The sequence below is a fragment of the Rhineura floridana genome, chromosome 15 (assembly GCF_030035675.1).
Source record: "Rhineura floridana isolate rRhiFlo1 chromosome 15, rRhiFlo1.hap2, whole genome shotgun sequence".
NCBI classification, from domain to species: Eukaryota; Metazoa; Chordata; class Lepidosauria; order Squamata; family Rhineuridae; genus Rhineura; species Rhineura floridana.
In genome coordinates this window covers 9,221,027-9,293,115 of record NC_084494.1, presented here as the reverse complement: position 1 = coordinate 9,293,115, position 72,089 = coordinate 9,221,027, and the positions used below count along the sequence as shown (strand labels likewise).

The following is a 72,089-nucleotide window of genomic DNA, read 5'->3' as shown; positions in this document are numbered from 1 at the left end:
CTTCACTGACTGGCAGTGCCTCTCCAGGTTTCGGATGGGGGTTAATTCCCAACCCTACCTGGAGATGCCGGAGAGTGAGCCAGGGACCTGCTGCATTCATGGCAGATGCTCTGCCCTGAGCTACGGCCCTTCCCTAAGTGTGCCTAGGATGGCAAGTCTTATTTATGTATTTATTTATTCATTCATTCATTCATTCATTCATTCAATTTGTATCCCGCCCTTCCTCCCAGCAGGAGCCCAGGGTGGCAAACAAAGCACTAAAACACTTTAAAACATCATAAAAACAGATCTTAAAATACATTAAAACAAAACAGCATTAAAAACATTTTAAAAAAACAATCTTAAAAAGGGTTAAAAACATTATTAAAAAACATATTAAACAATTCTGACACAGACACAGACTGGGATAGGTCTCAACTTAAAAGGCTTGTTGACAGAGGAAAGTCTACAAAAGGCACCGAAAAGATAGCAGAGGTGGTCCCTGCCTAATATTCAAAGGGAGGGAATTCCACAGGGTACGTGCTGCCACACTAAGGTCCGTTTCCTATATTGTGCAGAACAAACCTCCTGATAAGATGGTATCTGCAGGAGGACCTCACCTGCAGAGCGCAGTCTTAGAAACTAAAGTGAGAGTATTTATTTTGGGATGGCACTTCAACTAGATCTGAAACCTTGCAATACCAACCTGAGCCAAACTTTAAAAATGCCGGTTTGACTTCCTGCTCTGAATGCAATGTGTTAAAAGTTGCAGCAGACATGCCATTTGCTCACCTCTGCTGGATGCCTCCACCTCCCAGGAGGCACAATCTGAATGGTGAGGTGAGGGTTGAGCACCAATTCAAGGAGACACTTAATTTCTGATCAGCCTCTTGGCATAAGCAGCCCAGGAAGATTAACTTGCAGGCATGTTCATTAAAAAGAAAAGTGACTATGTAGAAGGAATGAGATTTTCATATCAAGGCGTCGGATGCTATTCCTGAGCATCTTTACACTCTTCTCACTGTGGCCATTCCCTAAAGACAGCTTTTCTCTTATGCTTCAATCACAAAGATGGATTTAGCCATTCAGTTCCATTGACAGCCCCTTTTCTCCCCCTCCCCTCCCCAAGAAGAGTAATTACACATGGAGATTGATAAATACCTCCTCAGGATATACAAGGTTCTGGTCCCTGAGGCCTGTTAACAGTACAATACTCTTATTACCTGTGTCTATCATGGCATGATTGAGTGTTAAGAGGTTAATCTTCAAAGTACCGCTAAGAGTCAGAAAGAATTAAAGACATGAAATCTGGCTTCTGATTTATCAACACACAAACAAATGAGCTTCTCCTAACTTCTGAGACTGACTAGCAAGATGCTCAAAGAATATGGAAAATCTGGGCATATAAATTGTAGATGCATTTAAGTTGGAGAGATTTGACATAGTTTGCTTTTAAAGGTGAAGCAGCTAAATTTGCACTTTCTGATTTGCAAAGTATGCGAGCCAAAACACAGCCATCCTTTCAAATCCTCACTTATCTGAATTTTGCGATGCAGTTCTCCAGCCGAGTAATGTGTACAAAAATGCATATATTAGGGGAAAGTGTGACTAAAAATGAATGAATATTAGTGAAAAGTGCATTATATTAGAAAAATTGTTTTTCAAAAATTGGTATATTAGGGAAAATTGCATACAAAAATGTGTTTATTAGGAAAAATTTGCACTACAACACCAACAAATTTTAATGATTTCTTTTTAAATGCAGATTGCTGCAGAAATGTGGAGAACTGAATTTACTGTTAGGAAAATGAGAAAGTGAGAGAAAGTAAAATTGACATATGCTGCCCGTCAAGAGCTGTAGGTGAGTTGCTGATCAGGTCGGCTACTGCTGGGCCCAGTTTCCTTTCACCTCCAGCTTGGTATCATTTTTTAATCCCTCTTTTCTGCTCTCATTTCTTCCTGCTTTATCTTCCCAGCCCTGTGAGTCTCTTGTCTTGATCTCCAGTTTGTTTTGGCCACACTTCCTCCTTCACTACACCTTCACTTGACCCAACTGCCACCACTGGATTCTGACCCCATTGTGCCACTCGTCCTGGGACTCCCATGTTTTGTTTCTGATCCAGGCTCACCTTTCCTCAGTGGAAGGGACTAGGGATGGAAAGATCTGTCATTTTCAGTTCCCTCAGTTTCTCAGTTTTCTAATGTTAAATTCAGTCTCTACATTTCTGCATCAATCTACGATTTTTTTTAAAAAAAATATCCTCATGAAAATTCTCCACCATTTTAGTGCAAATTTCTCCAAATAAACACATTTTTGTAGGCAGTTTTGACAAAGGTACACATTTTTGCAAGCCATTTCTCGTTATATGACTTTTTGCATGTTATTTTAACTCAGATATTCATTTTTATACACACTTTTTCCTAATATATGCATTTTTATAGATATTGTTTAGTTGGCGAACTGCATCCCAAAATTCTAATAAATGTGAATTTCAAAGGGTGGCTGTGTTTCGGTTCTCATATTGTTTTGGAAAGCACGAATTTGATAAATTCTGCTTGAAATGTGAACTGAATTGAAATTCTCACCCATTCCTAGTAGGGACTCACTATTGTTGCATGTGATAAGAGCAGTTCACCAAACGCAAAGATGGCTGCCTACACCAACTCATGTACATCTCCCCTTTGTCATTCCCACCAAGTGTAGTCTCTGGAGAAATGTAGGGCTGTTCTGAAGCTTATCTGGCATGCCTCAGGGAAAAGATCAATAACGACAGGCAAGTTTCCTTCAATAACAGTTTGTGTCCACCATGCCTGATCTCCTTGGTGTGATGTATGACTGTGCTGAATGCATTTTTGGGAGCGCGCTTTGTTCATGTAAGGCAGGCAGAGCCAACATGGTGACCTATAGATGCTGCTGGACTTCACCTCCCATCATCCCTGACCTTTGACCATGCTGGCTGGGGCTGATGGGGGTCAGAGTCCAACAGCAGTTGGAGCGCATCACATTGTCTACCCGATGTAGGGTGAAGTGATGGTTGAGAAAAGCCACAGTGCACAATGGAAGGGCATCTGCTTTGCACGCAGAAGGTCCTAGGTTCAGTCCCTGACATCTGAAATCTGGAGAGCTGCCACCAGTCAGTGTCCACAACACTGACCAAGATGAACCAGTGGCCTGGCTTGATATGAAGCAGCCTCCTTTGTGCCTGCCAGTGCGGTCTGAGCCTGGGGGAACTGAGAGCACACCACAGACATGTTGGAGGCTCAGTGGTTTCCCAGCAAATAAGTAGGCGTACAGAGGCGATGGAAAGCTTGAAAGCTGCTACTCTAAAGAAATGCTCTCCTTGTCCCACTCTTGCTGCCTCTTGAGATAGGAGCTCCTGAATCTTGACTGTTTAAACAAGCTCTCTGCAGTGGTTAAAGAGATTCAAAAATAATAGGAAGGCAGCTGGAAGATGGAACTCCCAGCTATCAGAAGGGTTGTCTCTAAAAGTAAACCATTTTCACTTTTCCTCTAAAATATCATTTTATGCAAATTCTATCTATCTAACTATCTATCTATCTATCTATCTATCTATCTATCTATCTATCTATCTATCTATCTATCTATCTATCTATCTATCTATCTATCTATCTATCTATCTATCTATCTATCTATCTATCTCCTCCCCACTTTATGCAAAGAAACAAACTAGATAAGCAGAAATGGCTTATCAAAGATATTTTTTCTTGGTGTCTCAGTAACTTAATGAACAGTTTGGGTTCCAGTGGAAGCATCTCATGACGATCACGCAAATTGTCAATTGCTTGATTAGTAGTGGTTCATTCAACACCACATCCCTGTCTGCTCTTTCTTTCTCATCTATATATTAACGTTAGAATGCATCTTATGGGAACATGGCTAGATAATTGCTAGCACACTTGTTTTTTCCCTGGAGAATTAAATGCTGCAGTCGTAATTTCTATAAGCACAGGAGACAGATTTATCCAGCCTTCACCAACCTCATGCCCTCCAGAAGTTTTGGACTAGAACTCCCTTCAGCCCCAGCCAGCACCCCAGAACATTGTATTATGTGCAGATTTTGGTAAACTGCCCAGGGAACTTTAGCTGATGGGCAGGTGAGAAATTGCACAGATGATAAATATAAACCCAATAATTGTGCATAGGTTTCCTAGGTTGTTGTAGCTCACAGCTAGGGATGTTGGAGAATTCTGACAAAACAGAAATGAGCCTGGAAATAACTAATGCCCGTGTATTTGTCCCATACCTGCATTGGAAATTGATTCAGCAAATACGATCGGTATTTGCTGTTGCTTTCAATCTGCAAACGATATGTAATTGGTTAGGTTTCCCTCCCCCCCAATTTGCACTGTGTTTTCTTTGCACTGAAATGAATGGGGTGGAATAACTTAATGATAATATAACTTAACATAATTTATGTAATTTGGGTAATTAATTATGAAAAGGACATAAGTTTCACCACAGCAGACAGTGAGATGAATAGCATAGTTTTTGGCTGAAGGTGAATTGCAGTGGAATGGGAACAGTGCTGCATGCAACAAATGCAGGTCAGAACAGAAAATGATGCCTTCTTACATCCCTGCTCACCACTAATTTAGCCTTCAAACCATCAGCAAAGAAACAACTCTGGTCTTTCTTATTTGTAATTAAGAGGTTCTGAATAAATTCCCATGAGGTCACAGTCATCCATCCTTTTCTTCTGGTAAGAAGGAAAGTAGTCAGGTTTCAAGGACCTATGATAAAGAAAGGATCTCAAACAGGACTGGAGCTCTCTGGAATGGTACTGAAAGTGGTATCAATAGGGATCAGCATCATCAGATAGCTGCCCAAGTCCCATGGCCAAGGGAGGACCCATCGGTATAAGAGACAATGGCAAAGTTCTCAAAGCTTGGACCACATTTGCACCATATATATATTCACTATTTTTCCACTTTAAACAGTCATGACTTCCCCCAAAGAATCCTGGGAAGTGTAGTTTGTAAAGGGTGCTGAGAGTTGTGAGGAGACCTCTATTCCCCTCACAGAGCTACAATGGCCAGGGTTCCCTGGGAAGAGGGACTGACGGTTAAACCCACATGGTTGTATGCTGAGCTTGGAAAAGTTACTTTTTTGAACTACAACTCCCATCAGCCCCAGCCAGCATGGCCACTGGATTGGGCTGATGGGAGTTGTAGTTCAAAAAAGTAACTTTTCCGAGCTCTGGTTGTAAGTGCTTTATCATTTATCATGGTTTTATCTGTTTTTATAAATGCGTATTTTATTGTTGTAAACTGCCCTGGAACTTTATGGTTAAGGGCAGGTCAGAAATCCAATCAATCAATCAATCAATCAGTAAATTAGTGAGTAGAGGAGGTGTTTGTGTGTGTGGGGATAATATTCCCAAGTCCTTGGATTGGCTCAGGAAAAAAAAAATCTATTTAAGTGATTTATTCAAGCTGCCATCTCCTAAGAATGTGGGCAATTTCCAGGAGGAAGAGATGAGGTGAGTCCAGGTCAGCATGGTGCAAATGTACTGGCGGAGACAACCTGAGGCTCCCGCTGGTGCATTTGCACCACATCAACTCTGTTGTCACTTCCCCCTTCCCCCTCTAACTCCAGGTAAGCAGGACCAATCCAGCCGACTGGAGTTCAGGCAAGTGCTGCTGCCCAGCCATGCCGTCTGCTATGGAAAGAGCATGCCGTGTGCTACGGGAAGGAACCATGCTCCTGGGGACAATGCTATGTCATGACATAGCATCCTTCCCTGGGATTTGCTGTCTGCCAGGAATGTTACAGGCAGCCAAGACACTACCTGAAGCTGTGGCAAAGAAAGACAGAAAAAGAAAGAAAGGCCTGGCCACCTCGTATATAAAGATATTTTTAAAAAATCAAGCCTTATTAAAAACAACAACAAAAGTTTTGCCACTGCTTCAAACAGCGGCTGGGCTGCCTGGAACAAACCCGAATCATTCCTGGGAGACAGAATATCCCAAGGAAGGATGCTATGTCTGTGAAAGGCCCCAGATAGCTTCCTCACCTTTTTCACAGGGGACAAACGGCCCCACAAAGAGAGGGACATTTGGCACACCTTTAGATAAACTCAATACTGCTCCATAAAATATACACAGAGAGAATTCCTTTAATAATGTTTGTTTGGCCCATCTACTAAATGCCATAAAGGTACTGCATATTGATTCCTAGTCATTCCCTGAAGCAGTCAGGCAAAATTCTGTACAAACCAGAGCCATGTTCAGATACGCTCTGTCAAACCATCTTAAAACTGCTTTCCTTAAAGATGGCTTTATGTCGCTAGCTTGAAGCATTAATTGCCTCAAAGTTATTGATTCCTTCATAGTTCACAGATTAAAATATGGATGTTTGCTGTAAAGTCTGCTCATCTTACTTTAGAAAGATAATGCTGTACTGTTGGAAGGGGGAAGGACCTTACCTCAAAGGTAGCACACATGTTTTGCATGCAACAGGTATCCCTGGGACCTCTAGATAGGGCCGGGAAATTCTTTGAAGCCCAGGAGAACCATTGGCATTTAGTGCAGGAAGGCTTGAGGAATGTGATCTTTGCAAATTCCTATGCAAAATATCCTGATCTGCACTTCATGGACTAATGCACAGATTGGAATTTAACAGCCCACCAGATTTTGCTTTTCTCTACATGCTGCAACGCAGGGTTGCATCCACTGTTTATCACACTCAGAGTTAAGTCACTGAAATTAATGGGCATGGCTAATTTAGCTCTATTAATTTGAATGGGTCTGCTATGAGGAGAACTTAGCTGGATACAACCCATAGTTCTCAGGAGTCTAAATGTAACAATGTATTTATTTATTTATTTAAAAAAGCATTTAAATACATTTTGAGAAATAATATAAATTTAAATAAATATTTAGGACAAAACAGCACTTTCAAGTGTGTGTGTGTGTGTGTGTGTGTGTGTTTTATTATGTGTTTTATTTTAAAAAAATCACAGACTTATGTGGAAACAGAATGGAATGGGGTGGAATTATAGGGAAAACCATCCAAAAGTGCTGCAGACTAAAATTAGACATATTTGTCCATCCATAAATCAGTACAGAAGTGTCATTCTAATCCCATTCCATGCTGGTTTCATATGTGTTCAGTCACAAGTTTGTTCTGTCTCATTTTCAATGGATTTTTTTTAAAAAAAATGCATGAAAAATTGCATTTAAATTGTACACTTTGTATGCATGTTCTAAAACACACTTTTGTTAATTTTCCTGTGAAATAACCATTTTTTGAAGTGAAAGTGTATTGCAAAATGCATGGGGTTGTGTCCAATGCTAGTCCTACTTTGAGTAGGCTCATTGAAATGAATGGACCTATGTTAGTCAGCTCCATCAATTTCAGCAGGTCAGAGTAGGCTAGCATTGGATACAACCCTGAGAAGTGCCCGATCCCATGGTTAGCCACATTCTGATTCATGTATAAGTTTGGGAACTGCAAATTAGGTCTGTTTGCTTTACAGTTCTCATTACTGACCTAGATGAACCAAAGACTCTAACTCAGTAGATTGCAACTTCTTCTGCTCCACACCCTCTGCCCTAAGTTCTCATGACTGTGGGCCAGGAAACAAATCACAGGATGGCACAAGGGAACGTGGAAATGAACAGCCTTCTGCTAAGTGGGTTTCAGTCTGTCCTGCAGGTTGATAGATGAGAGTTTTTATTGGATCCTCCAACTTAATGAACTCCTTTGTGGTAAAAGTAATTCAATAACAAATCGGGTTCCTAGTTTGTCATCAGCCTTTTGCTAAAGAAGATGAAGGGGGAGGGGGGAAGAAATGTAATTTGACTTGAAGATTGCTTTATCTCATTACTTTAATTGCGTTAAGAACCTTGGAGAATGACGGTTAGCTGTGCAGAGTTTCCCCACAATATTGAGAAACAAAAGCCAACGATCATCTCCCTCACAACTTCCACACCAGTGCCCATTTCAGAACGGGCTGAGGAACTTCCGGCTCGCAAGCCAATGTTGGCCCACCAAGGGGTCCAAGTTAGCTTGCAGTTATTTTCCCCAAATCACACTGACCTACTCATCAGATGACATCACCGGTGATGTCATGACAGTGGGAAGGCAGGATTCAATCCAGCATCCCCACAGGGAATGGGAGGTGTAGCCTAACTGAGCAAAATTCAACCACCTCATTGAGTGGGGGTTAAAGCTCACTCAGTTTGTCAGGAATTCTATGCAAACCCATTCTGGAAGGGGTTTGTATCAGAATCCCCTGCAAAAACCAAAGGAAAAAAACCTTCAGTTTAGCAGTGCCTTGCAAGGTGCTTTGGAGCCCTGGCTTCAAGACTTCAAAGCGCCTTACACCGGGCATCATTGTGATAAGGATCTGGCCTGTCGAGCCAAAAGGTTTCCCCACCCCTGTTGTTGAAACACCATTGAGTTCAGCCAGTGGGTTTCAAACTATGTTCCAGGGAACCCTTGGAATCGCTCAGGCATTTGTCTGTAATGATCTTGATAGGTGTTTGTCAAAGTGATCTTGATAGGCTGGAACAGTGGGCTGAAAACAGCAGAATGAAATTTAACAGGGATAAGTGCAAAGTTCTACACCTAGGAAAAAGAAACCAAAGTTATATGCACAGTTATATGATGGGAGACTCATGGCTCAGCAATGCTACATGTGAGAAGGATCTTGGAATGTCTGTTGATCACAAGCTGAATATGAGCCAACACTATGATGTGGCTGCAAAAAAGGCAAATGCTATTTTGGGCTGCATTAATAGAAGTATAATTTCTAAATCACCTGAAGTATTGGTTCCCCTCTATTCAGCACTGGTTAGGCCTCATCTTGAGTACTGCATCCAGTTCTGGACACCGCACTTGAAGAAGGATGCAAACAAACTGGAATGGGTTCATAGGAGGGCAATGAGGACAATCGGAACTGAAAACAACGCCCTATGAGGAGAGACTGAAAGAACTGGGCATGTTTAGCCTGGAGAAGAGAAGACTGAGGAGATATATGATAGCATTCTTCAAGTACTTGAAAGGTTGTCACATAGAGGAGGGCCAGGATCTCGATCATCCCAAAATACAGAACATGGAATAATGGGCTCAACTTATAGGAAGCCGGACTTTGGCTGAACCTCAGGGAGAACTTCCTAGGTGTTAGAGTGGTATGACAATGGAACCAAAGACCTAGGGAGGTGACAGGCTCTCCCAACACTGGAGGTCTTCAAGAGGCAGCTTGGCAGCCATCTGTCAGGGATGCTTTAAGTTGGATTCCTGAATTGAGCAGGTGGTTGGACTCAATGGCCTTATAGGCCCCTTCTAACTCTATGATTCTGTGATGTCCATAGCCAGTAGGGCTGTGAACAGCCCTCCCCATCCACCTAATTGTCCTGATCTGGGGGGCCCAGGGAGGGCCAATCCTCCCTGTCTAGAAGAGGGGCCCACCCACTGAACCCCAGATCTATCCCCGAAGCTATTTAGGGGTGAAGCTAAGTGTATTTTTTTTAAAAAACCAATTAAAAATACAGTTGGAGGAAGAAAGAGACCCTACATCTCCTTTTCCCCTCACCAGACTGAGAGCAGGCAGGTACAGCCAGCACCGCGCAGGATGGAACCATTGTGCTTACTAGCTGGTAAGCAGGATGAATCCATCCTGTGTTTTGCTGGTTGCTGTTCCTTTGCGAACAGTTTCTCTGTATTCAAGGGAGCCACTTATGAATGAGCCGCAACCAGCACCACACAGGATGAATCCTCCTGCTTATCAGCTGATAAGCAAGAGGACTCCATGCTGCGGGGTGCTGCTCCTGCGTGCAGGAAAGCCGCTCATGAAGGGGATTTGGCATGCAGGTAGGGTTACCATCATTTTGTCATTTCAAAAAGAGTACATTTGGCTTCGATAAGTGAAAAGTAAGAGTATGCTGTTGCACCATCTCAAAAAGAGTACATGTACTCTTAAAAGAGTACAGTTGGTAACCCTATGTGCAGGCCTTAGGGAGGCCTGGAGGGGAGGAGGAGTGGTCAGGCAGGAAAGGCACCTGCCTTCTCCCACAGACAGGTGCATCCTTTCTGTCCCTTCTGCGCACACCCACCTCTTCTTTGTGCCCTATGCCCCATCCCCTGATAGCCCCAGATTCCTCTGGGACGCTGTACCCAACCTGTAGAGATCTAGAGCTATCTCATCCCCACTCGGCTAAGGCCCGAATGCCTCCGAGAAGGCCTGATTTGGCTTGGGCCACAGCCAAATCCAGAGCACAGCCCTAATAGCCAGCAAGACCAGGTGTCCTGAGTAAGGCCAGGAGACCCTAAGCCTCGAAATAACAGTTGCTAAGGAACAACAGTGGGAGAGGGGTTTTTTCCCCTTCAGGTCCTGCCTGTGAGCTTCCCACCGTCCTTTTCCACAGTTCGGGAAGTCTGAAGTTTGGAAAAGAGATGCTGTTTCAGCAATAAAACAGCTCAGATTATATAGGGAGCTAGAGGCTCCATCCCTTCCTGGTTCTCTGCCAGGTTCTGATCAGGGTACGTCCTTCCCCCTCTGCCTGCATAGGCTTATGTACAGCTAGCTGGGCATTTCAGGGGCAGCTCTGAAGCACCCGGCTTCCTTGCCATCTCCTCTGATCCTACAGCCTTGGAGGAGATGAGGAAGGGTCTCAGCGTGGGCAAGGAAATCTGGCGCCTGGTGTGGGAACCTCTGGTCCAGGAGCAGGGACGTCCAGATCCAACGGCTCTTCAGAGTCATTAGCAGTGTGGAGATCTGCTAGACCTCCTGCTCCTCTGAGACTGAAGGGTCAAGGTCTGGGCAGGGCTGGATCCAGAGGCATCTGGTTGGCTACTCTGGGAAACAGGATCCTGCATCCAATGGGGCTTTGATCTGATTCAGAAGGGTGAGACTTACCTTATAAGCTTATAATAGAGCTCAGGGGAGTCTCACCTGATGTGCTCAGGCCTATTAGTTCTTGGAGGCTTCCTTGGTTGGTGCCTCCAAAGTACGGATGAAGATAAAATTCAGCTCAATGGACCAAACATAGCTACCCTTCAAAATTTGTAATTCACTGAATTTTGCAATGTAATCATCCAACCAGAAAAAATGTGTAAAATTGCATACATTAGAAGAACGTGTGCATTAAAATGCAGATATTAGTGAAAATGATATAAAAATCTGTTACTGGGGAAAAAGCTTGTAAAATGTGTACATTAGGAAAAAGGTGTACTAAATTGCACTCCCAGCTATTTGTTGAAGCACCTTCTCCTGTATCAACTATCCCAGGCCCTGTGGTTGGGGGCGGGTCTTCTCCTTGTCCATCCACTAGGTTTAGCCTGCTGAGGCTGTATCAGATAGGGCCTTCTCTGCTGTGGCCCTCTAGCTTTAGAATTCCATTCCCTTGGAGTAGGGATGGAAAAAAGGTAAAGGTGTCCCCGCACTTATAGTGCGAGTCGTTTCCAACTCTTAGGGTAATGTCTTGTGATGTTTACTAGGCAGACTGTATATATGGGGTGGGATTGCCAGTTCCTTCCCCGGCCTTGCTTTACCCCCAAGCATATGCCGGGTACTCATCTTACCGACCACGGGTGGATGGAAGGCTGAGTGGACCTCGACCCCTTTTACCAGAGATTCAACTTCCTCCTTCCGTTGGAATTGAACTCCAGTCGTGAGCAGAGCTTCGGCTGCATTACCGTTCCATTTCAGTATGATGATCACTATTTATTCACGAGTCTCCTGGCATCGATCTTTTTTCTGAACTCTGTAATTATGGCCTGTTTACATTCCTTTTCTAGTGCACTGCGAGCAGATTAAGGCAGATAATCAACTCCCTGCTGCTTTCTGCCTGTCAGTTACAAACAACACTTCACTGCCATCAGTGAAAGGGAACATACATTTGAAGAGCTCCCACTGAAAGTATATTGATAAAAGTATCATTCACACTACTGATGATTTCAAAGCAAATTGTTTTTTAAAAATGAATCACAAAAAAGAAGAATGAATCGGAAACCAGGTACAGAGAGTTGCTACTTCAAAATTCTCTCCACAAAGAGAATATCAGAAATAATAATTAATTCAATGGCAAATCTCATTACTGCAGAAACAAAGCCCATCACTACCTTGGGGGTACCAACAGTGGAGACCTTAATGGGTTTCTATAAGTAAAATCATCTCTGTTCTCCCAGATACTAGGGGTTCATCATTGAGAGCTGCCATTGTTATTGACCACTGGACTGTTGCAGTAGTGTTTTGATTTTTATTGTTTGTTGAGTTTACAAGTAATTTTAATTTGGACAAGTTCATTTTTTAAAGGATGGCTGTGCTTCGATTCTCATGTTGTTTTGGAATGTGAGAATTTGATTGATTTAGCTATAAATGCAAACTGAATGGAATTTCTCCGCACTCCTTATAGGTCACCAGTTAAAGATCTGCATATGTTTGAGTCTTGAGAGAAACTCAAAATGCCATGCCACAGGGAAAACAATGAAATACAGAATCATTCTCTCTCCCCCCCCTCACCCTGAGTATGCAGTTTTCTGCTCAGCTCTCTTTTTTTTCTTTTTCGAAATGAAGGATTGATGGATTTGCCCTAAATTTCAAATGGCAACCCATGGCCCTCCATAGGTTTTGCAAATCTCATCTGCCCCAGCCAGCATGGCCAATGCTCAGAGATGATGGGAATTGTAGTCCAACACTATCTGGAGGACCATAGATTACCCACCCCTGCCCTAAATGATAAGCCACAAAATCAGGTTACCAGGTTAATCTCCCTTTGAATACTTGATGTGAGAGATCACCTCTTAAAAAGGGATCCTTCTTCATCAGCCATCTTCACGACAGCATAATTCAAATTCTAAACAGCACATGTATGCATCATAAATTAAACTTTATTGTTACGTCTCTCATCTTTTTTAAAAAAATAAAGTTTTTGTAACATGCCTGAGAGTTTTATCCATTCCTGCTAAACAAAATCTTGCTCTTTCAGATAAACTCACAGGTCCATTTGCTCTGAAATTACCCTATGTGAGGTTTGGACCTGAATTCCTTAACTTTGTAGCAAAATGTTCAAACAGAAGTGTAAAACCCCAAGAATTTCACACTGTTCTCAAATAGTTCCTATCTCAAAAACAAAAACAGTGCTTGGAGATCTAAAAACTGTTGCCCCCTCCATTGGAAGAGAAATAAGGGTTGGTCCTTACAGGTCCAGCAGTAGTAGATGTGAACCTGTGAATAAAATAAACAGATTACGCTCAGCCTCACTGAATCACTATCGATATTTTCTCTGTTTATAAAAGTGTTTCTATATAGCCCTCATAAAAGATCAGGGTGTTGTGTCTGATATGAACCTGCCCAGATCCTGAGGTCGACATCTGAGGCCCTTCTCTGCATGCCACCTCAGAGGGAGGTTTTGGGGGTAATAAAAATAGAATAACCCTTTCCTGTGGTAGCTTCCCATCTGTATGAGAACCAGTGTGGTATAGTGGTTAGAGTGTTGGACTATGACCTGGGAGACCAGGGTTCAAATCCCCACCCAGCTATGAAGCTCACAGGGTGACCTTGGGCCAGTCACTGCCTCTCAGCCTCAAGGAAGGCAACGGTCAACCCCCTCTGAATACCGCTTACCATGAAAACCCTATTCGTAGGGTTGCCATAAGTCAGGATCGACTTGAAGGCAGACAATTTTTTTTCCATTGGACAATTCTATGAAGGCTTTTAACTCAGATCTCAAGTGTGTGGTGACAAACTGTAGTTCTTCAGTTCATACAGAGTACACTCATTAAGCTCCTTAATGACTATAAGTACAACCCTGCCTCACTACCCACTTCTAACCGCCTCTCCAAGCCTCTCCCTCTCAAATCTGTGCCCTCTCTGACCGTCAACTGTCATTTTCTCACATTTAAACATTCAACCCTCAGACACTCAGCCAATCACAAACAACATTCATCAGCATTCCACCCACTCACTCTCCACTCCCATCTCTCACAACTTACTAATCTCTGCTGTAAATATCATGATATATACGCCAGTGGTGTGGTGGTTAAGGTGTTGGATTACGAGCTGGGTTCGAATCCCCACACAGCCATGAAGCTCACTGGGTGACCTTGGGCCAGTCACTGCCTCTCAGCCTCAGAGGAAGGCAATGGTAAACCCCTTCTGAATACTGCTTACCATGAAAACCCTATTCATAGGATCCCCCTAAGTCAGGATCAACTTGAAGGCAGTCCATTTCATTTTTTTCATTTTCCCATCTGTGGAATCCGTGGCAGTAGTGGCTGGTATGGCTCGGATGATGTTGTTCACCCGGCTTCCCAGTGCTGTGCCTCACCGCCAGTTACTGAGAAGGGGAGGGGCAAGGCAGTGGGGTTTCAGCAGTGGAGGCAGTACAACACTCCCAATGTGGTACCCACACCGGGCTCCGCACTGCCTTGCCCCTCCCTATCTAGGTAACTGACGGCATCCTGCATGGGGAAGCCAGGTGGGCAATGCCACTCCACTGGCCACTACTTCTCTCCAGGGAGAGCATTTAATATATTTGTGTGGTTTTATCACTCTATTTTATTCTTGTGTAAACTGCTTCAGGGCTTTTTGTGGTGGGAAGCGAAACATAAATTCACTAAACTTGACCTTATCCGTATTGACTTGTGCTGGCAAAATCTTTGATTTCTGCAGATGTTCATTCACTTTTAAACCATATCCCTATAGTACGGGGATGAACAGCAGGAAAACAAAAGTGGACATTGCGAGGCCTTATGTTTGCCAAGACACTTATACTTCTAGCCTCGAAGGATAAACACCTACTGCATATTATGTAGTGGTCTGAGAACCTCACTGCCCTTGCTACATTTGAACATATTTTTAATAAATGTCAATTTTGTGCAGTTACCTATTTGGACATCTGCAAGGCTTGTATCAACTTATATGTATAAGCAAACTGGGAGGGGGCACAATTCAATTCCCAAAATGGTTTTTGAGGAGTGGCTTACAATAGCAGTGGTGGGGCTTCTTCCTTTTTTTTTTTTAACTTTTCAAGGGTGTGAGAAGGGGGCTTAGAATGGAGGCAGGAGAGCTTCTTACCCTTTCTTTATTTTTCTGTAACCTAGGCCCCATCTGCACTATAAATTTAAAGCAGCATCATGCCACTTAAAACAGTCATGGTTTCCCTCCAAAGAATCCTGGAAAATGTAGCTTGTTAAGGGTGCTGAGAGTTGTTTAAGGGACCCTCCCCCACCAATTCTCTTCACAGAGGTACATTCCTGGAGTGGTTGAACCACCCATCCCTCTTCCCAGGGAACTCTGGGAATGTAACTCTTTGAGAATTGAAGTCTCCTAACAACTCTCAGCACCCTTCGCAAACAACAGTTCCCAGGATGCTTTGGGAGAAGCCATGACTGTTTAAAGTGGAATAATGCTACTTTAAACGTATAGTGCAGAGAGGAGCTTAAGCTGCTGACTCTATAGCAACAGCAACACTCGGGCGGCCTTTCCTTCTTTAGCATCCTTTCCTGAGGCACTCTGGGAAGGAAAGGGTGGCAAAGGCAGCAGTCAGAGCCATATGGTGCCTCCAAAACTTTGTAACAGTTGGAAGGAGACTATAAGTCCATCAGGTCCAGCCCCCTGCTCAATGCAAGAATCCAACTTCATCCATACCCAACAGGTGGCTGTCCAGCTGCCTCTTGAATCTTGTTGGACTCCAACTCCATCTCCATCAGCCTAGCCAGGCTGCATGGGCAATGGTCAGACATGATGGGAACTGTAGCCCAGCAACAACAGGAGAATACCACATTGGCTACCCTTGTTTTAAAGGTTACACAAAAGGGGGGAAATGTAAGAACCCCCGCCTTCATTTTAAGTCCTCTCCACTATTCCCCAAAAGGTATTTTTAAGGAAGAAGCCCCGCCTCCACCATCCTAACTCCCTCCTCTCCAAAATGGCACAAATTACTTTGCATCGCCTCATTTCAGGATTCTTCCTCAATTTATTTTCTTTATTATTTTCTTTATTTATTAAATGTATATCCTGCCCCTCCTCCCAAAAGGAGCCCAGAGCGGCTCTCATTATTAATTCTTATGATTCGTCCCAAAGGCACCCCCCCCCAAAAAAGTGGCTGAATCCTGAAATGGAGAGAGAGCTGATTTCCATCAATGAAGCTGATTTCCATCAATGAGTCATCTGCATTTGCCCACTGCTGCTACAAAGCACACTCACCCATAGGAAGGAGAAAATGGATATTGCGGCCCATCACCTGCCATCGCTGGTGGGTCACGTACACTGCTGGATGGCTTTGTCGGGTTCCTCTGCTGATAAGAGTAACCCGGCTGAACCAGTGGGATGTAGCTGAGGACCGGCGTATAAGGAGAGCGAAAGATCTGCTGTGGGTTGTAAGGCGTGACCTACGGAACAGGGAGGAAAAGAGGAATGGGAAGGGATGATGTTTATGGGAAAGTCTTCAACAGAGTTGAAAAATTTGGAGACATTCATCATAATGGCCTGTGCTTTCCATTGTTACACCTGTTTAAAGTGGGGATGCAGTCAGGGAAACCAGTTTGCATGGGAAGGGGCCAAATCACAGGCGATTAGGGCTGGATGAGAAATTTGATTCAGTTTGCATTTCAAGCCAAATTGATCAAATTTGCACTTTCCGAAACAATATGAGAACCAGTTCAACAATGCAGTTCGACAACCAAACATTGTTTACAAAAATGCATGTTAGGGGAAAGTGTGCATGAAAATGAATATATGAGTGAAAATAACATACAAAAATGTATTATATGACAAGAAATTGCTTCCAAAAAGGTGTACTTTTGCCTACAAAAATGTGTATATTAGGAGAAATTCGCACTAAAATGCTGGATAATTTTCATGATGATTTTTTTAAAAAAGATCACAGATTGCTGCAGAAGTGTGGAGAACTGGATTTAAGGTTGGAAAAATGAGAAACAGAGAGAACCGAAATTGACAGAACTTTCCATGCTACAGGTGACAGCCACTGAGTATCATCAGGCAGCCTGAAATCCAGAGGATGGGATGCTATCCTGCTATCCTGCATCTCAATGGCCTAACTAGGAACTGATTTCCCCATTTTAAAGACTGAGCTTAAGACAGCACCATTCTCTCCTTCGCCATTCTTTATTTCATCCACAAACATTTGGTCTTTCTTAGGGCCAAACTAGAGCAGGCACCATTTTTGCACAAATAGCCATGGCAAGAATGGCTTTCTAAAAGTAATTGCCAGGTGCGGAGTCCCTGATCTAGATTAGAACCCTGGTGAAGTTGGAAGGTGGGTTATCAGGACCTACTGATCACTACCCCTAGTGGTCAGCTGCAGCCTCTCAGATCTGACCTAGCTCCACCCACCCAGGCTGGCCATTGGCTCCTCCTGGAGCAGGAATGCAGACAAAAGAACTTCCTTTCCAGCTGAGCCTTGCTGGACCAGCAAGGTCTCCTTGCACTCTAATGTGTTTTGCATTTCTGCTTGGGCCTGACTTCCACCTTGTTCTCTGGCCCTGCCTTCCAGTTTGATTGCCCTCGAGTCCTAGTGCCTGGCTCCTGACAGTCTCTGTAAATTTCTACACACAGCACTGCCCTGACAGGGGGTTTTAACCCTTTGCCCCCTGCTGAGACCTCAGTATAGATCCCTATCTTGCTGATTGCACCGGGGGCAGGAACTCCTGCTTTGGAAGAACTGGGCAATAGTTGCTACTCATTATTATTTTCATTCAATATATCACCCACCCTTCAAAAGCAGATCTCAGGGCAGGTTACAATGATGTAATATTCAGTATAAATATGAGTTAAAACAAATCATAGTCACAGGGACAGTCATCTAACTGGAAGGGCCACAGTTAAGCAGGAGAGCATCTGCTTTGGTCCTTGGCATCCCCAGGTATGATTGGGAATGTTCCCTGCCTGAAAACCTGGGGAGCTGCTGCCAGTCAGTGTAGACAATACTGAGCTAGATGGACCAACAGTCTGATTCAGTATAAGGCAGCTTCTTTCATTCACTGGCATGCTCAAGTCCTTGTCTCCCTGTCCTTCCAATTGGGCTCCTAGAAAATCGTCTGGATCTTTAGTTTTGCAATACATTTTGCATCCCCGCTCCTTTGCTGTATTCTGCAGACATGTACGACTCATTTCTGTCAAAATGCATCTTCCCAAGCCGGCCACACTTTATCTCCTCGTCTCATTAATATGTTTTATTTCCCCCTGTACTTCCAATATTTTAGAAGCCTCCATTCTCAAGTTTTCATTTGGGTCAAACTGATCTTCTGCAGCGGCTGATGGAAGATCAATGGCATGGCATGCCTTTCCTGGGGACACCAAATGTGTCTCCAGCTCCTGTACTATGCCTTTTATGGTCACCATTCATTTTATTGTGGCCCATTCATTGTATTCTCCATCCCTCTTCAAGGAGCTTAAAAACAGAAGCTCAGATTTCATTGCAGGAGGCTGGCTGCACAAGTTCTCTTTGAAAGTCCATCTGCTTAAAGAAGGGACTGGAGTTTTCCTTGGATCACCAAACATTGTGATTTATGCTCTCATTCCCTATCAAGATGATATTTGACTGGTCCTGTGCCCATCAATCTGGAAGCAAAATGAGGCAACCCAAGAAGAGTTTCCGTAGTTTTAAATTTCTTTGTATACTGCCCTAAAATGTATTTTTGGAAGAAGGGTCATTCATAACATTTTAGGGAGATAGATAGAGGTTTCTGGGTAGCCAGGGAACTCTGTAAATATGCAAACCTTTTTTTTAAAGCAGCCTGACAGGGACCTGTGTGCTTCCACACCCTACGAAATGTTGAGGGTAACTGAGACAAAAAGCCAAGAATGATATTTGGGATGGTGAGAGGGGGGAGGGGAAATAGAGGAGGAAGGGAATCAACCTATTTAAGCCCCTAACAGCACATAGCATATAGGAAGGGAGATTAAAGCATAAACTCCACATGTGACTATTCCAGTCAACAGACAAATTTGGGACTTTAGGTAAACCCCTCTGCCACTGACAGCCATCCACTTTCAAGACAGTGGTGAAGCTTGAACTAGTCACAAGGTAGGATACCATAGCACAGCCTTTCCCAACCTTTGGGTCCCCAGATGTCGTCAGGAATGGTCAGGAATGATGGGAATTGTATGATGGTCAGGAATGGTCAGGAATGATGGGAATTGTATGATGGTCAGGAATGGTCAGGAATGATGGGAATTGTAGTCCACCCACATCTGGGGACCCAAAGGTTGGGAAAGGCTGCCATAGCATATCCATATTGCCCTAAATAATGGTGTAGACCTTAATGAAAGCTCTTAACATTATTATTGTTGTTAATTGAGTTTATTGCAACGTTTTGTTGCAGCTCCCATTTGTTTCCTTCAGAATTGCTTTCTGGCCAAAACCATTCTATGAAGCTGTTAGTTGGGATCCCTAGTGCTCTTGCTATTAATAGAGCACTGGCAAATCATGCTTTCTGATCTCTTTTGAGGTTTTCCTGCACAATGTCCCTCTTATGTTGTTTAACAGTAATTTCTGATTTAAAGATGGGAAACCAAGGGTGCTTCCAAATGTCCTGGTTTGCAGGAAGATTAGATGTGACGTTGGCTATTTAATGAGCCGTCATTCTGATTTTGTTTGCAGGGAGTTTGGATGATGTTGTGCCAAAGCAAGTGTTACCCCACATTTTCTAGTGCACTTCCCCATCATTTTCCTTATCGCAAAAAGTCTGAACTTTGGGGGAAGTGAGTTATGCAAGCAGGCCGGGGGCCAGCGGGTGGCCAGGTTGGGCCCTGGCTGAGGGCCCCTGTGGCTAGAGACCTCCCTCCTTAGGGTGGGAGGGTGGAGATGCTATGGACCCCCAGATTCCAGGCACCCCCCCCCAGATACAGGTGGCACTGGTTTAAATAAGCCTGCCTGCCTCACCTACCTGTTGTGTTAGTGTGTCAGTGTGCATGCTTCACATGCTGTGCATGCAGGTGTGTGTGTGCAGTGTGCAGGACATGTACACTAGTGTGGGAGGTAGCCTATATAAGCCCTGCACTGCTTGGGTCGGGAGGGCAAGTTGGGGCATACGGCACTGTGGGTCTGGGGCAGGATAGTGCCCAAGGGTCCAGTCCTGCCAGGCGCTGGCAATGTGTGCAAGACCTCCCAATCAACTATAATTATGCAACCTGAATTTGCCAGTATGTGACTGAATCCCATGCTAAAATAGAGACAATCTGGAAGTGCTCCAAGGCTGAGAGAGAAGGACTTGCTCAAAGCCACTGAGAGCCAAAACCAGATTCCTCCTCCCCACGCCAAGCAGCCACTCCACCGATTCATGCTGGAGGTGACTTCAGAACTTAAGCCATACCTGTCTGGAATAGCATCCCAATTGAGGATGAAGCGTCTGCTGGTATGGGATCCGGGCTCTTTGCTGATACAAACTCTGTTAAAAAAAAACACAGAAGGCAGGAATTGACAATTGTGGGTTTCAACCTTTTACGATGATGATGATGATTTGAGATCAATTTATTCTGAACCTCACCCAGATGATGATCTGCATTCAGATCTTACATGCTGATCTGAAGCAGGGAGAAAGAGGTATCTGAAGACCTCACCATCATATCTTATGTTGGTGGACAAACCATTCTTTGCTTTTCGATTTCCTAATCAGACAAATTTAAATGAATCTGTGTCTTGCCAAAAACTCAAGATGCATAAATTCTAAGAAACTGAAGAAAGGGCCTCTTTCCTTGCTTGCCACCCTGAGCTCCTACTGGGAAGAAGGGTGGGATATAAATTTAATTAATAAATAAAATAACATGACATACAGTGCAAATCTATGCATGTTTACTCAAAAGTCAGCTCCACTGTGTTTAATGGAGCTTACCCCTAAGTAGGAATAAGGGAGCAGTTTGAATCAGTTTGCATGTAAAGGCGAACAGTCCTAATCTGCACTTTCAGAATAAAAGGAGAACTAATACAGTCATCTGATGAAATTAGCACTGCTCTAAATTTTGGTCCAGCCAAGTAATGTGTACAAGAGCGCATATGCTGGAGAAATGTGTGCATAAAAATGTGCATATTAGTGAAAATAACATACACGTATGCATTATATTACAGGAAATTGCTTTGCAAAAATGTGTATGTTAGGCAAAATTGCATACAAATGGGAATTTCACACTAGAATGCTGATGACTTTTCATGAATTTGTTTTTTTTTTTTAAAAATGCAAACTGATGTGGAAATGTGGAGAACTGAACTTTAGATTAGAAAAATGAGAAACTATGAAAAATCAAAATTGACAGATTCATCCATCCCTACTCCTAGGTAAACATGTATAGGATTGCAGCCTTAATAAAAGCTACTACTTTATTAGTAGGAGTGGACAGATCAGTCTGTTTCCACTCCATGACAATTTTGCATTCATAAATCAATTCACTCCAGTTTCTGCATTAATCTGTGAATTTTATTTTATTTTTTAAAAAAACCCATCATATTTAAATATGTCTCTTATGTATTTCATCACAAACTTATTTAAATATATATTTTATCTCAATATATACATTTCAAAGTGCGTTTTATCCTTAAAAAAGCATTTTGCAACACAGTTTGGTCCGTCTTTTGAACTGAAAACTCTCAGCGCAGACCTACCCATATCTACTCAGAAGGAAGTCATATTGAATTCAATGGGGTTTACTCCCAAGTAGGGACAGAGGAGAAATTTGATTCAGTTAGCATTTAAAGCCAAATCTATCAAATTTGCACTTTCTGAAACAACATGAAAACCAAAATACAGCCATCCTTTGAAATTAGCACTTACTCAGTTTTTGGGATGCAGTTATCCACCCAAACAATGTTTACAAAATTGGGGGAAAGTATGCATAAAATGAATGTATTAGTGAAAATAACAGACAAAAATGCTTTATATTTGGAAAAAATTGCTTGCAAAAATATGTACTTTACTCAAAACTGCAGACAAAAATGTGTTGATTAGGATAAATTCACATAAAAATGCTGAAGAATTTAAGGTAAGAAAAATGAGAAACGAAGAGAACCAAAATTGACAGAACCTTCCATCCCTCCTCCCAGGCAAGTGGGGTTAGGATTGCAACTTCTATCACAAAATTCAGCGAAGTAATCTGTATGTCCAAATCTATGGATCAGGTCAATACACAAAGGAATTCCCAGAAATCAAATTCCAGAAGCGTCACTACTTGGGAAGGGTATTTTTAATATTTTTGTCCATACCCTATGACAGTGTCACACCAGAATCACAATCCACAATAGCCTCAAAGAGAGAACAATGTGACCTTAAGCTGGAATGTTCCCAATCAAATTACCCTCACCAAAGAAAGCAAAGCTTTAATTGATCTATAAATTAAAGGAATTAAACGGTGCAGCAATTGCTATTGCTGTTTTTTCTTCTTGACAGTGATGACTGAATTGGAAATGGGAGGGCGAAAGGCAGGGAGGCCAACAGAAGAGGGAGCCAGAGCCAGTGACAGGCAGAGCCAACTCCTTCTACTTCTGTCCCCATCTTCCTCCTCCCTGCTGAGTTCTACAAGGGACAACGCTGAGACTGAGGAAGAAGCTGACGGGCAGGGCCGCCCCCTGGAACTGGTTGTAATTAAGAAGGCAGGCAGGTGGGGGCTGGCTGAGGGCAGACTGAGGTTGGTTGGGCGGTGCACCATTTGCCCTAATGAATCAATCTTTACTGCTTCTTTCTTTGCTATGTATAGAAAATTAAACACACAGCGATTCAGATTTCTCAAGCCATGTTGACTTTTAATTTGGGAGGGATTATCGGGAGTCACGTTGGGAAATCAACATGTGAGCAAGAGGTAATAGGAATCATTATGATTGTCGTTGCAGTAATTGCTGGGGTTCCCAGGTCGCTGCAACTTGGACAACTGCTCTGTATTTTTACACTGCTAAGCTGGGAAAATAAATAGCCATGGCATCTCCTCTCCAGGAGTCCAAGGGCACTGCAGGGAGCAATAGGAGAATTGAGGATACCAGGGGAATGTCCGTGTTGCATCATGGCACCACAGAGCTACTGCTATGATATTTATTTGGGATTTATTTGGGATTCTACCTGTCTCTGTCTTAAGACACTCTAGTCCATTGCAGGTGGCCTGCTCCAGCAAGCCAGCCTCTGCATATGCATTCCCCACAGGATCAGGAATCCCACCTATACATTTCCCCCTCTTATTTATTTATGGGTCACTTCCTATAAAATATCTTCCTAGAAAATATCACTCTGATATAGCAGTAAAAACATCAACAATAAAAGAATGACCAAAAAAACCATACATAAGCCAATTAAAACAATTAGAGATATATAAAGCAATTTAAACAATTTCATGGAAGAACAATTAAAACAATTCCATATATATATTTCAAATCTAATACAGATACAGACTGGGATAAAAATCTCCACTTAAAAGGCTTGTCGAAAAGGGCTGAGATACGAAGCCGCTTCTCTGATATGTAACGGGAGAGGTCCAAAGGACACATGTCACCAAGCTAAAGGACTGATTCCTACATTGTACAGACCGGACCAAGATGCTCTCTGCAGGAGGCTCTCTCCTGAAGGGCACAGTGATTGGTTTGGGTATATAAGGGGTGAGCTGATCTTTTATGTTTCCTCGTCTCAAGTTGTATAGAGTTGTACACCAGTATCAGCATCTTAAATTCATCCCGGTAGCTAATTGGCAGCTAATGGCATCAGCAGCCACACAGCCCCACCATTGCCTTTAATTATTATATCCTATCAGAGCAACCTCCATAAATATATATTATGGCAAGAAACAATCCATTTCAAAGGCTCAAAGCAAGGCTGATTTAATACTGCTAGGTTGCGTTTTATTTAAAGTTGTGTTGCTGCAGTTACAGGATGACATGTTACATAAAAAGTGTACAAATCTGAACAATAGCAATCTGACATGAGACGACTTTCTTCCTCCTGTCCCTGCGCAGGCATCAACACTGATTGCAGTAGTGACTGTACCCACCTAAACTGCAGATAAGACAGAGCCGGTTGCAGGTGAGACATGAAACTCTCTCTCTCTTTTCAAAATATCGCTATTTCCTGTCAAGATATTTCTTTTCAAAATATCAACATTAATATCAATGTTTTTTTTCCGAGGGGGGGAGAAATAATAGATCGGTAAAAGCAGTGACTCACGGACAAAGAATGTACCTGAATCACTATCAGCCTGTAAGACTGATGGAATGCGTTTGATCTGGCACCAGCCGACGGATCCCATCCCTAGCGATGAGGCTACCTGGGCTTCTTGCGTGTACAGTACTGCCTTCACACCTCTTTGCACCACATACTTGCCACCTCTCTAGCCATTAGGATCTGGAGCTTGTTGATGAGACATGATTGCCTGACAGTGCTTCTAAATCTGAGTTTTTGTTGTTGTTATATGTCTCGATTGCGACTTACGGTGACCCTATTAATCTTTTTTTGGATATATTCATAGGGTTTTCATGGTAAGAGGTCTTCAGAGGTGGTTTACCACTGCCTTCCTCTAAGCCGATGGCTCCCGGTATTCCCAGGTGGTCTCCCATCCAAGTACTAACCAGGCCTGACCCAGCTTAGCTTCCGAGATCAGATGAGATCAAGCGTGTTCAGGGTAGTATGGCTGCTGGTAAATGTGAGTTTATTGCTTCTAAATTTGAATTTCAGCACCTCCATAGCTCTTTCTCTCCTCCCCACTCCCAGCCTCATTCAGTTTTGGAGATTTTTCCACACCTCACTCATCTGGGCTTGTGTCATCATTACCTGGTACTGAGGGAAGCTGGAGTGGTTTGGAAAAACAGGAGGCGGAGGGTAGTTCAGGCTCAGCCACATCGGCTGTTTCAATGAGGCAGCTGTTGAATTCGTCGGGAATCGTGGCGTGAAAACATTCCCACTGTATTTAAGGTTGTTCTTATCAATGGCTGTAGATGCTGCTGGAAAAAATGCAAAGCAGTGTTAGGCACAAGGACATCACTGCTTGAATTAGAGTTGTTGCACCTTAAAAAAATCCTGCTGTTTCTCTAAAGAGCTCAAAGCAGTATTTGTCATGTTTGCCCTATACCTTTTATCCTTGCAATGACCTTGTGAGCATGGGGAATTGCCCCTCATCCCTCCCTGGATGTCCCATAATCTCCACACACCCTTCTTTCATTTTTCTTTTTTAAAAAAATGTTTCTAGCATGTGTAGAATCTGAGATATGAGGCAATCTGAGATACAGGCACTAGTCTTCTCATTTTCTTGTGAGAAACCTGTCTGCTCTGCCTGTGGGTGTTTTACTTTGCCTCCCCACCCCTGAAAAATCCCTGAGGATGCCCTTGCTCGTGAGATAGGTTACACTGAGAAACAGCGATAGGCCTAAAAGTCAGTAAGTTTGGTGGATGAACAAGGAGTTGAACCCAGGTCTTCATCTTCTAAGCCTCACATTCTGCCTCTATGCCACATTCCATGCACACGCATGCACGCGCATGCATGCACACGCAAACACAGTTTCTAGGTCTCATGAAGCACAGACACTCAGGACCTGAGACGGATCCTGTATCTTTAGGAGAAGAAAACGTCAGCCAAGTGCAGGTATTCTTGCAACACGGTGATGGGAAAAACCGCAAGGTGGAATTCTCCCTTCCCCCTGCACAACTTTTAAAGATCCTCTTGGAGGCTGGGCCTGGCAACCAAGAGGTCTTCTGTATCTTTAAAAGTTGTGTGTGTGGGGGGGAGAATTCCACTTTGTGGTTTTTCCCATTACAGGGTTGCAAGAACACCTGCACTTGGCTGACTTTCTCTTCTCCTAAAGCAGCCTTTCCCATCCTTTGGGTTCCCAGATGCTGCTGAACTACAACTCCCATCAGCTGCAGCCAGCATGGCCAATGGTCAGGAATGATAGGAATTGTAGTCCAGCAACATCTGGGGACCCAAAGGTTGGGAAAGGCTGTCCTAAAGATACAGGATCAGTCTCAGACCCTGAACCTGGCAACCCTAAGGCACTGAGATGCAGGGAGTGCTTTCAAACAAAGGGGTGATGTCCTGGCTTATCTCTAAATCAGAAGAGGGGGACAATGTAGACTGTACAATAGATGAAGAAAGGTTCCACCTATAGGGATCCCATTAGCTCTTCCTGACCTAGTAAATCAGGGGCGAAGTCTGGTAGGTGGAGCCTACTGGAGGCAGAGGACAGCCTCTGGCACCTCAGTAGAACAACTTGGTTGTGCCTGGTGACTCAGGATGAAACCTGATGGATGGAGCAAGAGTCAGAGCAGATGGCAAACTCTTGCAAGCCAGGCTAAAAACAGCCCAACCTTTTCGGTTCTGGTATTTCATCCAGTCTGGAGCCCACAGGGAATGTACGGGCCAAGCACAGCATGGATCACAGGTCGACCATCACTGTGAGGCCATATACAAGGCAAAGCATGAAGAAGAGAACTTGGAATAGGGTCAAGTGAAAAAATCTCTCCATTCCACTCTTTCAGTTGAGAGAAAAGGTGAGGAAGAGGTGACATGCTAGAAGTGTATAAAAGTATGCATGGCATGGAGAAAGTGGATAGATAAAAGTTTTTCTCCCTCTCGTATAACACTAGAACTTGTGGACATCCAATGAAACTGAATGTTGGAAGATTCAGGACAGACTAAAATAAAGTACAGTAGGGCCCCACTCATACAGTGGGTTACGTTCCAGACCCCCGCTGTAAAGCAAAAACCGCTGTAAAGTGGAACGCATTGAAGATAATGGTGCGCGTCGTGGAAAAATGGCGTGCAACGAGCAAAAACCGCCATAAGAGCGGAACAAGCGCCGTAGGAGCGGGGTCTTTCTGCAATTGACAACCGCTGTATTAGCGGAACGCTGTAAAGCGAAGCGCTGTAAAGCGGGGCCCTACTGTACTTCCTCAAACAGTGCATAGTTAAACTATGGAATCCACTCCCACAGGAGGCAGTGATGGCCACCAACTTGGGTGGCTTGAAAAGAGAAACAGACAAATTAAAGGAGGATAAGGCTATCAGTGGCTATTAGCCATGATGGCTATGTTCTGCCTCCATAGTCAGAGACAGTATGCTTCCGAATACCAGTTGCTAGAAACCCCAGGAAGGTAGAGTGGTGGTGCGCTCTGGTCCTGCTTGCGGGTTTCTTATGGGATGCTGGACTAGAAGGACCATTGGTCTGATCCAGGAGGCTCTTATGTTCTCATGTACTTACCTCATTCATCTGATGATGGGGTGGAGGAACGAATTAATGGGGGTGCAAAATGGCGGCCTTACCAGCAGTGTTTGTGGCAAGGAGCACTCTTCCTCCAGAAATCCCCTTGAAACCTCTGCAATACCAACAAGGGGAATGTTCAAAAAGATACAAACAGTGAGGCATTTCACTTCACTTCCCTCTCAACTTTTGGAGACAAAAGTTCCTCAGTGAATTTTGCCTCAGCTCTAGCTTGAAATTGCTCCTGCAGTGGTCTTGAGCCCAGTGAGAACTTAAGCCAGCCTTCACCAACCTGGTGCTCTCCAGATGTTTTGGACTACAACTCCCATCAGTCCCAGCTAGCATGGCCATTTTGAACTACAGCCCATATCAGTTCCAGCCAACACTGTGTTGGCTCAAATGCTTATACACTAAGGGTTAATCCATCTCAAGCTCCATCTCCTTAGAGGGAAATTGCTTGGGCTTAAATTTAAAAATGGAGAGCTGTGCCCTGTTCTTCAGCCATTGGCTCCAGCAGAGGTTGTGGACCTTGTCCCAGGATATGCTGTGAGAGCAAAGGGGTACCCTCTCATGCTGCCTAAAAGACTCTGGATAAAAATATGAGATGGTTGCACCACCATTCTTTTTTTTGGGGGGGGGGTCTTACTTTTCCCCAAAGCTCACAGGGATTCTCCAATATATAGTGAAATATGCATATTTCCCAATGCCTGTTGGAAATTATGTACAATGACAGAAGAATGTACAAATTCAATAGATATCTGCACATTCTCCAAGGCCTGCTGGAATGCATGTATATTGACTGGGAAATGTGCAGAATTTACTCTTCATGGATGGATTATATAGACATTTTCCATTATATCTGGTGAATGTACACAATGGCCAGTTGTTATGCATATTAACAGCTCAAGTTACATTACCCCTAACATATATATAATTGCTTGGGAATTCTGAGAAACCAAAATATCAGTACATTTTGAAATCAGTGGTTAAAATCACTGCAGCTTTGAAAGATTCAGGCTGCCATCTTGATTCAAAATGGCATCCAACTGTATCCAAACATCTATGGAAAATTGCTCCTTGATCTCAGGAACCATCATGCAAAATTTGGTTATGAAATTGTAAGAAGTGTCCAAATGCAGAGCGAACAAACAACTTTTCCAAATATACAGTAGATGTATCTGACACGGAGGATTTCTGTTGTTGAAAGAGAAGGCCATTGTTGTTGTTGTAGAAGTAGAAAGAGTAGCAATAATAAAATATAATAATAATAATAATAATAATAAAAAACAGGGGTAGGGGCTCTCCAGGGTGAGTTTCTCAGGTGTTCCTAGAGATGCTGGGGATTGAACCTGGGACCTTTTGCACCCAAAGCTTTTGTGCTTTACCAATGAGCTTACAGGAGTTGTCCTGAACCAAAGGAACCATAAGGGAATGCAATTGCTGAGGATTCCTCACCATCCCTAATCCTTAATCCTGCAGGTGTTATGGGTCTGCCTTTCCTTCCTAAAGCCCAGGACTGACAAGCCTCTGCTAGAAGTGACCCACCTATGAAATGGATTGCTGAACAAGGATGTGCAATTGCTTCTCATAGTTGTTGACTGCAAGATAAATTGGAACCCCTGGGATGCTGAGGGAAAGAGGACATGCACTTACGTAACAGGACTTTTCTCAGTTGACTCTTCTGTGTTACCCACAACCCTACGTAGTAAGAAGAACCCCACGGGGTCAGACCAGGGGTCCATCTTGTCTAGCATCTTGTTTCCCACAGTGGCCAATCAGGAAGCCCACAGGCAGGGCCAGGGCCGGATTATCCATTAGGCTTAGTAGGCTGAAGCCTAGGGGCCTGGAGCTCTTGGGGGCCTGCGATCCGTGGAAGCAGGACAGGAGTCACAGATTGCGGGACTAGAGCTTCTGAACCGCCCGCCATCCCCCCACTTCACTTACCTTTTTCTCCGCTGTTTTTTGCGGTTTGCCATCAATCAAGATGGCAAACCTGTGTGCGCAGTGGGTGCAGCCGCAAAAAAAGTGGAAAGGTAGGTGAAGCGGGGGGGATAGGATGGGATGGGACAGGACGGCGGGCAGCTCAGAATCAGCCTAGGGGCCCTTCTCAGCATAATCCAGCCCTGGGCAGGGCAACTGATATTCAGTGGCATTCTGCCTGTTAGCATCACGATTCCATATAGCTACCATGAGCTGTAACCATTGTTATATTGATCGTACTCCATAAATTTGTCTAATTCTCTTTTAAAGCCATCTAATGGCCATCATTACAACTCATGGCAGAGAATCCCATAGATGAATATATGTGAACACATCTTTCCTGAATCGCCGATCAATCAGTTTCATAAAATGATGAGACAAAGAGAAGAACGTGTTCTTCATACATTCTGGGTTCCCTTTCCTTCATTATTCTCAAATGGTCATCACCAGCTAGCCCACAAGTCTTACCATTATTCTGACAGAGCCCATCAGCAACCAGTTCAGGATCAGTTTTCGAGCAGATCTTGGCAAATACTGGGAGTTGCTTCTTTTGCCCAGATCCTTGACTTTCTGTGACCGCCATGATTGGGGGCGGCCTTGTGACATGGTCTTTATGGGGTGCTGATGCAAACACATTGTTTTGTAGTAGGTCCTTGATGAACTTGGTTTCTTCTGTCACCATCTTGGTGTCCAAAGTCTTGGCGGCCTCAACACGTTTGAGGGGGAACTGTGCCAAGAGCTTTGCAATCTGAGTGTTGGGACCCATCACGTTACTGTTCCCACTCTCTGTACTTTTGGCATTCTTGTAGATTAATTTTGCGGGGAGCAAGATACCTGTGATGGTGGACTTGGTGGACAGCTGGACATCACAGACAGACCTCAGCTTCACTTCCCTCTTGTTCCCAGTGAGTGCTCTGTAGACATTTTCCATTGCATCCCTCTCATCTAATGTCTGGTCTCCATCAGGAGGCATTGTGAAGTTGTTAGCTGGGACCTGACATGAAGCAGCTGGGGTCGCCTTGTCATCTTCAGATCTTTGCATCTCTAGCTCTGTTGCATTCTCCTGTGTAAGACTCAAATATTCTTGCTCAACCAGCAGGGATATTTCATCTTTGCAAATACTGTTTTCGAAAGATCTATGTGAAACACAAAGAGAAACTGCTTATGTAGAGTTTTACAAATCAGAGAAGATGAAGTGTTGTTGCTCAGTGTCAGAGCACAGGATTTTCATGCAAATGGACCTAGATCCAATCCTAGGCCTGGGAAAGACCCCTATCTAAAATCTTGGAGAGCAACAGCCAGTCAGAGTAGACAATTAAATTACCAATTAAAATACTAAAATAAGGACCCCTCCGTATTTATTGTGTGTTCACGATTATTTGTGCTCATAATAGTACTGAGGCAGTTATACCTCATTCCACTTTCAATACTGCTTGAAGCTGCAAACGTTTCGAGGCAGACATACTGCTTCATTTCCAGTGAGTGCAGGTCCCATAACATTCTGCTGAAATTCTGTAACTTTATACACCACAAATGTTTCAGGACATTTCTTGTCCCGTTTTTGTTGCTCTCTAGGGCAAGAGTGGTTCTCCAGGTGGCAATAATGCAGTAACACTGGGGAAGCATCACAGAACAATGAATAAAGTGGAATGATGTGTGGACAGTCCAGTATAAAACCACCACTAATGCACTATTATTGCATCAATGGCAAGTTGCAGAATACACCCACAAAAACACATTGATCTGGAGGAGCTCTAAATCAGTTGCAGCTGCAGAAGGTCTTATGGGGTGGATGTAATGCTGCATCCACTCCCTGTCCTCACCCCCCAGCTGCTAGATGTTTTAGTCACTTCCTAACCCCCTTTGTAGCGACCCCCGTGCTCCTAAATTCAGCACCGAAGGACACTTTGCCACACAATTGTTAAAAAAATTAGGAAATCAGCTTGGTGTCTAAAACCTAATAATAAGGAAGAAGCCAGATGAATTTGCTTCTCTTGCTCTCTGTTGTGTAATTCCACAATTGGGATGCTACCACAAACATTGTGGGTTGGCATGTTAATCCACATTTAAGGAAGAGGCACATATAAAAGGAATTTGGGTGTAGGAATGGTTGAGCATGTTCATTCCTACTAGAGATGGAGGAGAAATTCATTCAATACACAGTTCATAGCAAACTTATCTTAATGTGCCATTCTTGGACAGATGTGAATCGGAGTGTAGCTATCAATTGGATTATGCACTTCCCTGTATTGTGTGATGCAGTGTTTTGCCCCCCAAAGAGCACACAAAAATATTTATTTATTTATTATCATTTGTTATTTGTTATTATTATATCTTGCCCTTCCTCCCAGCAGGAGCATGGAAATAACATGCATGTTAGGGAGAAATCCACTGGAAAACATACACAATGCATATTTTAGGGAAAGGATGTGTATATAAATTTCATACACAATATGTACAACTCAAATGCAATTTCTGGTGAGATGTTTTTAAATCTGTAATTAAATTAAATTAATCTGAAAAATGCAAAAATAGGATTGCACAGACCCACAACTGCATGTGTGAACATGGAAATAGAAATAGGCTGATTAGACAATTACTACCCCCCCTTTTTTTGCCTGAAGAGCTATTTGGGTCTTACAATCACATTCCTTGCAAATACTTGAAAAGCCTCAATGGGTTTTGTGAGTACTTACAAAGAATCATTACCAAATCCTCTTTCTCTGCCAGTTCTTCCATCCTTTCACATCCAACCTTTGTGAAGAGCAGCAGAGTAGCTGGTGGCAGGAGAAAGCCTTGGATTATGACCCACGCCACATTCACACCAAAAGAATCTTGGGAAGTTTAGTTTGTGAAGGATGCTGAGAGTTGTTAGAAGACCCTTATTCCCATCATAGACCTACAGTTCCCAGAATTCTCTGGGAAGAGGGACTGTCAAACCACTCTGGAAATTGTAGCTCTGTGAGGAGGTGTTTCCTATCATCTCTCAGCATCCTTCAAAAACTACCCTTCCCAGGATTTTTGGGGGGAAGCCATAACTGTTTAAAGTGGACTAATAGTGGAATAAATGTCTGGTGTGAATGTGGTCCCAGGCAGGCCAATCATCCTGCCTACCCAACCAACTCTGGAAGCTGACATGATTCTGTGAAGTAACTGGACTATTGAAAAAGATATAAAATTCTTGTATATAGTTTGGTTTGGGAATTATGGGGTTAATTTGTTTCCTAAAGCCAACCTTGGCTAGCAAGTGCAAACTTCAGGAGGCATTAAAAATTATGAAATAAAGTTTGGTTTCCAGACAGTCTGGTCTGGTTATGAAGGCAAAAGTGTATTTGTTTGTTTGTTTGTTTGTGGATTGGGATATAATGAAAAGGGTAGCTGGGGAGGGGAGGGCTATAGAGAGGATGAAGGATCTCGGAAGGAAATAAAGATCGCAAACCAGGGCTGGAGGGTAGAAAAAGCTGCTAACTGACATGACATCCCCAAACAATTTAGACATCAAAACCTTTTTTTCCTAAGAATAGTGTATCATTTTTAGTAAACATTTAAATTTGGTTCACAAAGTCTCTTGGCTGTGGTTTTACCTACTCCACGCTATCTGAAAGGTGTTCTGAGGAGTCTCAGGGAAGGTTAGACTATTTGGTGGAGGAAGCCAGGGAAAAACAAAGACTTCCACCTTGTGGCAGTGGAATGGTAATGAGAAGGGAAGAATACTCTGTTTCGCCTGGTCTCTGTTCCTCACGTGGCCAGAGTGTAGCTGGAGACCTGTGGCAGATGCTCAGAAGCATCATTTCCTGTTTCCTGTTCTCTTAACCCGGGCAGGACATGATGCTACCGCTCTCCCAACTTACGCTACTATACAGCTCCAATCTTATTTCAGCATATAACAAAGGGCGAAAAGAATGAAATGGCAACCGGAACGAATGTGCATTGCAGAATGGAGCCAAAAGAAGACCACAAGCCAGGGAGTCTACTGACAGGCTGCAGAAGGGTGCCACTGAAGTGTCCTTCATCAAGATTAATCTTTTACTTGCACGCTCTTCGAGAAACCAAAGAAGAAGCCACAGTAAGAGTTTGTGCAACTGCACCATCTGGCAACACAAACAAGAACTTTGTTTGGATTGCCAATCCATCTTGATCACTCATTACCGATTGCCATTAACAGCGTAAATGCGTTTTGCCTCTTTTTTTTCAAACTTACTTTGTTACGGGCTCTAAGGATGGAACAGCTGGTGTTATAAACATGCACTATGTATGTACTTATCTATACATAAAAATATCGTCCCAAATTTCTCTGTAAACCACATATTAGTTAATTATCTCTAATTATGGCATCGCTCTGTAATGAGAACCGCCTTTATTATTTTATAAATTGAAAAGACCTTCCCTTTTTACTCACCCCCCCTCCCGAAACTTTGGTGTTTTCTGAATTCAATGATTTTGTTGTTGTTTTCCTCCCTTCTATCTATCTTGCAACTGATGCAAAAGAGTGAAGTATACCCCTGGCCAGAGGAAACAATGTCCCCCACTACACCCCTGGATGGTCTGATGTGATTGTGAAAGTTGCTAGTCATCCACATTCCTCTTTTGCCTCTTGGGTTTTGATGAACGAGGGGACAAATTCAGTCAGTACTTAGGAAACTGGACCTGGCCAAGAGCCACCAATGTAAGCACTTGTCCCTCTGCCTTTGGGGATGTGCCCCCTTAGAAGGCCCAGGGGTGTGTGTAGATTGGCTCTATTCAAGGGCCACAGTGCTCCCAGATTTGGTTGCTACCCACCTCCTTGCATCCCTGTTGCTGGCTGAGCAGGGCAGTCTGATCTCTAGTTTTCCATTGCTTTGTTTACTCAGGTAGTATCTAGATCAACCTTTGCCAACTTGTGCCCTCCAGGTCTTTTGGATTAAACTCCCATCCACCCCAGTCAGCACAACTGAGCTTTACAAATCAACAAGTATACACTCTTTCACCCAAAGACTTTGACTGTACATGTTACATTGAGCAGAGGTACAAGCTGTCTCTACACATGTGCAAGTGTTTGGGTGAAAGAGTGTACACTTGTTGGTTTGTAAAGCATGGGTGACTCAGTCATTTTCAGTACCTCTTAGTTTCCCCCATATTTCCATGTTCATTGCAAATCCTTTTCAAAAAGGTCTTCGTGAAAATTCATCAGCGTTTTACTGTAGATTTCTCCTCATATATACATTTTGTACACAATTGTGCCTAATGTAATGCATGTTGTATATTATTTTCACTAATATATGTTTTTTATGCACACTTGACCCTAGCAGATGCCTTTTTGTACATATTACTTGGCCAGAGAACTGCACTGCAAAATTCAGAGAATTGCAAATTTTGAAGGATGTCTGTGTTTCAGCTTGCATATTGTTTTGCACAGAGCAAATTAAGGAGGTTTGCCTTTAAATGCAAACTCAACTGAATGTCTCCCCCATCTCTATGTGTGAATTATAGAACTGTACAGATCAACTATTTCTGACCACAGATACACAGATTGTACACTCATTAAATGGAAAGTGTGAGCACTCCTTCACATGCCATAGTGATGGCAGAGTCAATGGTGAATGTAGCCAGAACACCACCCTGACATCTTTACAAAAAAGAACAAGCAGCAGATGCCTGAGAGGTGCTCTCTGTGTCTCCCTCTGCCTGCGATCCTGGGAAGCCGCTGCCAGTCACCATAGGCCAGCCTTCAATAACAGCCTTCTAAAACTCCCATCAGCCCAAGCCCCTTGTAGCCCAAAACATCTAGAGGGCAACAGATGACTGAAGACTGCAACAGGCAATACTGGACTTTAGCTGGACAGCCTGAACTGGAACAAAGCCACTGTCTGTGTTCCTTTTGTTTTTAATCTCCTGTTTTCACAATTTTAAATGTTTTTGTTTTGAATTGTTTGATATTATGACTGTTACTCACTTAGTTAGGGGATTTTTAAGAAACTGAAATTGTGGGCTCCAAGTATCCCAGATAAATAAATCAACTTGACACGGGGCTGCTGATCTCTGCTGCCCACACCTGTTTCTCACAACGCCTCGTTTTGCCCCGAGAACTTCCGGAAGGAGACACAATCTAGAAGACTAGCCTGGTTCCCCCTCCTCATGTGACTTCTGCAAAGCAGCTGGGTTTTTCTTGAAATTGCAAAAAACCAAGAAATTTCACATCATCATCATTTGGGGACTGTTTCTGATGAGGGAGAGAAAATGAAGCACAGCACAAGCCAAACTGTGTGTGTGTGTGTGTGTGAATCCTGGCTAGCCTCTACTGAGGCATGAGATTAAATCTCATTGAATGAAGTGACGAGGAAACTGGATCTTGTCATTTTATAGTCTTCTGACCTTGGAAGCAGAAGCATCCATAACAAGCACCTTTGATACATCAGAGTCTCCTAAAGGGCATAAAAAAAAAGAAACACCACAAAATCTGGCCTCCCTGCATCCGCTTTAGATCTCAGACCATATTTGCCTGCCAAGGATGAAAGGTGTCTGTTCAATTTGTCATCTGCTGTAACATTTGGGGCCAAGATTATACCTCGTGCCCTTTTGCTTGATCCGGCGGCCTTTAATTATTTTAACATATTGACATATGCAAATCAGATGTGCCAAGTCCAATTTGAAAGGGCTCTGGAATCTTTTGAACAGACGACAAAGATTTGTCTTCCGGGTCTGGGGTATTTTCTTTTGCTTGGTGTTATTTTGTAACCACAAAGACGTGAGAATTAGGAGAATTCCTATCACTGTGTCAACATTATTTTTCATTACTGTAAGACTGAGAGATGCTGTAATTTAACATCACGAATCCCTTCTGGCTTTACCCTTTATCCCCTTCTCATTGATACTGAAGTATAATACGTTCCCAAAAAATTTCTACAGAGGACACAGGCTTTTTTCTGGATTAAAACTGGAGGCACACACTCAGAAAGAGATGGACATATCTTTTTCAGCTGCTAGTTAATAGCAGCCCATTCTTCTCTTTGCCTGGTTAGTGAGAGCTCAGTGATGGACACTGTTTTCTTGGTAGTGATACTCCTGCTTCTGGGCAGGGCTGGCATCAGATCTGATGGGGCCCTGCCCTGTGTTATCTGGCCTTTTCCCAGCTGGCATGGGAGAGCAGAGGCCTTGGCTGACTCTATCTACAAAGGCTATTTCTGCTGATCAGGATGCCTAGAGACCATCAGGATGGGGCATTATTTGAGGATCATGATTTAGTTCTGGAGATATAGTATTTTTGTTGTTATCTGGATTGTGCTTGTATTTTCATTGCGAGGCCTTATGAATCAACACTAGAATCTTTCATTTTATTGTATATTTCTTGATAGCAGATATTTTCATTAGTGCATTACTTATGATTATTTAAATGTTGTAACAGTTCATGAATTATGTAAATGTTTTGAAGCTATGAGCCACCTCAAGAGTAGTTTACCCTAGAAAGGTGGAATACAAATAAATGATGATGGTGGAGGATGGGATTTAGAGTCCAACAACTTCCATAGACCAACATCTGGAGGGCCACAGGTTCCCAGTCCCTGTTCTCAGTGCAACTCTAGTTTTAGATAAGCTGGTGGCAACTGTGGCCAGCAGTGCAGACATGATATCACCACACTGTGCTGCGATGTCATCACATTCTGTATTTCCGTGCTCCAGAGTGGGATGGTGTTTTGGGTGGCAACCTTGTCTCACACATAATTTATCATTCTGCCCTCTGATTTATGCCTGACTACGTTATAAAGATGTTTACCTTTAGAGTCTATTGCCCACATGGACTATGGCCCCATCTGCCCTGTACATGTAAAGCATTATCATGCCACTTTAAACAGTCATGGCTTTCTCCAAAGAATCCTGGGAACTATAATTTGTGAAGGATGCCAAGAATTGTTAGGAGACCTCTATTCCCCTCGCAGAGCTACAATTCCCAAAGTTCCCTGGGAAGAGGGATTGATTGTTGAAACTACCCTGGGAATTGTACCTCGATGAGGGGAATAGGGGTCTCCTAATAACTCTCAGCACCCGTAACAAACTATAGTTCCTAGAGTTCTTTGAGGGAAGCCTCAAAGGGATACTGCTTTAAAAGTATTGCGCAGATGGGGCTTGTATCTAAGTGAAGCAATCAGCATGTTGCTTTGACTCAAAACTCAAGGGCTATTGCGCTAGCAGATGGATCAGTTTTAATGTCTTGCGCAAGTGGAAACTGATTGCACAAGAGACTGCACAATCTATTGCACAACAAAGTTACCAGCAACCTGCTAATGCATTCTCTTGTGCAAAAACGTTTCACTGGTGGAAAACATTTCACTGGCAGAACAACTATACCATCAGATGACTTTAATTTAGCACTACATTGGATATAATCCCATGTTTACAAAATTTACTCTGGTCTTCCTACATTGGGGGCATCTCAGAAAATGCTCACCATTTCACAATGAACGTGGAAATTCCTCGTTCTCCCTTTCTCTTTCCTGCCTTCCCCCTTAACATCTCACCAGTGGAGGCTTCAGTAAAACGTCTACCTGCCAATACTGGCATTTTGGAACAGCAGATTTTTTAGCCGTCACCTTTGAAGATCCTTTTTTTTTTACTCTGAATGTGTCCTTTCATCTTCCCTCCAGAAATATTTTTATTTAAAATATATATACTGTATAAATGTATAAGCTACTCTGGGGACTTGTAGCTGTTTCCAAAAATCACAGATGCAGGTTTATATCACAAGGAGATGATTTTTTTTTACATTCTATTTATTCTGCTCCCTCTGCATGAATATGGCATTGAAGCACAGATTCAGGAGATTTGAAGGAGATTTAATTACAAATGTGAAGACAATCTGAATTGCTTCCCACCACTCTGTCATTTGTGAAGGCCCTTTGGGGTCTGACTGTTTTAGATCTCTGGAGGAAGAGTGTTTCCAAGTTGGGGTTCAGCACCTAAGAATACCTTCCACATGCCTTTGCTGCATGGCAGGGGTGGCTAACCTGTGGCCCTCCGGATCTTGTGGGACTCCAGCATCCACCAGCTCCAGCCAACATGGCCTCCAGGGATGATAGTTGTAGTCTCACAATGTCTGGAGGACCAAGGTTAGCCACTCCTGCTGTATGCTCAGGTGGAGGTCAAGGAGTACTTAATTTCTAAAAATATGAGAGGTGTGTGGCACCCTCCCTATAGTCGTAACTTTTGATCAATAAATGTTACTGCTCTCTAGTCCCAGGGTTCTGAGGTTATGCAGATGTACTCAACAGATGCTCCGGAATTACTCTCCACTCCGTTATTACTTCAAATATCTCTGGCACTCAAAATAGGTTCTTTGATTGAATGCTCACAAGTTCAGGCTCCAAGTTAAACTCGCAATTTGAAGAGACTGGCCTCAACTGGTCACAAAAGTTGCAGCAGAGTGCATGGAAAGAGATCATCTTTGAGGCATGTACAACCCAGGTTGTTTAGGATATTATACAACCAAACACATGAATCAAATAAACACTTTCCTCTTAATTCAGAGTCCAATTTCAGCAAGCTAGGTAGAACTTCTATGGTGTTTTGAGATAGGAAAGCATCCTCTCCCTTTGTGTGTGGGGAAGTGTTTTGTTTTTTAAAAACACTCACTCTTTTTGGGAGCTACTGGTGGTACTACTGCTGTCCTCTCTGAGGGCCTCTGAAGGTGTGACAGGGTGACAGCTAAGTTGGAGAAGCGGCGACGAGGACCTTGGCTGGAGTTCCTCAGGGAGGCCTTGGACCCTTTTCCAGATCTCATGGCAGGCTTTGTCCAAGCTGTCCTGGGGAGTGTTGTGATGGATCCAGATGTGTCTTGGGAAAGGGCCTAGGGGGAAAGGGCCTTTGGGGTTGACTGCTGAACACTGAAGATTGTTCCTACCTGTCAGCATCCTGACATGCAGCTAAGGAACAGGAGAATTACAAAATAAAAACAGGAGAGTTGTCCACACACTTTTGTGTGGTGCCTGTGTTTTTAAGATGGCATAGAATGCAATGGATGGCAACAAACTATGGTAGCCAAGTAACCACAGAACCCTTCTGGCACGACAACTGATATGAAGGATAACAACTGGGTGGAGCTATACCACATCCCAAAGACTTGTAGAAGCAGAAGGAAGAGGAGCCATTGAGACAAGGAGCTCCTTTTAGTTCCTCCAGTGGGTAAGTCTTGAATACATAATTTGGGATGCTCTTGCTGATGGGAACTGTAGTCCAACAACATCAGGAGGGTACCAGATTGGAGAAAGGTTCTCTTAGCCCAAATACGTGGAAGAGCCAAATCCAACCTTTGCATCTCCCTTTTTGTCCTCCTCCTTCCATTCTATGCCTGGTTCCCTCTGTCAAAATTAACTTGTAAGCTTCTTGAGCCAAGGACTTACTTGCCTCTTTTTCTTTTTAAAAAAAAAGTCATTCTGTTGAGTCCAGCATGCAAAGGTGATACAATATTTTTCATAATAAAACATCAGTAATAGAAAGACCATTTGTCTGACTGGATTCTGGGCCACTAGTTCTATCTATATAGACCAAAAAGGAAATACGTGGGTTAAGCCAAAGCTTTCACAGGACAGGTTATCAGAGAGGATTTGAAGGGGAAGGGGCACCACATGTATTTAGCTTGCAGTGGCTTTCCAGGTAAAGCTGTCAACTTTTCAACTGACCTTTGTTAGCTGTGCCTTTAAGAGAAGGTTGACTGAGGCCCAGATGGGCAAGTGATAGCTTCATAAAGGCCAAACAATGCGTTAAGCCTAGTGCATAGTGTGCAGGTAGGTACATCCCTTGTTCTTTAATTAATTAAAGGCGCTTGGTGGATTATTGGGATTGGGATTGCAACGCATGGGGATTAGACACATAAGTGCAACATAATGCTTAGGCCTAACGCACCTACTTTGAAAGCCATGGCAGAGTGAGCTACTGCAGAACAAGGCTGTTGCCTGGTTGGCTGAAAGCATCTTGGACAGCTCCTTGAAAGTTTGGGCTAAAATCTGGAGCAGATTCACTGCCCCATTGACATGGAACCACCAGCCTCCACTGCCAAGTAAACTGCTCCCCCTAATATAGAAAGGGCAATGGGAAGGGACCACTCACCTTTCCTTTTTCAACAAGCCTTTTAAGTAGAGACCTTATTCCAGTCTGTGTCTGTGCTGGAATTGCTTTTTAATATGTTAACTTTTGAAAAAAAATGTTTTAATATGTTTTAAAGTCTTTTATTTTTGATATTTTAGAATGCCTTTAATGTTTTTTTTTAATTGCCATCCTGGGCTCCTTCTGGGAGGAAAGGCGAGATATAAATGTAATAAATAAATAATATATAAATACATAACTAAGGGAAACCAAATCCATACCTTCTCTTGCCCCACTGGAACCAGTTCAGTTGTCTCCCAACACATCAAACAAGCATGAAACATCCTCCCCCTATTCACCCCTTATAAATGTGATGACAAATTGAGGGAAGGTATTTTGTAACAGCACTGTTGCAGATTAAATGAATGTACCCTACATCAGGAGTCAAAGCAATGTCTGCAACAGGAAATAGTGATGGTGAAAGGCAGAGCCAGTCCCAGGTTTGAAACAGGCCCACATACATCGATGGGCCTTGGCAACTGAGAGCCACAATTTAAAATTTCCCACAGTGCTCCAGGGTGGTGCTACATTGAGGGCATTGGAGAAATTTTAAAGTAACAACCTTGCTGCCTAGTGCAGGGTGCCCAATGAAATAATTATTGCTGGTGGGCCCTGTTCAGGAGGGGCCCTAAGCAGCTGCCTGGTGATGCCAGGTGCTGACACTGGGTCTGGTGTAAGGGGGAAGCACAAAGGAAGCAAACTGGTGTGAGAGTAAAGACAGTGAGTGTATGTATGCAACTCAATTAACTGGCTGGTTGATTTTTAAAATGAGAAATCATTTTCAACACATGCTACTTTAAACACAAAACTGAGGATGGCAAGCTTAGAAGAGGCTGTCTGCTCCTTTCCTGTGTGTGAGAGAATTCTAAGACAATGCCTAAAATGATGCTTTCTCTCTTGCACTCTTCTCCCCCCCTTGAGAACTATTGTTTTATCAAGAGCAGATTTATGCAGGGTTAACTGACTGATGGTTGCATGATTTTGTCAATTACCTAATATGTCTTTAATCAGGTGACTAACAATAATAGCAATTTTTAATATCAACATACTAAAACTCATACAATCAACAGAAACATATTTAATCAGATGACAATAATAATAGACAAGAATAAAATAAACTCAGTCAACTAAGATTTCGTTGATCAGATGATGGCTAACAATAATAGCAATAATAAAAATAAAATAATAACTATTGTCATAATCATCACCTTTTATCTGATTCAGTAGCTCAGGTCCATGAAAGATAGCTTCACAATAAATATGTTAGTTTTTAAGATGCCACAGGACACTGGTTACAGATCCTGGTTACATGCCAGACTTTAATTTCTCAGAGATGGGGAGCAGCCATTACTTCTTTATCCCAGAATCCCAAGTGTCATGTCTGTAGCGCCTGGGACAGACCACAAGATCCAGCCTAATTTCTGTATTTGTTTATCCCTGTCTTGCTCACCCCTTACTTTGGATAACATCTTGCCTGACAAAGAGCTCTGTAGAACTCAAAAGCTTGCCATACTTTTGTGACATTTTGGTGGATCCCAATAAACGTATTGCCTAGCTTTGCATTTTTTGAGTTTTTGCTTATGGAACCCACCTTTGCTTTTTGCTTTGTTGTGTTTAACAAGAGACATTTGCCCACCCGAGGCAATGCCTTGAACAGTAATCCTTCTTCCAACCCACCTTCAACTCTCCAAGTGAGGAGGACAACTCTATAATCACTCTCACCCAACTCACACTGTGGTTTCGGACAGGAGTTTCAAGACCAGAGGTCTTTCTGCTTATTTGTTCCTGTAATGCCTTTTGACTGTAGGTGGCAGTACAGAGCAATTTGCTTTTTTTTCTTTTAACTCTGGTGAAAAGGGTTAAGGAAGCTTTAAAATAGATTTCTTAGCAATAAAGGGTTAAGGGCAGAGAGATCTAATAAAGGATTAACCAACCAATTATCTTGCAAGAAAGAAAGAAAAAGAGAGAAAGTGCTATATGGAATGTATAGCACCACTTTCCTAGGAAAACATTTGCTCCATGGAGAAGCTAAAATTTAATGTTCACATTTTTGTGTTTAAAGTGAGATTCAAATGCAGAACCTATAACCACAGCAAAGGCTCAGTGGAGCAGATAATATAAACAGCAATTTAAAAAGGGAGTTGGCTTTGGAATGCTGCAACGTGCCTTTCCTTTGTCACAGTGTGAAAACAATCTGCCACTATTCTACCTTAAGTTGGATCAGCGGTGGCTGATGCCCACTGGGGTTGGTGGGGTGCAAGCTGGGGGGGGGAGCCCACGGGATAGGTGGAGCCAGAGCCAATGACAGGCCGAGCCAACTCATTCTGATTTTGTTCCATCCTCTTCCCTGCTGAGTTCTCCAAGGGGCAACCCTGAGACTGAGGAGGAGGAGGAAGCTGACAGGCAGGGCCACCTCCTGGACTGCTTGTAAGAAGGCAGAGTGAGGCTGGCCGGGCAGGCCCCCATTTGCCCTAATGGACCAGCCTCTGGGGAGTGGAATAATCAACACTGATCATTCCCCCGTGTCCTGCTCCTCTGCCTTTAACAACAGCCCAATGTGCAGAACTGTAGCTGGTGAAAAAAATTCTGGCAAATAACTAAGTGGTATGAAAAGCTTTACTAACTAAATTTCTGCTACAGACACCACTAAAGGCACAGCAGCAGCAGAAGAAAATAACACAACACTGCTTTTTTTTTTTTAGGTAAATGGGCATGATGAGGGTTGCCAACTTACTGGGGGGAAAGTCTGGTCTGCTTTTGTGCCTTTAACATAACGTGATGCACAAAAACCCACAGGTAAAGCTCTTCATAACATGGCAATAAAGAGGGTCACCTCCAAATGTCTGTCATTGAATCAAGCAGCTGCTAAACTCGCAAGGAGAGCTGGTTAACTGTTGGCAGTTCTGTTCATGACCTGCAAGCCTGAATCCTGGAAACCCTCTACGTTATTAAGCTTTGCAACAATGAGTTTGCAGTCCTACTGCAATCAATGAGCCTGCTCTGGAGAAAGGTGTGGAAAACTTGCAGGCTGGAACACGAACACACACAATCTAGCAAGGGCAGTATGAAAAACTAAAACTCTTCAATAGCTTTTTCTATAGCTTCAGCTGGTAAGACAGCTGCAGCCATTTCTGGGATAGCTGTTGTCCATATACTGGTAACTTTCACATTGGATTACTGTAATGCGCTCTATGTGGAGCTGCCCTTGAGGTTGATCCAGAAGCTGCACCTGGTACAAAATGCAGTGGTGCAACTGCTCACTGGGACAGGGTATTGCCAGTTCTTGCACTCTGGCAGGCATCATACACGCGTGGGCATTGCTCCGATCATGTGGCACACCCTGGCACCACCACCACCACTGCATTACAGTATTTGCACCAGGCAGAGCAGTGAGCAAGCAGAGGCAAGTCTCCTTCTCCCTGCCAGGGGAAGCTGCTCCATTAGGGCGCGTGGGACATTGCCCCACCAACCTCAGCCTGCCAGCCTCCACCTGCCTGCCTAATGTGTTTATTAGGAGAAATAAATGAGTTGTGGCAGCAGGTAAGAAGTGATGAGAAGGGCAACATTTTGCTGTGCCTAGCGCAGGGGGCCTCACACTTTCTGCTGCCAGAGGGCTGAGCGTTTCTGAGGACCAGCAAATCACAACATGGCGATGCAAAGACGAAGCCAGATAGAAGTCGAGTTTGGCTTCATTAGCAGGCAAGCACTGACATCATTTTGTGTTGATATATAAAACATCTCATTTTGGAAATGGCTAAATACTTTGCCACCGCTTTTTCCTTCTGGCAGGGAGCTCTGTAGTTCAGCTTTCTTCAAGTACAGACATTGGCTCTGGAGGTAGTGATTCAGCCTCCCTGTGTTACACAGAATTTGCTGACCCAAGGGCTCAAAGGGCCCTTCTAGAAGTCCTTTTTTTGCTCATTCACGATCATTTCTGCTCCTCTTGCTATCAGGGTGGTCACACACAATCTTGCTTTCAATACTGTTTGCGCCTGCAAGAGTTTTGGGGCAGTCACACTGCTTCATTTCCAACCAGTGCATATCTGATAATATCCTGCTGAAATCCCATAATATTGTTATGGGTTTGGGGGTTGAGACAGATGATTTCTATGAGTCCCCTTTAAGCCTCTGATTTGGGACCCTGCAAATGGAAGTAGGCTCTGCAGCCGAGAAACCTGCTCTATTGGTAGGTCAGAAGCATCCCAAACCCTGAGATTTTGGGGGCCGGCCCTGGTGATGTCATAGGGGCGGGCCCAAGTGATGTCATGGGGTGGGCCTGAGTGATGCCACAGAAACGGGCCTGAGTGATGTCATTAAGCATGATACATTAAGCATCAACTACAGCTGCTTGGTGCATACAATTCAAACAAATTTTTTTCTCTGATTGGAAATTTAGAAATCTGAGCTAGAAGATGGAGCCTCAGTAGGGAACGTTTAATCTAGCCAATTTACTTCTGGCAAAAAGCGCTTAAGTGTCCTCAAGCCAGGCCAGTCACCAGAAGGCCATTGTACGAAGAAAGGAGCCTAGTGTTGTGGACATGTTAGATGGGAGCACTTGGGGTAAAGATGGATGCACCCGAAGGCTGCAATTCTAAACACTTACTAAGGGACTAAGCTCCATAGAAAATAGGACTGACTTCTCAGCAGATATGGTTTGGTTTGTGTTGTTGGTGAAGCTTGACCAGGGATCCTCTGCAAAGATATCCATATCCAAAGTAGTGTTGGCAACCCCCTGCCTGGAATGCCCTGCCCCTACATTTTAACATGAGTGCTCCACATTTCTTTACAGATTTGACCCTTCACTTCAAAAAGAGGTCTGAGAAATGAGTAAGAGTAAGAAGATTCTCTGTTCTTTTCTGTCTCCCCTGTGGGCTGCTATGAACTCACTTTGACAGCCAATATTTCCAGTAAATAATAATTGAGAGAGAAAGTTCTACCTTCATAGGCAGCAGCTTGGGAACAACAGTTGCAGCCACACTTCCCAGTATGTGAATTCTTTTTTACCACTATTGGGCAAGAAACAAACCATCATGCAAACAACAAGGTGCATCATCAGTGGGTTTAAGGGGGTTGAGCAGAGCGCATAGAACCACTGTTGTTGCTTCTATGGATAAAGGGAGTGAGGATAAAGGTAAATGAAATGCAAACAGAAAAACAAAAACAAAAGACAGTGATGATACCCTAAATGCAATACCATACCAACCAACAAGATTCCTATGAGTAAGGCAGAAAACTCAGCATCCCACAACCAGTCAGTATTCCTAACCCAAAACCAAAACTAAAAAAATCCTGGCAGCCAGTCAGCCAAGGTCACAGAAATCTCCATGAAGCACAACCGGCCCCGGGGGCTGCAGTTAGTGCAGAATGCTGTGGCATGACTGCTGACATGATTGCTGACATGAGTGAGATCCCATCAGCACATAATACCTCTGCTCTGAATCTGCATTGGTTGCCGATTTGCTACCAGGCCAAGTTCAAGGTGTGCTTTCCATGTTACAGGTGCCACATAGTACTTGTTCTGCTGTTGAAAGAAATCAGTCCTTTAGTGTGGCAGCACCTACACTTTAGAACTCCATGCCTATTGACATTAGCAGGTGCCTTCATTGTACTCTTTTGGGCCCCTGCTAAAACATTTTTTAGGCAAGCCTACTCAGGCATGTAGAAGCTATTATGTTTTAATCTATTTTTAACTCATTGTTGGTTTTATTATTTTGAATATTTTAAATACCTGTCTGTTTTTGCCAATAATTTCATTGTTTTAATTATTTCTGTAAACTGCTTTGAGATTTTCTACATTAAAGTGGTATATAAATATAGTAATTAAAATATATAAATAAATTTTGGAGTCACTGTGGCACTTGGGTCTCTTTCCATTTTTAGGAACTCAGGCCATTTGGTGCCATCTAGCAAGTACTGATGACATGGACTAGCACTGGCTCTCCAGGATTCCAGGCAACAGTCTTTTCCAGAAATTGAATTTTGGAGCTTTGCATGCAAACCATATGCCCTACCACTGAGCTACAACCTCTCCCTTTAAAAAAAAATATTTTTTTTTTAGAATTGTTCTATTCAACTCACTAATGAATGCACGTCATACCTAGGGCAGATCCACACCATTCATTTAAAGGACATTCAACACATTTGAAACACATGAATCGCACCACAGAATCATGGGAACTGTAGTTTGTTAAGGGTGGTGGGAACTGTAACTGAGGGGAAAACTACACTTCCCAGGTTTCTTTAGGGGAAGTCATGTGCTTTAAATGCAAGTTGGATGTGCTTTAAACATATTGTGTGGATCTACTTCATAAACCTTGCCTGCATATAAATAATTTTAATTAATTTTTTAAAATGGAAATGGGCTATAATGTTTACTAGGTGACCATGGGCTACTCACCATCTCTCAGCCTAATCTGCCCCTCAGGATGAAAACAGAGGAGAACCATGAACACCCCAAGGAAGAAGGGCACAGTGAAAATGTGGAGGAAGTAATACTGTACAACCATCGTGTGAAATCAGGTACTTATTGGGGCAAAGTATGAAGAAATATTTATATAAGCATGACTATCAAATACATTTATTATTTACACAACTTGTAAAGACATTTATAGTGAAGTCCTAGGTTTGTTTACTCAGCAGCAAGGCCCAATGTATTCAGTGGGGCTTACTCAAACAAGCAAGCGTGCAGAGAACTGCAACCTGAAGTGATAAGGAACTTCATTCACCCAACCCAAAATTCTGAATCCTGCCACTTTAAGCTGTTTTGCAACTGTTTATACTTGTTTTTATGCTTACTGGATTTTAAAGGGATTTATTTCTTGTTGCGGTCTTGGTTTCCAGTCTGCAATCCTACCTCACAGGGTTGTTGCAAAGACTCCATACACACACACTGGAGATGTACAAACACATACACCCTGTATAATAGTTTATTGTCAAAACCAGTGGTCATTGTAGAACTTTTAAAAAATGAAATCAGTATTAGTTTCCTACATAATAAACGCAGTGATACCTATGTAAGCCCTGCATAATTGCTTAAAAAAATAGGATAGAAGGGGAGAGAAAGATTTACAACACAACACAATTCTTTGCTATGTTCACTCAAAACTCTCATTAATTTACAGCACAATCCTAACAATGTCTACTCAAAAGTAAGTCCTATTGAATTAAATGGGATTTACTCTGGGTATGTGGGATTACCATTGCAACTTTACTTCTAGAAAAGCAAGTACTGGATTAAAGCTTCATATTGGGAAGGTTTTCAAAACAGTGCCCTCTTCAACATTCCAGGAAAATGTAAACTTGTATGACTCCTGCACACAAAAGAGAAAAAGACTGAAAGCTATGTACTTACTCAATTGATGAGATTTTCAGAAAAGCAGGAAAAAACAGGTTTTCTGACTTGCAAAGGGCTCTAGTCATTGCCTTGTGAATTACTACCCTCACTTCACTTATTGGCTACAAACCTCACCAGCTCATTTAACTGAAGTTGTGGGGTGGTGGCTGATGTTTTGGTGTATATCTCAGGAACCAAACAACCTAGAAACTTATTTTTTTTAACAAAAATGAAAGCTGGCGATTAAGGTGACTCACCTGGAGACCCGGAGAGCACCCCAAAAACCCAGAATCTCCAGGCAAAACCCAGACACCTGGCAACCCTATCTGTTGGTCAGATGAGTCTCCCTTGTTAGTCTAACAGAGTGGCCAGGTGGACTAATGGGTCTGTCAAATGCCCATTAACTGGCAAATGGGCCAGGGAGATCCTATTGTTAATGAAACTCTTAAGGAGAGCCCTCCCACTTCTGCGGCCAAAAGAGAGGCTAGTGTTTTTAGCTGGTCAGAGGAAAGGCCGGGGACTGGAGACTCGCAGAGAGGCCTGCTCCCTGCACAATGGTTTCAGGATGCCTCCTGTAAGCCTGATAGAAAAGCAAGATCCACTGAACTGCTGATGCTGTGAACCCCTCCATCTTATGCTCAGGCTGTGAACAAACCACATATCATAAAGACACCACAGACTCTGCTGACCTTCTTTCCAAGAAAACCAAACCCTGGGTAATGGCAGGGATCCCTGGAGATCACTCACCACTTGGAGATTGGGGTGGTGCACAACAATATTTTCTAATGTTCTGGTTTATTTTGTCTCGCTTTTGTTGTATGGTAGCTCCTCTGGACAGCAACGATGTAGGAGCATTGGGGAACACAGCAAAGCAGAATAAATGTAGCAGTAGTGCACTATTATTATGCCAAGAACATGTTGCAGAATAGACCCACCATACAACACCAGTGTGGAGGACCCCTAAGTGGAGAGGGTCTGTTATTTTGCATTTTCCTTTTTCCGCTCACATGCCTCTCAATGTTTTTTTTACTCTTCTTCTGCAGTTTCTGCTTCTCTCCTCTTGTACCATGCCCACAAAAACTGTTTCTTTCATTCCTCCATCCTGCTCTATATACATCCACTTCTTCCTTCTGTAACAGCTTTCCCCTCCTATCCCCTTTTTATTATCAGTTTATTATTATTAGTTTTAAAAATATTAACCTTCTCTGTTTCTAATTCTCTCCTAAACACCTCCTCTGGCCCTTTTCTTCCTGTTTCCCATCTGCAAGGTAAGTTTAAATCAGCATCATGCCACTTTAAACAGTCAGGACTTCCCTATAAGCATCCTGGGAACTGTAGTTTGTTAAGGATGCTGAGAGTAGTTGGAATACCTCTGTTCCCTTCACAGAGCCACAATTCCCAGAGTTCCCTGGGAAGATTCACTGTTAAACCACTCAGGGAATTGTAGGTTGGTGAGGGGAATAGGGGTCATCTTACAACTTTCATCACCTTTAACAAACAACACTTCCCAGGATGCTTTGGAGAAAGCCATGACTGGTTAAAGTGGTATGGCACTACTTTTAAAGGTATAGGGTAGATGCAGCCTCAGTATACCAGGAGGTGCTGGTGTTGGCACTGGTCTGGTCCGACCAAAAGGCCATGGCATGGCCAGAGGAGCGAGGAGGCACTGTGTAAGTCATGGCACTGAGGCCCACTTGAAAATGGACTGAGGCCCAAGTCGTCCCCAGCCCGCCATTTGAGAAATAATGAGCGAGCCAATCTAGCCCCTTGGCTGTTCTCAGTTCTGGAAACTCTGTGTGTTTGGAAGGACTCTGTGTGCTGCTGCAGCTGTTGCCATTTATCTACTCTGCCCTCATTTTTTGTCTTCTGCTCCAGGTATATGAAGGGGAAGAGCTGCCTGAGGCAGCGCCTCGGCACCACGCCAAGTGCAATGCTAAGTGCACACTTGGCGTCATCTTGGAGAAAAGACAATAGAAGAAATGTTTATAGTGCTATTGGTTATAGAAGATGGGGTTAGGTGGGGAGAAGCACAGTGGGACACTGGAGAATATTTTTAGATATTTTTATAATTGTTATGCTTGGTTTGTTTTATTTATTCTGTTATTGTTATGTACATTGTTGAGATTTATCATTTATTTAAAATGTGATGTATTTTTCCTTTTAATTGTCTCAAATATGAATTGTATATTATATATTGTGTATTGATTTTTATGTTGTAAACTGCTCAGAGAGCTTTGGCTATGGGGCGGTATAGAAATTTAATAAATAAATAAATAAATCTTAAATGTGCACCTTGTAACAAAGGGTTGTATCCAATGATATCAGGCCATGGTGCGAAGGCTTCCACTTTGGTGAACCTAAGCAGGTCTGGATCTGGTCAGAGCCTGGATGGAAGACTGCCTAGGAACCACATGTATGATGAAAGAAAGGTGGGGTATAAATGTAATAAATAATATTCAGAGTAGACCCATTCAAATTAATAGACACGAGTAACTAAGTTCCATGAATTTTAATGGGTCTGAATTTAGTTGAAGACCTAACATAACAGTAGGGATGGAAAGATCTGTCAGTTTTTTGTTCTCTCAGTTTTCCCATCACAAAATCAGTTGTCCACATTTCTGCAGCAATTTGTGTTAAAAAAAAAAACCCTATGAAAATACTCCAGCATTACAGTGCGAATTTCTCATCATAAACACATTTTTGTAGGTAGTCTTGACTAATGTACACATTTTTGCAAGTCATTTCTCATTATACAACACAGTTTTGTATGTTATTTTCATTCACATTCCCTTTTTTATGCACACTTTCCCCTAACATGCATTTTTAACATATTTTGGCTGGAGAACTGCATGCACATTATGACGGATCTGTGTTTTGAAAAGTGCAAATCTGATAGATTCTGCTTGAAATGAATTTCTTGTCTATCCCTACACAACAGCTATAAGATGACCCTGGCTGCTGAATTGGTCTCCTGGCTCTCACAGTGGCCAAGCATATGCCCCAATGGGAACCCCGCAAGCGGGGCCTGAGTGCAAGAGCTTCTCTCTCCACTTGTGATCTCCAGCAAATGTAGCAACAGAACATATCCTCTCTTCACATGGCTAACTAGGAAAGGGGTAGCAGGCTAGGATTGCCAGGTTCTGGGGCTGACACTGATCCTGTATCTTTAGAAGAGAAAGTCAGCCAAGTGCAGGTGTTCTTGCAACACCATAATGAGAAAAACCACAAGGTGGCATTCTCCCTTCTCCTGGCACAACTTTTAAAGATACAGAAGACCTCTTGGAGGCCAGGCCTGGCAACCAAGAGGTCTTCTGTATCTTTAAAAGTTGTGCAGGGGGAAGGGAGAATTCTACCTTGTGATTTTTCCCATTACGGTGTTGCAAGAACACCTGCACTTGGCTGACTTTCTCTTCTGGTATAGCACAGTGGGGAGGAGAGCCTGGCTGGGAGTCCAGAGTCTGAGTTCAAATCCCCGCTCATGTCTCCTGGGTGTCAAGAGCCAGCTAAAGATCACCCCACAGTGAGTGGCTCAGGGGTTACGTGCCCTGCCACCTGTGCAGCCGTGGACAAGCTGCAGAGTCTCAAGAAGCCCAGTTGCCCCCCAGCTGGCAGTTGCGGACAAAGAAGGGGCTGGCTTGTGCAGCTGTGGCAAGCTGAGCAGGCCCTGGCTAGCTGGAGAGGACTAGCCTCCGAGGGAGACAATGGTAAACCCCCTCTGAATACCGCTTACCATGAAAACCCTATTCATAGGGTAGACATAAGTCGGGGTCGACTTGAAGGCAGTATATTCATGCAAAGATACAGGATCAGTCTCAGGCCCCGAGCCTGGCAACCCTAGCAGCAGTTAGAAGGCAGGCAGGGAAGTCTAATAGCTACTAGGGATGGGTGAGAATTTTGATACAGTTCGCATTTTAAGCAGAATTTATCAAATTAGCACTTTCTGAATCAGTATGAGAACCGAAACACAGCCATCCTTAGAAATTTGCATTTATTAGAATTTTGGGATACAGTTCGCCAAATAAACAATATTTACAAAAATGCATATATGAAAATAACATGCAAAATGCATTAGATAACGAGAAATGGCTTGCAAAAATGTGTACCTTTGTTAAAACTGCTTACAAAAATGTGTTTATTAGGAGAAATTCACACTCAAATGTTGGAGAATTTTCATTAAGATTTTTTTTTTTTTTTTAAAAATGCAAATTGCTGCAGAAATGGGGAGGACTGAATTTAAGACTGGAACAGTGTGAAACTGAGAGAACTGAAATTGACATATCTTTCCATCCCAAGTAGCTACCAGTGTTAAGTAAAAGGGGAAGGGCTGATAGGTATGTGAGATTTCCTCCAGGTTGCCCCTATGTAGGTTTAACTCGGAAGTGCATCTTACTTACTTCAATGGGTCTTGCAACTGCAGGCTCACTTGCAGTTAAGTCTCCTTTAATTCAACACGTTACCTACTTCCTGGTGGCCTGCATGTCTACCTCAGTCCCCAGTGAGGACATGTGGGATTTGCGTCCTTCCCTTTTCAAAAGCGATGGATGTATACTTCAACTGAAAAAGAAACCTGATCAGAGATCCAATGAGAGAAAAAAAACCTGAACAAAATTATAGGTGGGGGAAGAACAGCTAATCAAGAAATTGCTGCAAATGCAAAGGCAGTGCAAATGAAAATTAGTGGGTGGATGGGAGAAATGCTTCGCTGGAAACCCTCTCTTCCCTCCCTGTCACTTTCACCAGCCAAAAAATTAGTGGGGTAACTTTTGCATGAATTTGCCCGACTAGAACACGTGCAAAAGGATCCTAGGTACGCTTATGTAGAAACCCCTCTTTTTGCGGGGATTTACTTCTTCCAAGTATGCATTGGGCTGCGCTGCAGCCATACGTTTGCTCAGGAGTAAGCTGCACCGAGTTCACGTAGAGTTACTCGCAAACCGGCGTGTATTGTATTGCTAAGGCACACCCGCCCTTCCTGTGCTGAGGCTGCAGGCAAGCAAACGAGACCTTGTCGTCTGTCCTGGTTCTCGGTGGTGCAACGTCTGGAGGTGCCAAAGCGCTTTGCACTGCGTCTCGCAAGCTCTTCTCGATCCCTCATTCACGCTCTTCCCGTCTTGTCTAGTTTCTGATCTCACAGCATTCCCCACCCCTTCAGCTGAGTAAAGGCGATCAATGGACTTCCCGGAGAAATAAGAAGGGGGACTATGAGGCGCGCTCCCTCTTATTTTGCGGGGGGGGGGGAGAGACTGCGGTCGGCAGAATCAATGCAAACACCGAACTAGGGCGTGTGTGCGATGCCTTTTGGACTGGATCCGGAATCATGTTTTGGGGAGAGGTCACAACTTTATCGCTTCCAGCCTCTGCCCAAAGCCAGTCAAGCACCCCACTCGAGAGACTTGGGAAGCCCCCCTCCTTCTCCGCAGCAAGCCTTTCCGCTCTCGCGTCTTCTGCAAAAGCAGCACCCAACATGCATTTAAAGGCTACTCGGCAGGGCTTTATACCTTTATACTCTATCCCACCCAAAGCCTCCAACCAGGTCTTCAAGAGCAGACAGGGGCAAAGTCACCTGCAAAAAGAAAAAAAAAAGGGGGGAATATCCGATTCTTTGTGGCGGGGGTGGAGATTACCTCGCAATTCCTCGCTAGCACGGTAGCGTTAGCTTCGCAACATCCTGCAAATGGTTTACAAATGCAGACATCCTCTGGAGGGGGGATATGTGCGTGTGCGGACGGGTGATTCCATCTTCCCATCGTCAGTGCATGGAATGAACCTTGTCAATTTTACTCGAGGGTCTCCCTCCCTCTCTCTCTCTCTGAATTGTTTCCCCGAAGAAATGGTGGAAAGAAACAGACATGTCCCCCCCCTTTTTTAAGGTGGTGTGGAGAAGAGATTTTTCACAGCATCTTTTCTTCCAGTATCGTGATGCCAAGTTCCCGCAAGGTGGGACGGAGGGTTTCCTTTCGTCTGCACGACGCAGCAAGAGCCGGGAAGTTAGCAAATCTTTGAGCAACCCGGCCAGATCAAGCCCCCCGCCCTGCCGCCCATTTTCAGTATTTAGTGTTTTGTTTAACCATTGCAAGCACAACAACAACAAATCCGCAAGGATGGAGAGGTGATGATCAGTCACCTGGCTTTTAAAACAAAACAAGAGTATTCATTCCCTGGGGAGCTTCGGCGGTCAATCCTGAAGAGCTTGAGCCGGAATAGGCATTAAATATATATATATATATATATATATATATATATATATATATATATATATATATATATATATATATATATATATATATATATATATATATATATATAAATAAATAAAAGACTGAGAAAGGAGGGAGGGGGATCCAGTTCTCCCCCTCAAGTTACAGCGCGAGTTGGTTCAGTCCAGCTGCTGCAGCTGGGAAGGGAGAGAAAAAGAAACGGTTCTCTGTGCTTTCGGTTTTTTTTTCCTCCTGAGCAAAAATATATACATATTAAAATACTGTATATATATATGCATGTAAGATGAAATAAGAACCATCCTGACTTCCCTTTTTTTAAAAGACTCCCCCTTTCCCCTCCTCTCTTAGATTATTCCACTGTCCAAAGGAAGGGGGGGGTTAGACAGAAGAATTCAACCCAATCGCCCACTTCTCTCTTCCTCCTCCTCCTCCTCTCTCCTCCTCCTCCACCAAGCCGATCAACCCCCCAGCCCCTCTCTGACATGCAACCCTCTCTCGGTTGGGACAAGCCGGCATGCCGCTGCAGCTTTAAACGGAATTGGGGGAAATTGGGGATTTTTGCTCTCATGACGGTGGAGGTGAGCTATTGGAGTCGGATTCTTCTGCTGTCGGTGGGGGTTCTGGCCACATCAGCCGCCGGTAAGTGGGGCCGGGGAAGGGATGGTGAAGTTTTGGAAGGACCTTTCCGGGGATGTCTTTTGTGCCTAGGCTGGGGGAGCTCTCACCTCTACCCTCCAGCCCATGGAAGCCCCTCAGTTCGTTGGCATTTTTCAATGGTTTGTGGCGGAGGGGGATAACTGAGTCTCGGGGGGGGGCGATCTCTCCTTGCTTGAGAAAAGCTTGCCTAGGATGGCTCTGCCTTGCAGGGTTTTGTTTTTTTTAAAATCGGGGGGTTAAAGTTTGCAGAAAGATGGTTGCAAGAGGAACAATCCTCAAAGATATATTTTTTGGGGGGGGAGATGGAATGATGGGTCTTCCCTTGCTTGAGGAAAGCCTGCCTAGGATGGCTCTGCCTTGCAGTTTTTTCTTTAAATCAGGGCGTTAAAGTTTGCAGAAATCTGGTTGCAAGAGCAACAACCTTCAAAGAGAGATTTGTTTATTTTTGGGGAGGGGAGATGTGATGAGAAAGGGAAGCTCCTCTTCTTGCCATCTCTCCAGAAGTCAAATTAGACAATGGACCTTCTTTGTTTTTTGTTCGGCAAAGCAGGGTGACAGGTGCGCCAAGGTGGAGAAAAAAAAATTCAGCATTTTTCACAGTTTTCCCCATCCCTCTTGATTTTCATGATGTCCCCCTTACAGATCTTGTGTCTGTGTAGACCTGTAGTTCTCCAATGCCTCTGGAATGGGCTACTACTGGGAGGAAGGGTGGGATATAAATTTAATAAATGAGCAAATAAATAACAATAATAGAACCGCTGTAGGAGTAACATGCAACATACCTTCTCTCCTGAATTCCAAGCAGAGGACGATTAAGGATGGACTGTGGTGTTTTTGATTAAGACTCAGCCCACCTTCAGTGGAAAAGGGACCCAGAATGGGCACAAGAGGAGCCTGATATCATTAGTGCCCCCCCATCCATCCCAGTCCCCGCTTGTTTCTCCTGCAAATGCCCTTGCTGCAGAACCCAAGCCAAAAAAATATTAATCTGTTGCTGGAGTTTCGTTTCTTGGTGGAGTGTTATTCAGGGAAGGAAGAAACAGAGGTCAGTTTTCTTCCCTGGGAAGGTGTTTTAAAAATTATTTTTATTATGTTAATAATGAGGATTTCCTCGAGGATGGCTGCTTTTGGAATTCTTTCCCTGAAGAATTAGGAGGGTCTTCCTCCCATCTCTCTCGTTCTCCCTCTCCCAATACTTTTGAATGTGACCAGCCACAATCCTAAGCACACTTACTAAGGGTAAGCTCTATTGAATGTAGTGAGGATTACTTCTGGGACGGGGGAACACAACATATCGCACAGGATTGCTGTGTGGAATGGTTTATCTGCTCCATCAACTTTGTGGCTGTAACTGAAATTCAACACTGAGGTCTTTCCATAGGGAGATTCTCTCCAAGAGAACGTCTGCTGACAATTAGCTGTTTGTTTGAGATCATGTCTAGGAAACTCTTATAAGGATGGGGGCTGAAGGTGCATTGATGGAGCAGGGTGGAAGTGCCGGGAGGGGAGAGTTGACCAACTGATTAGGGGTAAAATATTCCTTTTGACTGGCTACGTACACTTCTTCCTTCACCGAACCTTCCTGGCTCTATGATGGTGAGAGAGAAAGAGCAGCCAGATCTCTACAAGTGGGACACTTGGTTAGACGTGGTTGACAGATTGTCATGATCTCCATGGCTTCTTCCTCTTCTTCGCTAGAATTGTTTCCTCATACTAGCTGTTTCCAGTTTTAACTTATTGGTTGCTTGGTTGTCCCCTTGTCTACTGCTGTGTCTTTTTAAAAAATTAACTGATCCTTACTGTGAAGCCATCCAATTCGAGGATTGTGTCCAGAGGGGCACTTCATGCTACTCTCTACTGGTTCTCCTTTATGCTTCCCCTTGATCTCAGTGGACTTCAATGAGCTTCAGCTGGGCTGGTGTGTCATTCCCTTGTTTTAAAAAGCCTTCTCTCTGAACAAACTGCTGCATTCCTTACATCCTCACTTACTGAATCCAGTTGTCTGGTTTTTATTCTTTTTTAATATAGATATAGATATATTTGGGGAAGGGCCGTAGCTCAGTGGTGGAGCATCTGCCTGGCATGCAGAAGGTGCCATTCCCGACATCTCCAGGTAGGGCTGGGAGAGTGCGGGAAGCACTGGAGAGTCACTTCCAGTTAGTGTAGACAATACTGAGCTAGATGGACCGATGGTCTGATTCGGCATAAGGCAGCTTCTTACATTCTTATTACATTCTCAAACTTTTTTTGTCCAAGATAACTCCAGGTCGTTCATTAAAACAAAAATGCCTGCAGTGATTAGTTCATGCTTGTCTGCTCCTTGGTTGCACAAATGTTACTATTTCCATCAGTCTGTTGGAGTTTTTCAAGGCTCTGGTATGATGCTGGACGGTTAGTCAAAGGATTATATACTGTAATGAAACAAAATTAAAACCTCGGTGGTTCTGAATCTACCGGGTTCTTTTTCCATTGAAAAAGGGAGTAATGACCAGGAGCGCCCAAAGTGTGGCACTACAACTGTGTGAATAAAACTACCGGGAAGTAGTTGTAGCCTGTATTAAATATATACATTCAGATGTATATCTAAACCCATCCACCTTGCTAGCATTGCATTAATCTACTTCTATCGAATTACTGAAACCTGCCTATAATTCCAGATGCTTTTGGAGATTCTCAAATGAGCAATACAAAAAAAATAAAAATAAAAAAGGGAGGGTGAAGTTTATTGCCAGTTCTCTCTACAGGTGTTGCTGTCTTGGAGGTAATCATGAGCACAGCCAAATCTCGAAATGCACAGATACTTTGTGCTGTGCAAGCTCGCTATTGCTTCAAGGAGCTTTCTGTCAAAGAAGGCAGAGAATGTTTCCCTTGAAACAGTTTAGTTCTTTTGCATTGGGGTGCTTTAAAATAAAGCATTAAAAAAAAAAACCAAGCCGTCGAAAGACTTGATATTCATAGGGTTTGTCATTTTAACCTAGCCTTTGGCCCTAAGACAGGAGAGCCTGTATCCAAATTATCTGTGCCTTTCCAGGCTTCCCTTGCAAATCGATATGGGGAAAAATGAATGTACTGTCTCCAAAGACAGGATACTCCATTGCTGAACTGCTTCGCATAGAATGCAATACAGAAGAAACTGGTTGCATTTAAACCCTCTTCATAGATTTATCCTATTTTTTTCACAACGACCCTGTGAGGTAGGTTAGGCTGAGAGAGTAGTGGCTGGACCAGAGTTACCCAGTGAACCTCATAGCTAAGTATGGATTTGAACCCGAAACTCTGTGGATTGTGTCCAAACATTCTATCTGCTGCACCACAGTGGCGCTATGAATCCAAGAGTGTTGCACATGGTTTGGTGGGTCACTCAAGTTGTGCACCTTGATCCAAAGTTCCCTCATCTTTCTGACCTTTTCTTAAATACTTTGAAATTGTTCAGAGTTCTCCACCTGCTATGAAATCTACTTTATGGACTGAATATGATTTCAAAAGCATTGGGGGGTCACACTCCACCACTATTCACATCCCGCCCATCAAGATGGTGGACATTTTGCTGGTTTTATATAAAGGCCAGTTGCCGGATTACACTGCTTTGCCATGCTGTAGTTCAAGTATGGTCCTCCAGATGTTGATGAATGACAACCATCATCCCTGGCCTTTGGTCCTGCTTGATAGGGTTGATAGGAGTTGTAGTTCAGCAACATCTGGAGGACCAAAGGGTCCCCACACCTGCTGTAGTGTGACTAAGAAACTGAATATTGGGTTGTGCTATACATAAGAAGAGCCTGCTGGATCAGGCCAGTGGCCCATCTAGACCAGCATCCTGTTCTCACAGTGGCCAACCAGATGCCCCTATGGGAAGCCTGCATGCAGGACCTGAGTTCAAGAGTCTCCCCTCCTGCATTTTCCAGTAACTGGTATTCAGAAGCATACTGCCTCCCACCATGGAGGCAGAGCATAGCCATCATGGCTAGTAACCACTGACAGCCTTCTCCATGAATTTGTCGAATCCTCTTTTAAAGCCATCCAAGTGGGTGGCCATCACTGCCACCTACGGAGATACGAAGGGGTTCACTTCTCCAACTAAACAAGCTGTAATCTGGTACACAGTTGAACGTAAGAAGAGCCTGGCTGCTGAATCAGGCCCAGGGCCCCTCTAGTCCCTCGTCCTGCTCTCACAGTGGCTGCCAGATGCCTATGGGACAAGCAGGACCTGGGTGCAAGAACTCTCAGGTTAAAAGGGGGAGGAAAACCTGCCCTATGTAATTCTGCCAGAAGCTCCTGCAGTGAATGGGCCCCACTGGTATTTTGATCTCACTACGAGTCCTGCAGGATCAGAGATGAGAAGGCCCAGAAAAGGCCCAGAAGGCCCCCTGAAAAATCCACCCCCCATTTTTCTGTTTCCCCTTGATTCCCCCCCCCCCATTTTTCCCTGGAAAACCGACCCTTGCCCCGGAAAAACCTGTCCTCCCTCCATAATCTTTTCCAATTTTTTTCCCCGAGTCTTCCCATCTCTATGCAAGATCTGGCCCCCTCTGTCTGTCTGACCCATTTTCACCCGGCCTGGGAGAGCAAGGGCCCCGACTGACTCCAGTTACCGAAGGTGCTTCTGCTCTCCAAGGTGCCCAGTAGAGACCACTGGGGTGGAGTATTGTTTAAGTGTTGTTGTTGGGTTCAAGGTGTGGTTTTGAAGGTGTAGTATTTTTGCTCTTTTCTGGATTATGTTCTTATATTGAGCCTGCATACACGCCACACATTTAAAGTATGCAACTTCCTCCAAAGAATCTGGGAATTGTAGTTTACCCTTTGCAGAGCTACAATCCCCGGGTTCCCTTAACAAACTACAATCTCCAAGAGTCTTTGAGGGTAGTCACGTGCTTTAAATGTGCTTTAGACCTTATTATGAATCATCAGTGTATTGTTTAATTTCATCATGGATTTAGTAACGTGTTATTTCCATTAGCCTTTGGGTTTATATGACTTTTTAAATTGTGTTATGTATTGTTATCGCTGCACCCTACCTTTAAAGCAGTATCTTCACACTTTATCGCAGAATGAGTGGCTTAACAATCAATCCCTCTTCTGGGGAACTCTGGAAATGTTAGCTCTGTGAGGAGAACAGGGGTCTTCTAACAACTCTCAGTTCCATTCACAAACTACAGTTCCCAGGATGCCTTGGGGAAAGCCATAACAGTTTAAAGTGGTATGATACTGTTTCAGATGTATAGTGTAGATAGGGCCTTCGTCAGTTGGTAAACGTTTGGATTGTTGTGAACTGCTCTGAGTATAGTTTACCATGGAAAAACAGGATATAAGTAAATAACGATGAGTTTTGTGCTAATCTAATCAGAATGCCATCAGCCACCTCTTGTGAAATCTGTTTTTCCATACAGACCATTGTCATGTGTAGTGGCTTTGAAGTGTTTTTTTATCCCTGAAATTATGCAGATAAGATGCTGATTTCAGTCTGTGCATAATGGAAATGAAAGAGGGGCTGATTGGGCAAACATGTGTTTAGTCAGATATTTCTCATATCCATCCATGACTGAAATAAATTATTTACATGATTCAAGGATAAACCTGAAGTAGCAAGAAACATCAAATCAACAAAAGAAGCCTTGAATAATTAGGGCCTTTCCAGTCATCTTTGTTGCCAGTTGTCATAATCATCATTTGGCCTCAACACACTTGGTGACGAGCCCAGAAATGGCTAAGACCCTGATCGCAGGTCCAGTTGTTTCAGTTTTAACAAATGCTTAATAGTTTAAAAGTGATTTAAACTATAGAGAGTTCCTCACTGTGGGACAATGTTATTTACTGATTTATTTATTAGATTTATATCCCACCCTTCCTCCCAGTAGGAGCCCAGGGTGGCAAACAAAAGCACTGAAAACACTTTAAAACATCACAAAAAACAGACTTTAGAAAACATTAAAAACAAAACATCCTTAAAAACATATTAAAACAAAACATCTCCCAAATGGTAAGTGCTACAGCACTAAAGGTCTGCTTCCTATGTTGTGCTGAAGGACCTCCTGATAAGATAGTATCTGCAGGAGGCCCTCACCTGCAGAGCGCAGTGATCAATTGGTTTATAAGGGATAAAACGATCTTTCAGGCATCCTGGTCCCAAGCTGTATAGGGCTTGGTATACCAAAACCAGTACCTTGAACTTAGCCCGGTAGCTAATAGGTAGCCAGTGCTATTCTTTCAGAAGTGGGGTGACGCTGACGATACCCTGCCCCAGTGAGCAGTCTCGCTGCTGCATTTTGCATCAGCTGCAGCTTCTGGACCAACCTCAAAGGCAGCCCCATATATAGCACATTACAGAAATCCAGCCTGGAGGATACCAGTGCATGGACAACAGTGGACAGAATATCCCAATGCAGAAATGGCTGCAGCTGTCTTACCAGCCAAAGCTGGTAAAAGGCCACTGAGGTCACCTGGGCCTCTAGCAACAAAAATAGATCTAGGAGCACCCCCAGATTACGGAGCTGCTCTTTCAGAGGAAGTATGACCCTATCCAAAGCAGACAACTGACTAATTATCTGAACTCAGGAACCACCAACCCACAGCGCCTCTGTCGTGGGCTTGCACGGCCTCTCCTGATTCAGATATTACAGGGAAATAGAGCTGAGTATTATCAATGTACTCCTGACACCTTGCTCCAAATCTCCTGATGACTGCTCCCAAGGGCTTCATATAGATATTAAACAGCATGGGGACAAGTTGGTACCCTGTGGCACCCCAGAGCACACATTACAACTGCCAGGGGGCTGAAAGACAATCGCCCAATGCTATTAACTGAGAACGACCCTGGAGATAGGATTGGAAGCACTGTAAAACAGTGCCTCTGATACCTATCTCATTAAGTAGGCCCAGAAGGATACCATGGTCAATGGTATCAAAAACTGCCTAGAGATCAAGTAAGAATAACAGGGTCACACTCCCCCTGTCCTTTTCCCAATAAAGATAATCCATCAAGGCGATCAAGGCTGATTCAGTCCCGTAACCAGGCCTGAACCCAGACTAGAATATGTCAAGATAATCTGTTTCATTCAAGAGTACTTGCAATTGCTGTGCCACAACCCTCAATCATTTTCCCTAAAAAGAAGGTATTTGCAACTGGTCAGTAGTTGTCACAAACCAGTGGGTCCAGGATGGGCTTTTTCAAGAGCAGTTGTATCAGCACCTCTTTCAGGGTGTCTGGAACCACTCCCTACCACAATGATACATTGACCACACCCTGGATCCACTCAGTCAAACCCCCTTGGCAAGCTTTAATAAGCCAAGAAGGGCAAGGGTCGAGAGGACACGTTGCTGGCCCCATTGTCGGATGCACCTTGTCTACATCATCAGGCCGCATCAACTGAAACCGATTGCAAGAAGTTGCAGCAGACGTTGCACTGGACACCTCACTGGGGACTGCAGTAAATGTGGAGGGGGCATCAAGATTACTATGGAGGCAGGCAACTTTACCCTCAAAGTGCCTTTCAAACAATTCACAGTTAGCCTCTGAAGGGTCTAAAACTCCATTTCCTGGAGATGATGTCAGCAATTTTAGAACATAAGAACAATCCTGCTGGATCAGGCCACACAATATTTGGATATAAAGAAGCAGAGCCAACTTGGGGGGTGGGAGTAGTAAGGGGCAGGAGGGCCTCAAGCTCAAAGGGGGCCTGAAATTTAGACCCTTGTTAACTTTTTTTGGCATTTGATAAGTTTTGCAATCTGTTTTTATGCTCAGCGGATCAACCTTTGACATAGCTTATCAGCTTAGAGCTGCAAATTTAAGCAGATGAGACATGTGGTTTGGTAAATGACAACTTTTTTTTTGTTAACCAATATAGATTTTGTCATAAGACAGAGTCAGAGATGTTAATAAATATTAATTAAAATGTATCAGTTCTGATAGTACAAGATTAGACCTGGTGAACGTGTCCTCTCGGATCACCTGATTATGTAGACAAACCACTGCTAGTTTTTATTGTGGCTAGGAGCCTCAAAAGCTAGAAGTGGCCCAGGCCTCTCTAGAGCCCTGAGACGGCCTGTAAGCAAGTCAAATATTCAGCTTCAAATGAATGTGAGATCCTAAAGTTTGCTTTGATGTGTGGTGAGTCCTGATCCCCAGTCCTGCTGTCTGTTTCGTTGTCTGTTTTTTAACATAACTTGTGTATCTATTTACGCAACTTGTGTAACTTACATTCATTTCAAGGTAAAGGAAACATCAAAACAATGTTTGTTGTTGTTGTTGTTATATGCCTTCAAGTCGATTACGACTTGTGGCAACCCTGTGAATCTTTTTTGGACATATTCATAGGATTTTCATGGTAAGAGGTATTCAGAGGTGGTTTACCATTGCCTTCCTCTAAGCCAGTGGTTCTCAAACTTTTTTGGTTCATGGCGCACTGTAAAACATATACAAATTTTCTGGCGCACTTCATGTACAAAATTAAAAATATATTAATATATTTTAAGGGGCCCAGCCTGGCTATTAATTGATCATGGATGTAATAAATCTCTATACAAATGGGTTTCTTCTCATTTTTAAAATATACTTTCATAATATTCGCGGCACACCTAGTCACCTCTTGCGGTGCACCAGTGTGCCGCGGCGCACCATTTGAGAATCACTGCTCTAAGCCCATGGTACCTGTCATTCCCAGGTGGTCTCCCATCCAAGTACTAACCAGTCCTGACCCAGCTTAGCTTCCGAGATCAGACGAGATCGGGTGTGTTCAGGGTAGTACAGCTGTAGGCCAAAACACCATTAAAATGGCATTAATTGTGTATCGTTTGGTAACTGGAAATAATGATGTGAGTGAATACCAATTGTATTCGTTTGACTGATTTCCATTCCTGACCACAGACAAACACACAAAATGCAGCAATGTCTGCTTCCTTTTCCATCAGAATTCTTTGACTTCCCAAGCCTTGATTCATGTTGAAGCAAAGTAATGCACATTACCATCAAGTGTGTGTATGTGTGGGAGGGGGGACCATAAGAACATTAAAATCCTTATCTAATGGCACCACTGCTGTTTCTTCATGAGAACATTGCCTCAATGGAGCCAGTTTCTTCTCTCCATAAAGGAAAGGCCTACTTCTTCATATCAACAACCAAGGCATCCTTTGAAAATTGTCATGGAGGTGATAATATCTCCTGTGTAAATATATTTCCTCCCCCGCCCCTGATGTTTCTGCCTGTAGTGATTCTGTGAGGGAATTTCTTTCTCTTCAAGTTTCTGATTTACTGTGCTCGATGCCCTCTTAGACATATTGAGCAACACCATAGCTGGCGTTACCTACTGTGTCTGTCCTGTAGATTTTCCATCCAGAGATAACTGCATCCCATCGATTATCTCCATCCCACCAGCTGCCTTCTATTCGCACGGTATCAGGAAGCGCTCTTCAGTCGCCCATCTTGGTGTTGAGGTTCTCAGGTTTTTCCTTTCACCTGAGATCTGACTTTTCTTTTGCTCTCCTTCCCACCACTGCTTATTCTTGTAGCGTAGAGTGACCTACGCTACAACTGCAGCTGCAACTGCAGGCTGCTCAGTCAGTACTCAATCCACCACCATTATCTGCCCAAAAAGAGGCAGAGAAAATAAAATAAAATGATGCTTGTGACGATCTAATTTGGCAGCAGCCATTTTGCTTGGAGTTGGAGCCCTGGCATCATCATCGTTGTTGCTGTTGTTGTTATTATTATTATTGGTCACCCAGAAGTTCCAGGGCAGGTTACAACAATTTTAAAATTCAGCATTAAAAGCAATTAAACAACCTAAATTCACAAAATAGGATGGGTCCAAAAATATATGTCTCCGGTGGCAAAGAGCAGGGTAAAGAGGTGTGTCTTCAGCATTTGCCTAAGGCTGCACAGTGAAGTTGCTAGATGCACTTCAGTAGGGAGGCAGCAGTGCCACAGGGGCCGCCACAGAGAATGCCCTCTCTCGCCCCCCCATACTTCTGAGGGTGGCAGAACGACCGAAAGAGCCTCCTCTGCCGATCTCAAGCCCCAAGAGGGTCTGTTGGGAAGGAGGTGGTCTTTTAGATATTTGGAACTGGAGTTGTTTAGGGCTGTAAACACTAACGTGAGCACCTTGAAGTGGGCCCAGCAATGAACTGACAGCCAATGCAGCTGTTTTAAAACAGGGGTTATGCGAGACCTAAAGGAAACCCCAGTCAGTAATCGGGCTGCTGCATTTTGGACCAGTTGCTGTTTGGACCAGTCCACTTCTTATTCCAGCCTTTGCCAGCTTGAGATGTTTTGGACTACAACTCCCATCAGCCCCAGCCAGCACAGTTGTGGGCTGATGGGAGCTGTAGTTCAAAACATCTGAGGGCACCAATTGGTGATGGCTGTCTTACTCTATCCTCAGAACAGTGTTCTGAGGCAACTATCTGCTGACCAAGGCACACCCAGCTTCAGCACCCAGCTCCCCATTAAGCGCTGGTCTATCGGCCATGTTTTGTTTCCCACAGCAGTGACACTGTGAGAAATTAAAATGGCCACTAGGTTATTGCTGCCCCTAAATTAGCCTGTGGCCGGAGGTGACTCACGATGGGGTCCACGAGAGTGCCGAGAGCCCCCTCAAGCCTGTAGAGCTTCATGGGCTGACGTGGCTTGGCCATGAAAGATAGACATTCATCTCGGGCACGTTCATCCTGATACAATTTTCTCATGGAAAACCCGTACATTGGGACAGGAAAGATATTTTCCCTGGCTTAAAAGGGTAGTGGCTCTTGTGTGTGTGTGTGTGTGTGTGTGTGTTTAAATGGCCATGGGCCAGTTAGTGGAACTTCCGCTTTGAAGGCAAAAGGCTGCAGATTCAGTCCTTGGTATTTCCAGTTAAAAGTTACCAGCTGAATTATTGTTAATTGTTATCTCCTTTATTTAAAAAAAAAATCCAGAAGATTAGAAAGGACTTATTATAAAAACATAATTGTTGGACTATTGAGAAAGGCCTCTGCCTGAGTCCCTGTAGGTGGGGAAGATTGACAGTTTCTGCGCCCACTCACAGCATCCTCCTTTCACGCCACTGCATCCGCCTCCTTCGCTGCTTCAGCCTGTCGGGGAGCCCGAGGCTCTGCCACTTCCTCAGTTGCCCTGCTTGTAGGGGGAGGAAGAGGATGGCAGCCCTTTCTTTGTACTCGCTGGCTGGGGAGGGCACGGAGGAAGCTTGTCCCTGTGGCACTGCCATCCTCCTCCTCTCCCACCCTCTTGGGTGGGGCAACCAAGGCAGCAGAGACTCAGGCTCCCTTGACATGCCGGCGGGAAAGGAGGATGCTGCAGTTCCGACACCGAGTCCTCTGCCGGTAAGCGGGAGGCTCTGGATGGGCCCCTGCACATGTGCAGACTGCATCTCCGCTGTCCCCGTGGCTTCTGCATCTCTTGGGGTGGGAGGAGAGAACTTTTTTGGGGCACCCTAAGCTGAACAGCATGATGGGCCTCTTGGGAGTCAGTGGAGGAGGTCTTAAAAAAAGGAAGACAGGAGAGTTGGCTTGGTTTGGCAGTCACCCTCTCCCTGAACAAGGCACCTTCCTGAATGGGTTCCCGATACCCTGTGCCCCGGGGGTCCTCAGAAACCTAGAGCTGGCCCTGAGAGCTACCGGTAGTCATGGTTTGCAATACTGGGATGGGCCAATGTCTGACTCAGTATATGGCCTATCTTGCCATGTGCCTTTATTCTATTCCTACTCTTTACTGATTGTGTGTTCCCAGAATATAAGGAGTATTCAATTCAATTCAATTCAATTTATTGTGCGATCACAGACCCAATAAGGCAAATCATCAGATAAAAGAAAACAGTCTATAAAACATTAATTTAATTTAATTTATTTATTTAATTACATTTTTTGACCGCCCTATAGCATTAAGCTCTCAGGGCGGTGTACAACAAAATAAAACACATTTAAAATACGAGCAAGTGTGAATTTCATAATGCAGTTATAAAAACATTTTAAGCAGAAGATTAAAAATTTAAAAATTTAAAATAAGAGTTACAATACAAAATTTAAGCTTAAAATGCATTTAAAATGCCTGGGTGAAGAGGTAGGTTTTTACCTGGCGCAAAAGGATAAATATACAATACAATATAAATATAATATGGCTTTAAAATGGAGTGTTACAGTTTGAAAAAGAGGACCATCTTACGTATTCTTTGAACTGAAAAAAGGAACTTAGCTACTAGCTCTGTGGTCAACTTGTTGGTATCAGCCAAAAGATGTTTCCAATACCAGTCCAAAGATCTACCAGGAAAATTTTCCATAATAGGACCAAGGAATGTAGTACGTTCTTCCTTATAAAAATATAAGGAGTAGGTATTCTTCCTCTGTGTGTGGAGGTTTCTTACCTTCCATGACCAGTGGCAATTGATAGGTTATTCTCCGTGATGCTGTCTTGTCTCTTTAAAAAACAATCTAAGCTGTGGCTATAACAGTATCTTGTAGTATCAGAACAGGGTTATGCCCTCGGTTAATTTTGAATAAATGCAATACAGGTTCAGAGCAACTCAAAAAAGGTGGTGCGGTATTACCTTACTGTTCTAAATTGTATGCCACTGTTTTTGTTTTGTTAATTTCCTGTTTGAATGGTTAATGAGATTTTGAGATTCCGTGAATACAGTTTCTAAATAATGAAATGGGAATGCACATCTAGCATTATAATGGAGTTTTTAGAGTCACTCATCTATTTATTTCCTAAATGCCTGTTGGCGATAGTGATGCTTGTGGGCTTTAGTACCAAAAACCGGTTGTGTTTAGGTGACCATTACCTGGCCAGGCTAGAAGTCCACCAATAAGAGCCACTTTGAAGGCTGTACAGAAATACCAGTATTTTTTTTTAGCTGCCATTCAGGGGTTATGAAATGGAACATATTGACTTGGGAGGTAATGGGCTGTCCTTCACTGGAAGTACTATTTAAGGAGAGTTTGGATAACCATCTGCCAGGGATGCTCAATGTACTTGCCTCCTCCATTGCTGATCTTGCACTGAGTAGGGAGTGGAGGGTGGACCAGATCACCTCCAAAGTCCCTTTCAGCTCTGGGATGCATCAGATGCTAGTCCTCCTTGGAGTAGACCCGTCGAAATTAATAAACCTTACTTAGCCATGTCTATTGATTTCAATGTGTCTACTCTGAGTAGAACTAACATTGACTGTAACCCTCTATTTCTATTTCTTTTGTGCACGAAAACGCTGAAATGTTTTGGCTGTGATAATCATTTTATTCTTAAAGGTTTGTCCCTGCCTTCTCGCCGGCTCTCCTTCCAACTCATTACAAATGGCCCCTCCAAGAAATTCCTGACTTGTGTTGGAGATAACTTTCTCCTACAGAAAGTGGAGAAAGGAACTAGAAGATCAGCTATCATTGACTTGATTCTAACCAATAGAAATGACTTAGGCTGCAATCCAATGCACATTTGCCTGGGAGTAAGTCCCATTGGACCCAATGGAGCTTCTTTCTGAGTATCTATATGCATTGCATTGCAGCCTTAATGGATGAAGTGGCAGTTATGGGAACTCTGGGGAAAAGTGACCATGTTATATTCAGATTCTTGATTTTAAAGGAAGCAAAAGCTGAGAGTAGCCATGCGTGTACCCTGGAGTTCAGGAAAGCCGATTTTAATAAACGCAGAACAATGGTAAGTAAGGTTCTGTGGCAAGTGACCCTAATGAGAAAAGTTTCTAAAAAAGGAAATTCTAAAGGCACAATGGCAAACAATTATGTCAAGGAAAAAAGGGGGAAGACAGCAGATGAAGCCAATGTGGCTTTATAAAAAGCTTAGAGATAATCTGAAAACAAAAACATAGGAAGTGGAAGGAAGGCCAGGCCACAAAGGAAGAGTACAGACAGGTAGCACGGAGTTGCAAGGATGATGTCAGGATGGCTAAAGCTGAGAATGAGCTGACATTAGTGAGAGATGCCAAAAGCAACAAAAAAGCTTTCTTCAGGTACATCCATAGTAAAAGACAGAGAAAAGAAATGGTGGCACAGCTACTCAGTGAGGATGGCAAAATGATAAGAGATGACAAAGAAAAGGCAGAAGTGCTCAATTCCTACTTTGGCTCAGTCTTCTCCCAAAAGAGGGTTTATGGCCCTCTTGGCAAACGTGAAGTTGAAGGGGCAGGAGTGCAGCTTGAAATTGATAAATGATTAAGGAATACTTCTTTGAACGAGTTCAAATCTCCAGGGCCTGATTAACTGCATCCTAGAGTATTGAAGGAACTGTCTGAAGAACTCTCAGAACCACTGTCTATTACAATGATTCTCAAACGGTGCGCCCAGGCACACTGGTGCGCCCTAAGAGGTGACTAGTTGTGCCTCAAATATTATGAAAGTATATTTTAAAAATGAGAAGAAACCCATTTGTATAGGGTAAGTAATAGTTTTCTATAGTTTAAGTTATTTTTATTCATAGTTTAAAATATATTAATATATTTTTAATTTTGTACATGAAGTGCGCCAGAAAATTTTTATATGTGTTACAGTGCGCTGTGAACCAAAAAAGTTTGAGAACCACTGGTCTATTATATTTGCAAAATCATGGAGGATGGGTGAAATGCCGGATGACTGGAGGAGGGCTAATGTTGTACTCAGGTTCTGTTTGCGGAATTCCCATTGACATGTCGTTGGCCACTGTGAGAACAGGACGCTGGACTAGACGGGTCACTGGCCTGATCCAACAGGTCTTCTTTAAGAACATGGTTCTCCTCTAAGAACATACTTTGCTATACAAGGCTGCATCCCTGAAAATGGTTGTTCAAGGCTGCACTGCTGAAATAGCTGGTGTGGGGCAGAAAGCCCATCCTCACCAGAAATCTTGGCAGCTATTCAGAGAATCTCCAAATTGTTTGCAAACACCCCACCAGAAATTTTGACCAAAACAAACAAATCAGTTAACAAAAGGAAGGAACCTTGAGCCAGGTGTGAAAAGCAAACGTACAATTTTGAGCAGGACTATCCACTTGTGCATTGTATTTTAAAGAAGTTTTAAGTGTACCCCTAAAAACAATGGGTGAATGAGATTGGCACATGCTTAATTAGGGTACACTCATAAGGGAGGTATAATGGTCTGCAGCTCCTTGCGGCATGTATGTTTGGTAGCAAACCTGGTTTTCCCTCTGTGTCATGTGTTGAAGGAGCCATGGCACTATGAGGCGAAGATTTGGGAAATGTAGAGGAAAGTCTTCTCTGGTGTTTCCAGTACATGTGTCTACCCCCACCTCAGTACCTGGCAAGGAAGCACTGAAAACGTTGAGAGAAATAAATCTGCCTCATAAAATACTTACGTTGTAATGAAGGCACAGTTTAATTTCCAAAATATGTCTGCTTCTGCAGTTTATTTTGCATCACTGTGTTAAAGAAAGGGACTCTCCCCTCTCTCCCCATGAGCTCAGATTTGGGAATTCATTGTCACATTAGTAGTTGAAACAGCTGAATTATAGTAGCAGAAAAAATGTCTTCTCCTACCTATGCAATAGTGTTGACAAATGCAGCTGTCAAAATCTCAGACTTTGGCTTCTTCTGGTGGTCAGGCTCACACATCCCTAGTGTTCTAGAGGTACAAACCTTGTTGGTGCACATACGCACTCTCAACCATCAAAGGACACCTGGTCTCACGATTGTTCCATCTGCCAGCTGCGCTTCTTTTGCAGTGCTGCTGATGGGAGGGCAGGAGAGGTCACTTGGCGTGGCTGTCTTCCAGTTGCCTGGGAGGTTCTGTCAAAAGGAGAGACATATCAAAATGGGTGCAAGGAACATGATCCAGGCTCTCTGCCATGGATCTTGGTCATTCATGTTCACTGTCGGAGTTGATTCACTATTGAGAGTATTGCTGAGCAATTTGCCAGGATGCATTATTCCTTCTCTCTCTCCCTCTGTAGCTCGGGCAGAACATCTGCTTTGCATGCAGAAGGTCCCAGGTTCAGTACCCAGCATTTCCAAGTAGGGCTGGGAGAGTCTTCCTTCCTGAAACCCTTGGAGAGCCACTGCCAGTCAGTGTAGACAGTGCTGAAGTAGATGGGCCGGTGGTTTGACCTGCTATAAGGCAACTTCCTATCTTCTTCCTACTCTCTCTGTCTTGCACCAAGGAATTATTATGGGAACTGTAGTCCAGCAACATCTGGGGACCCAAAGGCTGGGAAAAGCTTAGATTGTCTAAAGGAGCCCGGTGAGTGATAGGGCTCCTCAGCCATTAATTACTTATTGATTAAAACAACAAAATCAATGATTAATTACAAGAGCCAGTGTGATATAGTCAACTACTACTCCAGTGTTGGATTCAGACCTGGGAGGTCAGGGTTCAAATCCCCACGCAGCCATGAAGCTCACTGGGTAACCTTGGGCCAGTCACAGCCTAACCTACCTCACAGTGTTGTTGTGAAGATAAAATGGGGAGGGGGAAGAACTATTTGAGCTCCTTCAACAAGCTCCCTAGAGGAAAGATGGGATGTAACTGTAATAATAAAGAAATACATACAAGTTCTGAACAGCATAAACAAGTGAGACCTGCACTGCATTTGCTGCTAAACATGATGCCCTCCAGATGTTGCTGCATTACAATTCCCACCATCTCTGACCATTGGCAATGCTGGCTGGTGGGAGTCTGACAACGTCTGGAGAGCATCACGTTTGTGACTACAGCTAGACGGTGAAAAGCTCACGGAAGGCATTTTCCACTCTTCTCTCTCCTCCCCCCCCTTCTCTTTCTCGGCTTACGCGCAGCGTTCTGTGGACTGTTTTGTTGGATTTTTTAAAAGACATTTCATATTGGTGCAGACCTTGGGGTTCCCCTGAGCATGCTGACACCTCTTGTTTCTCAGTTATTCTGTTTTGGCTCCACTTTCTGTTGGCACTCGCCACCTGAGTTTGCAATTAAAGGGAATGATAGGTACAGTTAAGGAGCACGGTTGTCTCAGAGATAATCATATGTAAATGAAAGACAGTTCTAAAAGCCTACTTTGTGGTCACATGCCAGTATGACTAGAAATGGAACTCTGGGTGGGGCTAGACATATGAGAGGGTGGAGTTATGCAAATCACATGGGCTCAGTTTCTCAACTCTTACGATTGTTGTTTTCCTCCCCTTGAAAACCTTGAGGGAAGATGATTCCTCGCTGTGCCTTGTTCTTTTCCTATATAATCTCTTCTGCTTTGTTCTTAGTGTTGCTACAGAGCTTCACCTGAAGAGAAATTTGATGTAAAACTAGTGATTCTCCCTTGAGGATGTTTTCCACATCCATATCCAGCACTAAATGAAGAGCATCTGTATTTATAGGTTTGCAATGAGATAGTTTCTTTATTGTGGTCTGTAATAATGCTACCCAAAGCAATTTTTTCCTAGGGACAGACACACCACAGCTCAAAGCACCTGTTGAATTCTGATGCCTTAAATGTAAATGTACTGCCTTCAAGTCAATTCACTTATGGCGACCCTATGAATAGGGTTTTCATGGTAACTGGTATTCAGAGGGGGTTTACCATTGTCTTCCTCGCCTTATGCAGCTCTTAAAGGCAAAGTGAACTTAGGTGCTGGGCATGCTTTTTATTTTAAACATTTATTTGGAGTGATTATTAACCTCCAGGTTGGATTAATGTAATGCGCTCTATGTGGGGCTGCCCTTGAGGTTTAAACTGGAGTAAAATGTGGCAGCGTAACTGCTG

At 43.5% G+C, this 72,089-nt stretch overlaps 2 protein-coding genes and 2 pseudogenes across 3 annotated transcripts in view; 1 reads left to right on the top strand and 3 right to left on the bottom strand.

Annotated features, from left to right (window-relative positions):
- Positions 1 to 12,896: 12,896 nt before the first annotated feature.
- C15H1orf94 (chromosome 15 C1orf94 homolog) lies at positions 12,897 to 38,990 on the bottom strand. The gene is made up of 6 exons (XM_061597419.1): positions 38,713 to 38,990; positions 29,578 to 30,245; positions 24,707 to 24,876; positions 20,285 to 20,359; positions 16,155 to 16,339; positions 12,897 to 13,172 (listed from the first exon to the last, which is right to left on the bottom strand). Exons 1-6 carry the CDS (start codon positions 38,988 to 38,990, stop codon positions 13,097 to 13,099), a joined length of 1,452 nt encoding a protein of 483 aa, XP_061453403.1. The 3' UTR covers positions 12,897 to 13,096.
- On the bottom strand, positions 24,456 to 24,574 carry LOC133371064 (5S ribosomal RNA; annotated as a pseudogene).
- Positions 38,991 to 52,031: 13,041 nt separating the features above from the next.
- The window catches only part of CSMD2 (CUB and Sushi multiple domains 2), a 769,620-nt gene continuing 749,562 nt past the window's right edge, over positions 52,032 to 72,089 (top strand). For both annotated transcript variants that reach the window (XM_061596306.1, XM_061596301.1), the window contains exon 1: positions 52,032 to 54,411. In XM_061596306.1, the coding sequence (XP_061452290.1) occupies positions 54,255 to 54,411 (157 nt within the window). In that variant the 5' untranslated portion in view covers positions 52,032 to 54,254. The remainder of the gene's footprint in view (positions 54,412 to 72,089) is intronic.
- On the bottom strand, positions 63,065 to 63,183 carry LOC133371070 (5S ribosomal RNA; annotated as a pseudogene).

Bases quoted from the DNA above. Each gene is read 5' to 3' on its own strand.
- C15H1orf94 (XM_061597419.1), bottom strand. From the start codon at position 38,990: ATGCTGACAGGTAGGAACAATCTTCAGTGTTCAGCAGTCAACCCCAAA. The intron at 24,877-29,577 runs GTAAGACTTGTG...CATTTTTTCCAG, and splicing joins TGGGCTCTGTCAGAATAATG to CAGCATCTACAGCCATTGAT. The intron at 13,173-16,154 runs GTGAGTGTGCTT...TTTTATTCACAG, and splicing joins CCATTTTCTCCTTCCTATGG to GTTCACATCTACTACTGCTG.